Source organism: Coturnix japonica, chromosome 4, assembly GCF_001577835.2.
Source record: "Coturnix japonica isolate 7356 chromosome 4, Coturnix japonica 2.1, whole genome shotgun sequence".
NCBI lineage: Eukaryota > Metazoa > Chordata > Aves > Galliformes > Phasianidae > Coturnix > Coturnix japonica.
In genome coordinates, this window is record NC_029519.1 from 23380673 (window position 1) to 23452761 (window position 72089).

General features: G+C 35.0%; 1 long non-coding RNA gene across 3 annotated transcripts; it reads right to left on the reverse strand.

The window, feature by feature from the left end:
• Nucleotides 1-41914: 41914 nt before the first annotated feature.
• Nucleotides 41915-53804, reverse strand: LOC107313087. 3 transcript variants are annotated; one of them, XR_004307137.1, is made up of 3 exons: nucleotides 53003-53804; nucleotides 45526-50977; nucleotides 41915-44310 (listed from the first exon to the last, which is right to left on the reverse strand). It is a non-coding gene; the product is annotated as an uncharacterized LOC107313087 (long non-coding RNA). The 3 variants fall into 3 exon arrangements; XR_004307138.1 differs by lacking the exon at nucleotides 53003-53804 and having other exon boundaries at nucleotides 41920-44310; nucleotides 45526-48566; nucleotides 49329-51880; XR_001554793.2 differs by lacking the exon at nucleotides 53003-53804 and having other exon boundaries at nucleotides 41953-44310; nucleotides 45526-45551; nucleotides 48371-51880.
• Between the last annotated feature and the right edge of the window lie 18285 nt (nucleotides 53805-72089).

A 72089-nucleotide genomic window follows, 5' to 3' on the forward strand; every position in this document is an offset into this window, starting at 1 on the left:
GTTCATTTATTACATATCTCAGCAACTAGGTGAACCTGCAGCAATCATAATCTCATTTGCATCACAGCAGGCAGTAACACAGTTGGCTCCAAATAATGCCCACTTTTATCCTACTTCACTTACCTAAGACCAATTCTGAAGATTTATGTCAAAACCTGGCTAGATTATGAGTTTTTATTTAAAAATATATATAATAATAGAATGAGAGAGGTGTGGAATGATACCTATACACAATGTATAATTAAGCATGGGGTCAATAAAACTCATTTTATTTTTGTGTGAAACTATCACATCCCATATACAACCATTTTTTTCAATTCTACCAGAACAACTCAAATCTTGATGAAATCCATAGACATGGGCTTTGTCTTCCAAGTCTAACCCAGCTCAGTTCTATTAACTTGCTAGCATACAGTTATTCAGAATCCTCTGAATTATTTTCTAGTAAAAAAATATTCACACCTTTATTTTATTAATGCATATTTTAAAAACATTTAGAGGGACTAGATCTTCAATTTCAGTGAAACTACATTGTGCATTTGATCTTAGATACACCAATTAACAGTGTCTGAAAATGTAATCCTAGGCTGAACTAAGTCCTGTAACAGCTGTGGCAAATTTTTCATTCATGCAATCTAGGATAGACAAGTATAATAAGACCCAAGATCTAAGTACTGTAGTCCAAATGACAGTACAAAATCAAAACAACCAAAACACACTTATTTATAGTATTTACCCCTGTATACCTTCAAGAATATTCAGAAAGAAATGTATTATGTTCTAAAGGTATTTTTCTTCTTAGAGAAAAATTATTCTGGTAATAAAGATGATTGTAAAACTGAAGTATGTTGATATCAATGCATACACACACATTCCCATATCATCATGCATCTGTGGCCTGTTAATTTTTTTTTAGACTAGTATCCACTTCAGAACAAGTAATCCTGATTTGTATTGGAGCAAACACTAATCAGAACTGCATCTGTCCTCATCTTTCACACAGAAAGGTTCTGAATCAAAATCCTCACATCAAGTGAAGATCTCACACTTCATTTGCAGTTGTCTCAGTCAGTTTGAGCAGCCTTTCTTTATGTGGGACTTTATTTCAAAAAGCACAACATAAGCTAGAGAGAAGGGATACACAAAATGCAGAGATGGAACTACTCTAAGATGAAACTACATGATTCTCATTCAAAGACAAAGCAGAACAAGAAAAGCACTCTCTGAAGGTTCTCAGGAACTATATTTATGAAATAGACTTAGAAACAAGCTGCCCTGAATGGTCATTATTACAGCAATTAGCATTAACACTCTGAACATGTACCTGCTGCAATAAAAGCTGCAGTTTAAAAAGCAAAGCTAGGATTAACATGATCAAATCAGGTTTCACTGTCAGGTTTGTCACTGAATTTGATGCTTAGAATCAGTGGTAATTCAAAACTACTAATTACTGTTCACAACTGTCATATGTTTGTACATATATACAATACTTCCATTAAATATAAGTCTCTTGGCCAAAAAGCACTTTATCTTTCTTCCAGCACTTTATCAATGTGCATGAACATAAGCACCCGGAGATCAGCATCTTTGAGTTCTTTATTGGCTTCTCTGCTGAGATGTTGCAAAACATTGAACTAAGAGGGACAGCTCCAGTTGTTTTTCATATACTGCAACCAGAAAACTCTACAAATCTCTGGAACAATAATTGTTGTCTATCCTCATTGGCTAAATGGTTTAATTAATTTCTAGTTCATTTTAATATCTTGCTAACAGGATTGTAAAGATTAAAAAAGTCATGCATTTATGCAAATCAAATTTAACCAATATTATTTAAAAAATAATAGAAAATGAATAATCCCTTATGCATATTATAGGAATGAACTTGAGCTCAGTTCTATTTAAGGGATCAAAGCTGCCATGGTGTAAATTCAGGAACTATATTAGGATTTTCAGTGTCAGGTTCCAATGTGTAGGCAATATTTTTGCTGTGCTAGGCCACTGGGCTACAATAACTATCAACTAGAAAAAAAAAAAATCCAAGCTAACTAACTTGGGTGCTAAACTTGGAATCAGCCTTGGGTCAGACCTACAAACAAACCAAGAACAAGAGAAAAATACATATATATTTCTCTGTATCTGATTATATGTTTACTTCACAAAGAAGAAATCTCTGATTGCTCAGATCCTGACTATCTTTATTTCTTCTATAAAAATAGTATTTTGACTGGAATTACAAACAACGTGTGCATCCACCCCATTTATGTACAGGTACTCAAGGAAAGAGTGGGTTTATCTCCTTGCTCTGTTGCTAGGAAGAGGGCATTAGATTCAGACCACCCCTTAGTTTTCATTTACATTGTTTTATGTTTGTGACAAAGAGGAGTGGGGAAAGGGGGAGGAAGAGAGGGGGGAAGGAGACAGGGAGAGAGAGAGATCTGTTACACCCTGAGAACTGTTTTTTTTGTTACTATCCACTACACAATTACAAACACTAGACATTTTCTGAAAACTGACAGTTGCCATCAAATAGCCACAAAAAGCATCTGTTGATCTCTAAGAGATTTAAGACAACAATAAAGAGCTGAAGTAAGTAACTCCCTGTAATCTTGTTCAAGATGCATGCACACAAACTCACAGAGGCAGTAATTGAGTCTGGGAGAAACCTCTAGAGATCATCAGGCCCAATGCTTTGCTCAGCTGTCCTAACTGACTAGTATCTGAAGTAACTGTGAAACAATTGAAAAAGGGGGAAAAATCTCCTATGTGGAAAGTCTTAGGGATGGTATGAAATTAAAAAATATATACATATAAATAAGCATTTTCCTGAATCGCGGCTATTATCTTTGCTGCTCTCCATTTAGAAATTACAACCTTTCCAAATTTGGTAAAGGACAACTAATAGAAGTTGCACTCTGCATTTTTGCAGTGTTCATGAGAATCACCTTGTTACTAAGCAGTGTCCTCATCACTTTTTCTTAGGAATCTCCAGCTCTAAGTTCTTGCAGTTAAATTGTTGCAGTGGTCATTAAAACCCTAAATCAGAATTTCTGCAGACAAAATAACTTTTTAAAGATGCTCCCTAGAAGCTGAGAAGAATCACAGAATCACCAAGGTTGGAAAAGACCTAAAAGACCATCTAGTCCAACCATTCACCTATTACTAATAACTCTCACTAAACCATGTCCCTCAACACAACATCCAAACGTTACTTGAACACCCCCAGGGTCGGTGACTCCACCACCTCCCTGGTCAGTCCATTCCAGTGCCTGATCACCCTTTCTGAGAAGTAATATTTACTAACATCCAGCCTGATGGATACCACAGCTTGAAACCATTCCCTCTAGTCCTATCTTTTAGCTCAATGAAAGAATTATTTAGCTTAAAAATCTGTTTGTCTCCTTGAGTGTGGTTGTCTTTATAGGATTGGTTGGTTTTGTATGACACTCCTAATTATCATCCAGCAAACTTCAAGTCCTAGAGTTTTGGTAACAAAAATAAACAAAAAAAAAAAAAGAAAAAACCAAAAAGTAACAATATATTGAGGAACTGAAGTTACTCAAACATCAACTGATACTCTCCACAAATAATAGTACTCTTGAGACTCTATAGAAGCTTTATTAATTCCTTTTATTTTCAACCTTTATGAAATGATTTAGCTGTATCACAGCTCTTACTGTTTCACTTTTTTTTTTCCATTAATGTTTGTTTTAGCATTCATTTTCAGTGAATAATAAAAACAAAAAAAAACAAAAAAAAAACCAAAAAAACAAAAACAGAAAGTCAAAAGAACAGGCTAGAGCACTTTATTGGCAAGAGGTCCCAGTAATGAAGCATTAAAGCCATAGTTTCAAGTTTTTGTCCACAGACCTAACAGCATAACCTTGACCAGTACTAAACACTGTTTGCTGCCAAGTAACTAGAAATACTGCTGCAAGTGGAACACACCTGGTCTTCTTATCTCTGCCTAAGTCAACACTGCAGTGGATGTGAAAAATAATTCTCCAGATTCACTTCTATGTAGACCAAAATGTCCTTACACATTACTGAAAATAAGATGTGAAGGCATTTAATAAATCTTTGCATGCAGTCAGGGTTTGCTACCCTCAGAGCTTCAGAATTTAATTATATGTAGCTACATATATGTTTACTTATCTATAAGTATATGCAAACTTTTCAAGAAAATCATAGAAGTTCAAAAGCATTACAGACATACCTAAATAAGTGTAATACCAATGCAAAACTACTCAAAATACTGGAAAAAAAACCACACAAACATAGTAATGCAACTTTTACTTCAGAAACCTAGCAATGCTTTGTTGCTTTCCTATTTCTTTAGACAACACATTTCCAACTTGTGGTAAGGGATGCTGATAAAACCAGGACATTATGTGGCAAGCTGCTGGGTGCTGAAGCACTGTTGTGCTGCACTCATGCTGTGCTACTAGCAGTCTTGAGTGAATTCAGGCTCTCCAATAGTAACATACACTGAGAAATGACAGACATAATTCTGTTCCCAAGAGTCTCCAATATTCTCTACACAATCTCAAATTCTGGGTGATGCAGGTGAACTGACATCTTTGTTTCAGGTCAGTGCATTAGCAGCACAGTCAGAAAATCCTTCTCTCCCATCTGTTTGATTTATTACCCATAAATCCTTTTTATATAATTTTATATTCTTTTTTCATTTATAGTAAATTTAACTCCCCATTTCTTATTTGAGCTTTTGTTGTTGTTTTTCCTCCCCAAAAAGGGACTGGGAGGGTGAAAGGGCCAGGGACGACTTCTTCCCCATCACATGTGAAACCACAACACAGCTATATACAGATCACAGTAAGCATGATGTGGGACTGCCAGCTAGTTCTGAAGTGCTGTGGGCTCATGCTGAAGTCCTTACGACATCAGCTTATTGAGGTGCCTTTGTTACACTGAGTCCAACCAAACACCACCACATAGGCCTGAAGCAAAGTGCAACCCATGCATTCAATTTTTTTAGTATAAATGTGAATATTAGGCCCTCATTCAGAATAAACTGAATGTTAAATCAGATAGGAATAGATGAATAGATTTTTTTTTTAAAATAAAACCAAAGCAGTCTTGCAAAACTCTTATCTTGATCCAATCTTATTTTCCATTTATGCTAACAATATGGAACAGGTAGCTTGGAGCTCTTTATCTTTTCACTGATTGTACCATTTTGTATTCTGCAAGTACTTCATTGTGCTCAGTTATAAATGAGCTGTAACAGAATTTTAATAAAACTCAGGAAACACTGTCTGATTCATGTTTGCTATTAAACACAAGTAAAATGAAATTTATTATTTCAGTTGGGATAATACATTTAATACTGATAATGATAGATTGCCTAAGATATTAACTTCTAATCAGATGTAACTGAAATATGTTACAGCTAAAAACATATAAGTATTTTGTTAGGCTGTGCTCTGTTACAAGAAAAAATAAAATCAAATAACTACATTTTTTGTAATATAGCAAGTTTTCATTCAACCAAGAAAACACAAGTTAAAGAAACTGGTTATTTCCTATCAATGAGTATTTCAGTGTAACTTGTTGAGTAGCTTCTGCATGATACTGAAGAAAAGAGATTTCATATTCACAAGCTGTTTTTGTAGAAGAAATTGCCTTGTTTCCTCCGTATCTTACACAGACTATTGAATTAGACTTCCATGAACAGAAGATATCTTGCCATATTGGGCAGGTGTTCATTTACACAGCATAGCTAATTATATATGTCTATATTTTTCATACTTGTTTGGATTTAAAAATTGCATAATAACTACTTAATTTATTGTCTTGCTCTGATAGTTCAGGTTTTAAGATTAAATTATTATTTCAATTTAATAGTCAAGTTTTTAAAATTCTTTTCCCCGAATATTGGCTGAAGCACTGAAACTTTACTCCTGATTTATAAACACACTCTCCTTACATACGTTACACACTGGATTTGCAGATCAGTTATTTGATAAGAAGCCATTTCCCCTTTGTCTAGCTGTTCTAGGCAGTGAGAATAAGAGGAACACTATAAACTATTTTACCTTCCTTCAAATCAACAGAAAATAGATAGCAGTCCTCTGTATAAAACCCAGTTCCTCAATTCTGTATCTAAGTGATATTTTTTACAATGAAGTACAAATATGTCAAGTAAAACTTGAAAATATAGTGGCTTTTTCAGCACCGAACTGTAACCATCTCTTTGTTTCCCTACAGTGCCATGCATAATTCAAAAGAGGCATTCAAAGCATGAAAAAAATAAATTCACTTGGATGAAACTGCCAGGACACATTCGGAAATCTGCTTTAAAGCAAATAGATTTTATTAATGACTGTTCATAGTGTTCTGATAACTACAATAAGACAGTATTTTAAGTTTGCCCTTGATAATCCCAAGAATTTGTGAAATCTGTGCTCAAATGTTTTCTCTTAGCAAATGTCTCAGTTGACTGTTATTAAGTGTTTATATAATGTAAAGTTCTACTAAAACAAATATCACATTTAAAAATCTCTCTTTCTGGAGAAGTATCTCAAGCAACTACTCAGTGAGGAAGCTTTAACACTAGTTAAAGAAAGACTTTCTGATGCTATTATTGCTAGGAGTAAATGATGCATGCTGGTAGCATCATGCATGCTATTAAACTGTTAAGGCTGTTTGTTTTGTTGTCGTTTACAGCAACATTTGTTGTAAATGTTTGATACTTTCTTTCCTGGAATTTTTGGAGAAACAAAATCTAATATCTATCAAAATGAAATAGACAGTCTGTCATGTAAAGACTGAACCAGGACTATGATTACCTTGAAAACAACCCTTGAAACAAGCTTCTCTAAGAAAGTGTTAAGATTTTAACTGCCTCTCTAAGCACTTAGAAATGACTCTCTCAAATGAGTATCCAGACCTGTGGAATAAAATCAGGCACAATTCTAAGGTTGACAGTGATGGTTACATCAATTTCACATCATTATATACTAGGAAGCAGTAACATTTCATATTGTACGAGTTCATTTAAAGAAATTTAAAATATCATCTCTACAACTGACATGCAAAAGCTCAGAAATTTGTGCAATAGGCTTAGATACTGATGGAAGTGCTGAGCTCTGACTTCCCTAGAAAGTGACAGAAACTCCAGGCACTGAAAAATTAAAGAGCTAGTCAAGATATCATCACCTTGGCCCACACTATTCCTGTGTTTTTCCAGTGTGTTGCTTAGATCCAAAGAGTACTACCAACATATTTGTTTTGCTAGAGCCATATTTTATAAAAACCAAATGTGTTAAAGAATATTGATTCATAAATTAGGTTGATGGTATTATTTAAACTTTCAGAGGAGAAGCAATCCTTCCCAGACAGTAAGCAGTCCAATCTCTAATTAACAAAAACCACAAAACACATCATCTCATTTAAATGTCACTGCGGCTCTCAATGTACCATTTGGTGGAACTCAAATATAAGTATTTCAAGGGGTCACCTTGTACAGCCATGGGAAAGACTCACAGATTTATTTGGTTATAAAAGGATCTAGAGAAATAAAGCAACCATTTAGTTTCATATAGATTTAAACCCTGGAAAACAGTTTTAAGGGGAAAAAAAAAACAAAACCAGACAACTTGCTCTTACAAGACATTACCTCCTGTAAAAATTAGGGTAATGGAGGAAGTTAGTAACTGCATTGTTGGCTGTTCCTATTTCTGCAACAAGGCTAGGATTGACTGTAAAAATCAAAGTTACTTGTCTCAGGGATTTAATTACTCTCTTTAGAGATAAGGTGTCTAAGAATTCAGGAAACTACAACCTTCTTTGTCTTTCTTTTTTTATTTTTCCTCAGTGCAGAACTAACTGTTCAACTAACAGTCATTCTGCTAGCAAGCACTCAGAGAGGAAGATGAACACAAGTACGCTCAGTGCCATTAAGCAGCAGGCTCTGGCACTACAACAAGGAGAGAACATTCTCACCAACCAAGGATTAATGGGAAGTATTGCAAGGCCAATAAAAAAAGAGGCTGCCACACTGTTGAAAGACAACATTGAATTGAGAAGTACTCTGTGAAAGCAAGGCTGGTGATTAACCCAACTCCTCATGAGATAATATGTCTCTCCCCAGTAGAAACCTCTTTTTTCTGGGGTCAACAAAATAGCACAGGCTGTTACTTAATTAGGTTATTTTTACTGCTGTTGAACTTTACCACACATACAAGCCCTGTCTGGCTGAAAGGACAGTGGTAATAAAATACCCTAACAAAAAAAAAAGTAGAGAAGATTAGAGGTGTGGTTCAGCGTATGTTACTCTGAGACTGCTCTTTCTGAAGGTGTAAGTCATGTTAACATGACTACTCTCAAAACTGAACTTTTATTATCTCCCCAATTTTTACTTAAAATCTTGAGAAGTCACTGTACAGTTATTCAAGGAGTAAGATTACTTTTTTAAATGATTTGATTGTTTTTAGAATGCTTAGTTAAAATCATTCACATAAATTGCCAACTTGATATTGGCTTTTAAAAAAGGCTTCATTTAATGTGTTTTAATAGAAAATAACCAGTGCAGTATATACAGTACATTTCCATTAGAGTGCTGCTGCATAAAAATATTTTATAGTATATCATAAACAGTTTTGTGTTTACAATGCATTTCCATTAAAGAGATCTGTTATAGAAGCTGTTCTCAAAAATCAAACAGTAAACAGTTTTCAGTATGGAATGCATTTCCATTAACAGTTTCTGCATAATAAAAGCATATTTAGAAAAAAAAAAAAGCATAAAAGGTGCATTAGCATGGAAAATTCCAGCAAAAGTTATAAACTAATTTTGACAACATTTATTTACTGCATTCCTGGCAGAAACATGTGCTACAGTAGTAGTAGGTGAACTGCTGGTTTAGACAAGTGAAATACTATTCATAACTGCTGCAAAAGCATTATTCTCTTTCAGAAGACTTTCCAATGGTACAGATGCTGAATTAGAGCACATTGTGCACCACAGCAAAAGAGGATCAAATCAGGAAAGGGCAAGGCAGTACATCAGTACAAATACTAAAACTTCTTTCCCAAAGGTGTGACCACTTCAAATAAAAAGAAATAAGAGGGGGAAGGGAGGCAGTAAAATAGAGAGGAAATGGAGTCTCCAAGGAGATAAGCTTTATTCAAAATCCTAGCACATACTTTAACATCCACAGTCCAATGCAAGGTCTGTACAGCTATGCTGAATATTCAGCATTGAAAGATTTTGATGAACTTTTCTGATTCTGCATGAGACCTTTAAGATGACAACTGTTGCATTCTCTGCTTGTTCTTCACTAGTACTGGCAATGGTTGCATTGGAAGCCTCTGCACTTTAGGGACTTGACTGCAAAGATTATAGATTGATTCCACTCAGCCTGTGGGAATTGCCTTCTAATGGACTTAAAGTTCATTTAGGTGCATACAAAACATCCAAATACATTTGTTTTTACATATATCTAATCTCATTAAAACTGCACTTATTTTTCAACTTGTAAACAAATTCTAGGCTTTAGGATATTTTTATTCTAGGTTTTATTCTAGATTATCGTTCACAAGACTTCCCAGAGCAGTTTTTCTAAAACACTCATGACTTCAAACCAAATACATTGCTAGATTTAGCTATTTTATGTGTTTTTATAAGGGTTCTCTCAACCTAGTAGAAAAAACATAAGGCAAGAAAAGATGTATTGTAACACTACAAGATACAGGAATTGATTCAGAGCCTATTTACACTTTTATAAATTAAAAAAAATATCATTTAAGTCACTTCTCCAAAATGAGTATGACAAACCATAAGGAATTAATGCAAAGAATTAATACTTATATCAAGAATGTGATAAATATTTTCCAATTTGCATTTTGTTACTGCATTATAATATTTACACTCTAAAGAGCATATATTGCATGTTAAATTAATTCCTTTAAATCAATTTAATGTTTAGTGCAACTCCATTAATGGAATATTATGGTTAAGGAATTTAAATACATAAATGCCAAGAAATTCTAAAGCTGTTTCCCACAACAGCCATAACTCAGTCACAGATAAATCTTAATGTAACAGGAGTATTTAAAATATGAAAATTAATTCATTAAAGTAGACTTTTTGGAAGATAACAATATCTCTTCACAGATTGTTTCAATTACTTAACTATTTTATTCTCAGTAGCCAGTCAGAGCCAAGCAATCTCAAATGAGTCCTGCTTCACAGCAGTCTCATATGATTTCTACAGCAGTGCATCTTCATCTACTCAGCAGAACACTTCTGACTGCTCATTTGCAAATGAAAGCAAGGTTTTTCTAAGTAGCACCAAGGCTTCAATGAGGACTATGCAATCAGTTTCAGGTAAAACTCTCACTAAAGTCTGCCCCCTTCTTTATTTCTCCATAGTCATTTCTTTACACTTCCAAGGAAAGGTCCTGAGCAGCTGGGCATCAGGTTACATCAACAGTTCTGCCACCTCCAACACCACTGTTAGAGCTGATCAGGTTGAAGCAAACAACAATCATAACTGTTTTCAGGAATAGATTCAGGACAGACAGTTAATAACACTGAAGTCTACAGCTTGCTCAACCACTTCCTTTTTCCATCAGCATGCACATTGGCCTCCCTAATCACCAACTACTTTTACTTAGCATTTATTTAGCTAGGACAGGCATTGGTTTTTTTGCTGTAGTTCCCTCTCTTTCTATTTGAGAAGTAGGATGAAGAAACCTATTCTCTTGCTCAGGGATCAAGCAAAGCTAGCCATAAATAGCAAAGAGGGCATTAAAGTGACATCCACAAACCCTAAAGATCCATTCCTACTATGCTGCAAAATACTTTTACCTTACAACTCCATTTACAGACAATGTTGAAAGTCAGACCACACAGTGTTACACAGAGAAAGATAATTTCATCAACATATTACAAAACAGCATTGGGCCTGTTCCTGTCAGCATTCATTTAAATTAAAAAATCCCTAGTTCTGTTAGCTTTAGCACCTACTCTTCTCAGTTTAATACATGGTCACTACCTCAAACAATTAAGAACATAAACAACAATGGAGCACATCCAAAGAAATAAGGGCCAAACATGAGACTTACATATGATCTAAAGAATGCTAAGTGGGCACTCCTCATATTTTGCAGTAAATTAGCATGTAGAACCTTTTAATTGATAAACTGCACTCTCATGAATAATATTATAAAAGGATTTGTAAGGAAAGAAAGACTTTACAAGACCTATAAATATGACTTATGTGGAAGTTCACACTAAATACTTCCCATGAGCACTCAAGAACAACAGCCAGAGTTTAATATATTTAGAGTAGGTTACAAGAGCTTTAGTATTTCTGAATTGATAAGGAAAACAATTCCTAGTTATTGAAGACTTCTTCCAGCTTTAACTAAGCATCTGACAGCAATGTAAAGAGGAAGCAAAACAGTAGGAACTTGTTATAATGAAATGTTTGATAGGTTCACTGGAGCTATGTGAGAGGGAAAAAAGTCCAAAAGAAAGTGAAACTTATTAAGATCTGGCTAAAAATATAAATATAGAACAAAGTAAATCTAGCAGAACTCTGTGGCGATATATAAATAAATAAATCTACCAATTTAGAAGCAAATTGTATGTCGAGAAGTAAAGATAAAGAAGGGCCAGTTAAACAACTATTGTTTAATTAGGCTTATACTTGTAAACAGCCATGAATAAATTACTATACTAAATACCATACATTTGCTAAACAGGAAGAGCAACCGACACACCTAAAAACTTTACGATGTATTACAGTTTGTTATTCACATTGACTCCACAGCATTGTGAGTATAGCAAGAAATGATAGAAAACGAAATGAAAAGATAGTAGATATTTTTTCTACAGGAAATTATCTACTTCCACTAAAATTCCAGACAAACTTCACTGCTCTATACCATGTAATTAAGACATACATTTACAAATACTACATTTATTTATATAACCTACATCATCAGAAGTATTCCTCTTTCTTAAATTGTTTTTAAAAAGTATAGTAAACTCACCAAATTCAATTTATAACAGGCTTTGTATGTTTGAAATAACTTGGGACTGCACCTAGAATATGCACCAAACAAATCAAAAGGTAATGTTTTACAAAGTTAAACATTCATCTGCATAGCTGGAATAACACAAGTATAGTTACATATAGTTGGAATAATTGAAGTACAGTTGTAAATAGATAGCCAGAGGATATCTAAGGGAAAGACTCACCAACTCTGAGGCCTTCAGTCAAAATGCATACTGTTGAGGATCAACACCAAAACTCCACAAAGGAGCAATCTCCAGAATGAGAAGCTACATTAGTGGTGGTCAAGCCCTTAAATGGGATCTAGGAGAGGTGGAGTCAAGCTCCACCACTTCTGGGAGCACATCTGAAATACCTTCACCTGTGCTCCCGCAGCTGACTCATTGCTTGCCTCAGATGGTTAATCAGAGGTTTGGGTTGTGATCAACAGTTTCCCTTACATCATCCTGTTAACAGAATATTCCCTTCTATTAAAAAGAAGCCATTAATGTATATTTATTTGTACTATTCATACATACATGCTATACATACAACAAGTTTTAACATTCCTATAAGCAATCGGATTTGGGATTGCCCTCTAGGTTAGTCACACCAAAAGCCAATTGATCGTAGACAAGTTAGTGCACTCCTGAAAATACCCTTGTTCATTAGCAATATTACTGCTACTACTGCCTCATGAGGTTATTTACAGTACTTTTAAAATGCACTTCTTTACGTTTGGAAAGGTCTTGGATGAGAGGGAATTTGTTTTGAAATAGTCAGGAATTAATTAGAGTTACTCTGTGAATAGGAATTTTATAAAACAATACCCTGGACTGAAGTTTAATGCCCCAGCAGTAAAGCAAATGCCTGAGCTATTATGAGAGGTTTTGTTGACATAATTTCTAGGCAGAATCTCAGCCAGTAAAAGGGTTCTTTTTATCATTATCATTTTAGAAACATATGGAGAGTACTTATATTAATTTTGTATATAATAATGTGTTTGAATGCACATATTTAAATAATTAAACAGAATTATGCTCCTTTTAGACATGCTAGTCATAAATCAATTATTGAAATAATCAGATGAAACAAACAAAATGTTGATTTACTCTTTCTTCATCCTACAAATATATGTAGATAAACTTTTTCATCTTGTCTTTTATGCCATTTTACACATTATCATATCACTTTACATGTTTAGGGCTTTATCTTGTTCTATCTACAGATTCAGTAGTATACTACAAATCTTACTCTAAAGAGTGATAGACATGGTAGCTGCTTTTCTTTCTACTTTAGAAAGTAAAACTAATCATGAATATTATAATACAAAAAGTAATATTCAGAGTTCAGACAATAACTCATTTCCTTATTTCTATTGACATTAAAAAAACAAACAAACAAAAAAACACCATAAATTCTCTGATGTGCAAGAACCACTTTAGAAATAACAACCCTCATTAGTTTTTAAAAGTAAACAACGTAATGTATTGGTGGTCTCTTTCTGGGGAGAAGTCAACAGAACTAAAACTGCCTGGACTGGGAACAACTGATGCATCTCAGCATGGAGAATCCCCATCCTAACAAAACACATATGCATTTATTTATTTATTTATTTATTTAAAAATAAATAAATAAATCAGTGGCTATCCAGCACTTTACTACATTGCAACCCCCTAACACTTGACAGACTGTATCTGTGAGAATAACTTAGTACAATAAATAAATAAATAAATAAATAAATCGTTGTCATCATCATTGTCATCATCATCATCATCTAGTTTTCCTAGAAAAAGAAAGCAGCTCATCATCTTGATAAAATCCCTTCTTCAGTCATTTGCTTCTGCAGGGAGCAAGGAAAAGCAGAGCTGGCACAGAAGGAGGAGTACAGTCAACCTGAACCACTGCACACTCCAACAGCCAATGCCTTCAAGAGGTTGCTCCATTCTGCACTGCACTGTAGGAGGGACAGTTTCCTGCATGGCTCTATGTCTGTTGCCTAATCACTAGACCACTTAGTTTTCTTATGCATGTTAAATAATGAATATGATTGAACTGGTTTTGTAGAAACTAGGGGTTTATATCATTAATGAAAGCTTCTATAATTAATTTTTTTTAATTTGAAAAAAGAGAACACAGACAATAGATGGTCAGATTAGGACTCCACAATCACAGTAGTGCTTTTGAACATAGAAAAGATTACAAGCAAATGTATTAATTAGTACATGCTCACAAAGCAAAAGATCCTATGACATTTTTTCATTTCCTATGACATTTTTTCATTATCTTCCTGAAATAACAAAGTTAGTTGCTAAAAGCCTGTTTAGCATTTGTAATCCACAAAGCATTGTTATGTTTATGTTTTCAGAATGTAATTCCACACTATGCTGATGAGGGCTGACCACTGAGAAACCTTCAAAAATAGTCAGATGTACAACCAGACTCCTAGTACTGCTTACCCAAGTTTGCAGCTCTGACAGCCTTCTGCCAAAGATTCCCACACATGGAGAAACTCCTGTTATAGCTCCTGTTACAAATAATGCCTTTGTTCCATGAGAGATGGAGAGGGATATTCTAAATAAAGATGTCCGTGAAAACAGCAACAGGAGGAAAAGTCCCCAGACTCACAGGTAATTCCTGCTGCTTGTCAGAGCATTTGTTATCTAGTATCCTTGTTTTTGACAAAGTTGATGGATAGATATTATAGAAAAACAAACATCTTAAAGCTTATGAACATGCCATTCTACAAACCAAAGTGCAAATTCAGTTCCCAAAATGGTAGGAAGGAGAAAGCCTCCCCCCCCATCAACATGCACACAATCACCAATACTAAAGTGGTGCCACAGCTGTCAATCTGTAATTTTTTTTTTCTTCTTTGTATTTTTCCTATTAACAGTAATGTAGTTTGTAGCAAATGATCTTACTGTCACTCCAGAGAATATGTGTTTTATTGATAAAAAGAAGAAGAAGTCATTAGCAGTAATGTCAGTGAAGGTGCCTATATTGGTAGCAGTAGGATGGAAAACACAAATAGAATGTTAAATGTAACAATCAGAAGGTATGCAAAACTTGTTAAGTGCAAAGTTGAAATAAATTTTAAAAGAAAGAGTAAAATTCAGACAATCCAATTATTTACAAGGGGTCCAATCCTGCTAGCTACAGTCAGCTCCTTGTTACATGATATAGTAGGGGACTGAAATACTCAGAGTATTGAAAAATCCAAGATTATAGACATGCTGTGACTGTATTACAGGGATCTAAACAGCTCTGTGGAGTCAGCTTGAATCAAACAAGGCTCATAAGACACCGTTCAGCTCTGTCCCCAGCTGACCTGCAGAGCCACACACATGCCACTGCTCCATGCTGCTCCTTCCTGCAGGCTCTTACTGCAGTGGCCCTGAGCAAGTGCTCTGAACTGCTGTGGCTCGATGCCCAAGCTGATGAGCTCTCCCAGGAACCAGGTGCGGGGATGCTCAAAGCTACAAAACCAGCTCAGTGAACCCCATGTCACCATCTGTGAGGTCAGCATCAGCTGTCCCTGTCCCAGGAGCACCTGCAGCCAGCTGGGGTTAACTGCAGAGAGTGCACTGCCTTTATGCTGGAGTGCATACTTTACGCAATGTGCATCAGTGACAGAGGGGAGACAGAGGACAGATTGGCTCCAAAATGAAATATTGCTATGCAGGCAGATCATGGGCAAGTTATTGGTAGAATTTCTTTTGCATTCACTGATTTTTAAGGATAAGTGTAACTTGAGGCATGTAAGTAATCTCCTATGTTTAAATTTTTTAATGTTTAAATTAACATCTCTAGGCAGACACAAAACCTACAGGGCTTAGGATTCACTTTTCTTTAAAAAACAAATGAACAAACAAAACAAACAAAAAAAATTAGAATCTGTTATGCCTATTTTAAAAATGAAGCTTGTCAAATCGGGAAATAAAGAGAGACAAGAAAATACATTCTGAAAACTTATAGATATCCCCTTTGACCACTGAACATAGTTTAAAAGGCAAATTTTCATTGGAACTTAATATCATTGTCCAAATTAAAGTAAGAGCAAAACCTGACCTGAGACTATATCTCAGCTCTCAGAGACTAGCTCTGCTGGTGGGCACTGATTGGAGCTAATTAACATGTACTGAATCCTCTGCAGCTTCCTCCTGGTCAGGAGAGACTGAGTATGCTGGAAGCTGTGCCTGAGCTCAGACAAGACTTCACACTTTATGGCTGTGTCTGCTAGAGAAGTAGTCATCAACAGAAATTAGAGCTGGTCAGGAATTTTCCACTGAAATATATTTTGCAGTACGAAAGAAAAAAATACAAAACAACACAACAGTTGCTGTTAGATCTATTACCCCTCTTCCTGACCCAAAGGAAAAGCCAGCCTTTTCATCTTCACAATCTCTTTGGTCTGGCAGGACATGATATTAACTGATGTTCACACCAGTGTATTAGGGGAAAAACTGAAGAACGCATTTTAAAGCCTGCCATTTCATAAACTAATCCATGTTTGTCATATATTCTTCTAAAGCTATAAAGCATGCTTTACAGTGCATTTAATACTATTTATTAGAAAATAATTCACTTTTGTGTATATTATACCTACATTAATAACAACATCAGCGTTGCAGTGATCTTATAAATATCTTATACTACATGAGGTCAGAGAACTCCAGCCTCATAGCTGTTTTACCAAAACATCCCCATCTTCTAGTATAGGCATATTCCAAATCAATTCCAAACATCACAACAAACAGGAAAACTACAAACAAAAAATCAAACCACTGAAGTGCCATCATTCTTCTCTGTGCTGTTGCACTCACTCCCAACCTGGATGCACAGTAGCCACCTCACAGCCCTGTGTCAAAGCAAGCAGTCTAAGCAGTCTTCATCTGATGTAGACTGATGTAACATCATCTCTCTTGGCAGAAGGAATGAAGCCTACATGCAAACTAGTTACATGAAGTGCTGCTGAGCTGCCACCTCTGGGATTCATTTCCTATCTAGGTGAGCAGCTAAAAAACTAGCTGATTGATCTCATGCCATCCAATATTTTATTTTTAATTCATATTCACCTCCAGAAAGGAATTGTTTTGTTACTTGGTTTACTGTTTTTGGTTTTGGTTTGGTTTTTGTTGGGTTTTTTTTTGTTGTTTGTTTGTTTGTTTTCTCTTAGAAAAACTTGACATCTTGGTGCTGGAATGATGTTTGCTTCCTTCACTGTTAATTCATCAACTATCAAATCATCCAAGTTGTTCTCCCATGTCCTGAAGAAAACACCTTTTCACTCTTATTGCACTCTGTACCCTATGACCTTGTTGATCCAAATTTCTCTTTAAAGAAACTGTCTGCATGAGGCCACACATGTTTCATCTAAGAAGATGCAGTGTAGAAAAAACAGAGAAGGAGAAAGAGTCCATTAGATTTATGAACTGTAGCACAGTGGGCTAAATCTATCCCACAGAAAGCACATTTCCATATTTAATTAATTCAGTAAACATTTCACTAACCTATCATTATTTTTTTCCATGTGCCTTTATATGAGAAATTTCAAGATCTGAACTTTAGTCAGGTCTGGGGAAAAATATGTTGGAATGACAGCTTCCCACTGGATGGAAATCCTAATTTTATCTCTGCTCTCATCAAGATCATTTAGTACATAATGCATAAATCTTGGATCTTTCAAAGCAAAGAGTTCTTGCTTGGGGAAAACATTGGGAATGTTTAATCAATACAACACCAACATTCAACCACACTGAATAAGGTTCCTTGTTACTACTATTTAATGCCCATATTTAGCAAGTTTCAGGATTTAGTTTGGTTCTAATTTGAATACATGTGAGTTCCACTGCATGAACATATACATGTTCCTTACTGCATTAACTCAACATTTTCAGAAACAAAGATTACATTACTTTTTATAACTATGCAAAACTGCAGAAAACAGAAACCAGTAATCCAGACAAATTATGTAGCACAGATTTAATGAGAAGCTACCTGTGGTTAAGCATAAACTAACAACTACAATTATTTTTTAATTACATACCATGTCTAGCACTGTAGATGTAAAAGATCTTTGAATGTTGTTAATTTCCCTAGAGCATTAGAGACGCAGGAAAACCTTTGCTAAATAACTGAGATTCAACAAACAAACACAAACATGGTAGCAGTTTTCAGTCCTATTTCAGAAAATATTTTCAGGGCTCTAAGATTCTGGAAATGATTTTGGCTGCCTGCCAGATGTTTAATAGCTTTCTGTCTTCTGAATGGTCAGTGCATGTATGCAGCAGCTAACACTGAACAATCAGATTTACTACTGAACTAATGCTAAAGGAAAGCTGGCTTCAGGCACTTGCAACAGAGAGAGGAATGCTATCTCCACTTAAATTTTGTACCTGTAGTTGTCTAGACTAAGCAACTGGACTGTCTACTGAACTTAGCAGCCCATGTTTAATCAAGCCAGTTATTATTAAGGACAACTCACAAGTGATTCTGTTTAGATTTAATAAACAAGGAAGGAAGGAAGAGGGGAGAGGGCTTGCCATTATATGGGGAGAGTCAAGCTGAGGAATATTTTGAGGAGAAAAACAGAGAAATTTGAAGTCCTTCACTGGGAAACTGAGGGAGGCAGTTTTGGTCTGGTACCAATGCCATGTCCAGAGAAGGTGCCTGTTTGTATTGGATCAAGCCATGTGGCAGATGCTGGGACCACAGCATCCACTCAACCCATTTTGTAACAGCCATGAGACAAAAATTTAACAGAAAAATGATGCCTATTAATGTCAGTACATGCTGGCCTTTAAAGGGCACTGAATATAAACCAAAGCTGTTCACAAAATATGCAGGTACCAGTTCAGTCTCATGAACCTTCACTACACACTGGCACACCGGGGCTAAAGCTAGACACAACAGATATAAGACAGAAAGCAAATTACAGATGAGACAACTGCTGCTGCCAACATTTCCTATTTGCTAGAAGATATTAATACATTTCCTGGGCATTAATAATTGCTTACAAAAGGCATACATGCAAATTTCAGGGATACCCAAATACACCTCGATGCTTAATTCCTTAAGGATGAATTTAGGCACTAAATATAAGATGTATAGGACTGGATTTTATGATTCAAATCACACTGTCCTTTTCTCCTACATGTGATGAGACAAACTTGAAAGACTAACATTTGTCTACAGTATAAACATATATAATGTGCATTAAGTATAATTCTGTGGACATTTCTAACATGAAATTTGTTATAAGAAAGTATTTTTAGATATATACTCAAAAGCTTACTCATGAATGGTATCTGAAATGAATGTGTACTGAACATCTGCACTACGAAAACAGTAAGAGATAATGTGAGGGATTTTCTGATTAAAGGAGACCCTGACCACGTTTGTTAGGATTATACTCTAGCCAGCACCCGCTCATTCCCTGAGAGAGAGCACATCTCTTCCCACTCTGCCACTCTGCCTGTACAGCTATTATGAACAAATACCTGGAAATCAGTACTTTAATGTGCTATGCAATGTTATACCATGAGCATTTCAGCTTATAGCAGTCAGTAAATACCAAATACAGCTCTGTGTTTACAGGTCTAAATCTGATTGTCTCCATAGGCTATACTAACTGCACTCCTCTATAAGCCAATAGTTGTAAGAGGATTGTTTATTTTTTCCCCTCCTTTCCTTTCCATCTCCAGCTTTTAATTTATTTTCAACTTATTGTTATTTTTTTTCCTTGTTTCCCCTCTTCCCCCCTCCCTTCCTCCACGCTCTGTTTTGTTGACACAAGAATGCGCAGTTTATGTTTCTTCATACCTGATATTAACTCTGGTAGTTTTCCTAATGAAAAAAGTCCATAAGCCTTCAGTGACCATATGCTATTACATATGTTCAATGCAAACTGCAGATGTAACACTTGTAGAATGTCATACTTTAGCTGATCTGGATGTTTATCCACAAATTGAACAAACGGAGAACCTCTCAACCTGTTATGCCTGCAAGCAACAGAACAAATGCTCTGTCATGTATGCCCTTATGAAAGTTTACCAGCATCCCAAAGACAATATCTGAGGTAGATTATTCTTTTTAGATCCAGGTATTTTGACTTTTAAAACAAAAGCTAGAAATTCCAGATATGTTAAAATTATTCTACCATAGATAATAATTTTGATTAAATGTGCAGAATTTACTCCCAGAAACTTTGAATATCTTGGTATGAAAAATAAAGTTAAAACAGAGCAGTCCTCCAACAGTTTTGATCCACAATGTCTCCCACATGCATGACAACATTTCTGGTCATAAGAAGCAGTCCAGATCAGGCTATGGCCTTCTTGAAAATGCATTTATCAAGAATCATGAGATCCCAGTTCATGTCTTTATAGTAAAATAGGTACTGAGACTACAAATCTAGTCATCTATAATAAAAGTGCTCTTTTCACTCTTCTGAGTCTCCAAAAACTTGATTTCAAAATGATTTTGAAATTGCTTATGAGAAAAAAAATAAATTATGTTTGTCCATCTCCTTTGACACTATTAGGCTTTCCCTTAAGTCTGAGTACTAGAAATGTGTCTAGGTAATACAGCAAAGGTACAAAATGATGGTGGAGCCTGAAACAACAATACCACAGGTCCAAAACAAGGCAAATTTCAGAATTGAGATGAACATTTTAGTTTGATACCACATTGTGATATTGTTCATTGCTTCTCTAGGAGCCCCAGTTTTTCCATAGGTGTGCTTTTTTCCCACAGTGTCTGTTAATCGAACATAAAATATTTTCAAAGCTGGTCTTGCACTATAACCAAGGACTGACATTAAATAACTTTCAGAAGGAATACCTGAGCAATCCTTCTGTAGTTAGAAAATAGCTATGGACAGGCAATACATGATGTCCTCATAGTTCAAAGTATTGAACTACATCATTGTCTTTTTTACCCTCAAAACTGTATCTTAGAAGCATAGCAAATCTCTTCTCTGGAGAAACTTTCCATTATTTCAGTCTATATTTTCCACAGTTTTCTTCCCCCCTCCCCAGTCTACTTTAAAGGTACACCTTTGAGAATTCATATTGTGGTTTTGATATATTTGGCTTAGTCTTCCAAGTTATATTGAATTTAATCATGGGGTCACTTGAGCCAAGTAGCTCTGCTGTTTCTAATCTACTAACTGCACATTTGTGCTGAAAATGGAGAGGACAAGTCCTATTAGGATTTTGACACCATAGGTCAAGAAGTCTTTATTTCTTCTATAATTTTATTTTTCTTTGAGCCATGTTTTCAGCTTTCCCAGTTCATACTGGGAAATTGAAATCACCCATCACTACAGCCTGATTGTTTTCTTATTTTCCTCATGTTGTGCTGAGAGCAGTTGCTCTCTTTCCTTTCCCGCCTCCTTGCTCCAGAAGTAATCTGTGTCCTTTTACCTTATCAAGTCTACTGCTTTGATGTATGTACATCTAACACAAATTGTTGCTTTAGATGAAAATACAGCTTTGAAGGTAGTAAAGCAATTCAGCAGATTTCTCAAATATTCCTCACCTAACTCTACATTTAATGAAGTTTTAACCTCCTTTCCAAACTCTTCAAGGACATAGAGAAGAAACAGTTAGAAGGAGAGAAGTGAGGGAAAATGAGTGGCCTCTCCTTTGGTTTGAAAGCTGTACAGCAATGCTGAGTCGCATCTCAGGGACACTGAATGAACACACCCTCTTTGTGCATCCATCGCTGATAGTTCCCTCAAACCCCTGCTTGTGCAGCCCAACAGAGAGCTGCACCATGAAAAACAAGCAAGGAAGGAGAGGTAATCCCAAACTGTGATGAGAGACTTGTAGACAGTACCTTGTTTATACAATATGTTGCAGAAAGGTGGTGGCTGTCATGTCCACCTTTGTTTTATGCACTCATAAAGGTCTGTGAGTCTATGCTCACCTATTTACTTACACATACCTACTGAATGTGTATACAAACAGTATATGTGAGCATAAATGATAGTGCTTACTGTTACAATTTAAAATGTAGGAACACTGCAAAATGTTCAAATTGCATTTTACTTCATTCAACAATAGAAAAGAAAACCAAGAGCGGAGGGTGAAGCTGTATTTGATCAGACCTTGTTTTGTCCTTAACTTGTTTTGCTGTGCCTGGAGATATTGTAAGTTCACTTACAGCCCCAGTTTTGCTGTTACTCTGATTAAATGCTATATGGACTCTAGTTTTTGTGGCTAAATGCCCATATGGTTCTATATTCGCTTCCCAAGAAGTATGGCACTTCACAAAAGAGAAAGGAAAATATCTTTATTATAGAACATATTATTAAGTGAATAACAGGATATTACTATTATAAATAAAGCTGTAGTATCATCTTCTTTTCTTACAAGTGCACTAATCAGCCTAAGGAAAAATTTGTCTTCTTACAAAAGCAATGGCTTCTGACAGAGATGGCTAAATAATAAACATCTTTGTACATCAGTGCATTTGAAAAAGAACAAGCACACACAAATCAAAAGGCACTGGCTGTTCTGGAAACAAAGTTCTTTTATAGGTAGTTTCTTCCTTTGTATAGCTAGTACTGGTATTGCATACTTCTGTTCTACAGCTTACGTTCAAAAACATTATCACTCCTTTTAGCAAGAGAGCAACAATCATTTAATGACTACATCCTTAGGCAGATTTTGCCTGCACATTTCCCATACTGTTATGTGCTAGTAATGATACCAGCAGTGGTAATTCTTATTTTGGAGGGGTATAAGAATACCTAAAATGACAAAAAAAATTCTAAGTCCTTGAGAGAAAAGAAGAAATAGGAAGCTGGCTATAGTTATCTGAAGAAGTGGTAAGAAAAACAATATTGAAACACCTGTATTTTCTCATTTTCATACCATGTCTCCATTTGGCAGAGTCTAAATATTGAGAATATCCATTAAATAGCATTACAGTTCCTTCCTTCCCTATGCATAGGAAAACTATCATCCCCACTTCTCCTATATAGAAGCAGTGTTTACTACATCCTAGCCTTGAGCTTAAAAATTTTAAAATAAATAAATAAATCAAGTAGTTTGGCTTCATAACACAAGGCATATATCACTAAAACAGAAAATGTATCAATATATATCATACGAAGGTTCAAGTCAAAACAGCATTTTAGTTTTAATAAATAAACACATCTGCCAAAGCAGATCAGTAGAAAGTTAGAGATGCTAATATACTCACACACCCAAAAGAAATAAATATACTGCCTGAAATAATATTTATTTTTGTTGTCTTCCTCAGGAAACGTTAATATGATTCTCTTTAGCATTAGAGCTGGTGGATTATATATATATATACATATATTTTATATATAAAATATAAGTATTTTAAGACACAAAATAAATATCTATGACTTCTTAAAAAGTTATCTTGATTTTAGAAAAAAAAAGTTAAAAAGGGAAAAAGGAGAATAAAATAAGCTTGGCAGGACTGTGTAAGATTAGACACTAAAACTCTCTTCCCACTGTCATATTTAGTTTTCTGAACAGATTTAACTAATTTGTTTAGACACTACTTTTCAGTAAAGATGATGAAAAAAATTGAAATACTTGCACTCATTGTGAATTTTTAAACTTCCAAATGCAAACAAAACAAAAAAACAACTAGTTTCTCTATTGTACTCTTTCAGCTTGATCTAGCTGCTGTTTTGGGTCACAGTTAAAGCTGAAACTGCCTGCATTCTTCTCAATTAGTATTTAAGTAATTTAAGTGATATCACATAATAAGTATTGCCACAAAAAAAGAAAAGAAAAAAAAAAAGAGAGATCAGTAAGCTTCAAATCTGAATCTTCTAGACAAAACCAAATAAAATAAACAGCAATATGAGATAGAATTTTTTCACATGAATTTGACACCTGGAAGAGACAACAAAGCCAAATACATCATTTATCACAGATTATATTTTTTTTCCAACTTTCTTTTCACTCTGCTCCAAGCATAAAACAAGTTAGAAAGACTATTAGTATTGATTTGAACATGTACCTTACTTCACATTACAAGCTTCTGAAAATTCAGTTAGGGACTAATCTCTCAGCAAACTAAAACTGTCCTACACCACATCACTACTACAAGAGTTACCTTCCTGTTTTCTTTTATCAGTATACCTTATAACAAATAAAGCAATACAAACCAACTTGCTGACTGTACCATCAGTCATCAAAGAACCTACAATTTCAGATAGCTTTTTCTTGTGTCTTTTTCCTTCTTTTTACATATATATACACATATTTCTTCACACTAACTTCCGCGTAACTGCTGTATCACATGCAGAACAGCCACTACTCAGAAGGGGCCTAAAACAACTGGGTGGGCTGGGCTTTTTACAGCAAAAGTATTTTAAATCATCCTCTGTTTCCTGAAGGGACATCTACGAGGTCTGCAATTAATAACTTTTCTCTCTGGTTAATGTGTAGTAGAAACACAAACCCACCACTCCTTCTGAAAAATTGAGGAGATGGTGGTTAAGCAAAAGACTATACTTAATGCCTTAGGGTTTTAATGTTTAAATAGGCAAGTATAGCAATCAATTCTCAAAAACAGCAGGCTGTAAATTCAGTTGTAATGCTTTCCCTCAACAATAATGTAATTTTCATTTTCTGGGAGGAACTAGTCTTCCAGTGTGGTTACTAAACAGTAAATCTTAGATACATGTTTTCTGCCATCGGATAGACTGATCTCCTGCTGGTTTTCAATACAATAATTCTGTTAATAGCAATTTTTATTTTTATTTCCAAATAGAAAACTTGTGTAGCTTGTGAAGTGGTTTAGATAAAAAGTCTAGAGATACCTGACAGGTAAACAGTCACAACAACGCTTTTTGTCATTAACAATATTACATTTCTGAAATTTCAGGGTTATTTGAAAAGTAATAGCTTTTCCTTCGTCCTCATTCATCCTATCATTCTTAATGTCTGATGAGCAGTTGACAAGCCTAAATCATAAGTAACATAATGTTTGCCTTTATGCAATCCGTGTTAGAAAAATATATTTCAAGCATCTAACTAGAAGTTGTCATTTTCCAGTTTTACTTTCTAATTGTAACTGAGTGTAAACTGAATACAGATTGCTTACATGGAATGCTTAGCAACAGTGCTGCAATTATCTCTGTCAAACTTTTGGCAAATTTAGATATTTTATCTCAGAATTATGGGTATTAAATGCAAGTACAGCCTGCAGAGTATACTGACATATACTTTTGCTTTATTTATCGGAAGTCCAAAAGGTAATTCAGAGATTTCAAATGTATAGCATATTTTGGCATTATAAAGGCTCTATGCTATCCTCTACTGTTATTAGTAAAAATCAACCCACTTTAAGTAGGAAAATGTGTTTAAACAGGTGTAATCCATTCTGGATGCCAAAATGTAGGCCATACATTCCATGCTGTTGCTAAACATGGCTAGCACCTGAACACTAATAAGGCGCTAATTAAGAACTGCCATTTTTAAGTCTATCATACTTTTGCATCTGAACTCACCATATGCTCTATATCAGATTTCCTACTGTGGAAAAATTGAGATGGCTCAAGCTGTTGATATGCAACAAACCATTGCCATTCAATATCTTCTCTTCTTAAAAGAGCCTTTCCTTCTGTAATTGTATGCGTAGGCATTTGATAAGATTACCATATGTTTCTGTATCTATCTTGGGTATCTTACATCTACACAAGAAAAAGTCTCTGGAAAATTATGGTGCAGTGTTGAGAACCATCCATGATTAATGCTATGACCTGTGGATCTGTCAGCCTGTTGGAGAACAAGTATTTATGCTCTTCCTAGTAGAACCTACTAATGACACAGAATCAGTGATGTACAATTTAAAAAATAAAAAAAAAAAGAAAGAAAAAAAAAAAAGAAAAAAAAAAAGAAAAAAGANAAAAAAAAAAAAAAAAAAAAAAAAAAAAAAAAAAAAAAAAAAAAAAAAAAAGATTGGTCTCAGACTAAGCCTGAATTAAAAAGCAGAAGTCACTCTCCTCTATCAGCACTGTCCCCTGTCTAGATGCTGTGGTTTGATACAACAGCAGTGGTAAGAAAGACAAATTTGATTTTAATCTTATAGAGAAGAGATGCACAAAGCTGTAAAATATTCAGTGAAAGCATCAGCCAAAAATCACCTGTTTTTGACATCCATTCTCTTAACATCCTTCTAAAGAAATGGATATAAAGGTTATGTCTTATCTGAGATGTACTACAGAGCGAAAATTTTAAGTTTTTTTTATAGACTGTGCTGATCTGTGGAATGAAGGCAACTTGTATAAAAATGATATGTAATATAAACCAAACTAAGTTTCATCTCAGGAAGAAAATGTGAAATTTCATTCACTGATTGTTCCTTAAAACAAGTGAAACTTCAGTTTGTATCCATGTATTTTTGTATTCATATGAATATTTTTATTATTAGCGTTCTAATTACTTCTTTTTATTTATAAATAAAAGCTCAGCTACATGGTGCAACGGTAGCTTCTTGATAATCATATGTAATATTATTACTGATATTCCAGGAGTTGAACAGCATTTGTATGTTGTTTCCCAGAGGTGACCAAGCAGTTGCTATTCCTGTTGAAGTACCTAGTTTTTAATAATAAGATATTTGCAATGATGTTGTCTGTTGTAACATGTTTAAATGATTTTAAAATTATATTTCAGTATCAGTTTCTTACCATGTCCAGACAACAAAGACAGAAAGTAAGCCAGCCTGGCCATATGCTTGTCACTTTTTAGTGCTGCATTTAATCTCAGCATATATAAGCCAAGAGCAGTTTTTCATGTTTCAGAACACTGGCAGTTTTCAAAGTATGCTCCTCAGAACACGTGTATGATATAGAGAGCTGAAAATGGATGGACAATTTTAACTTATAAACAAAACAGAAAATACAGAGTTCAGGTAAGTAGACAATTCTATGACAGATAATAGCTTGCTTAAACTAAGGCATTATACCATATCAAAACCTGTAGTTGTTGAAAACTGAATCTATTTCAGATGTATGCAACACAATAAAATGGATGTTCTGAATAAAATCAACAAGAATGCATATTGTATGGGTAACAGAGAGCTGATTTTATCAGAATTTGTTAATTCATTCTGAACATTCAGTGCTCAGTGAACATCAGGATTTTCCATTTCTCATGCACTGATGTGACCTGACAACACTACATTGGGTCACAAAAATACAGTCTTGCTTCCACAACTCTTAGTAATAAGAATTGTCCTTGGGCATAAATTTAAGTGGATCCATTAAGAGAAACAAACAAACAAACAAACAAAAAAAGATTAACACGGGTAAGGAGCACAGTCAGTCCCCTAGAGAACATTTAAGGATTTAAGGTCTTCATAGGGCTGTATGAATTTCAGCTTGCTATTAATTGTCAACAGCTTCATGTACAGTAGACAAGATTTCTGTCTGCCAAATTTTGGGGAAAAAAAACAAAAACAAAAACAAACAGATCAGATCTGCTTGTTTGTGATGCAGATGAAAAAAAATAAATAAATAAAAAAATCTCCTAGGAATTTGACATCTGCAATTTGATAAAGGTAGCACTAGCCAAAGATATTCACAGATTCCACTCCTGCAGATGTGAAGCTGCTACAGCACCACAGGACAGAAAAGATGCAATACCAACTTAACTGTTAATGCAACACTGTCATCCTTAACTGATTGCTCCTCTAGCTGTGGGTGGGAGCATCAGTTAGCTATCAAGCCTGTAGGCGGAAGAGCATGTAATTGCACAGCCCCCAAAGCAGTCTGGCTGAAAGATAGTGACTTAGAAAGTCATAATATCCCTCCCGGTCTTTCCATTGTACCAGACAGAAATAAACTGACAAATATCTGCACCTGGAGTGATGTATGAGCCAAGAAACATCAATGTCATTATGCCATCAGGTATACTGGTGAATTATGCTTCTGCTCATTCTTCATCTTCATCCATCTCTTACCACTTGTCTGCACAAGATTCTTTTTGGGTCCCCAGAGCTCTCTCATCCCTGTGTGCAGAAAGCAATGATAATTCCTGAGCATAAAAGGTTAGACTGTCCTACTCCTCTCTACACCTTTAACCTGGGATACAGAAAGAGTCTTGCATATAACAAGGTACAGCCAGCTGTTAATGAAGAACACTAGGCATTTCTGTGCAACCATTCCAAACCACCTCCTATTTTTCCATGTTCTTAACAAAAAATAGTTCTCACACAAGATAAAATCTTGAAAAATTCAGTATCATTACAGACAAGAGTCCTTGCTAATGGATACCTAAAAAGATATCCAAGCAAACAGCATTTAAAATGATGTTTAAAAGTCCAAACCCATGGCATAGGAGAAAAGTGGAATCACAAAATCATAGAATCAGAGAATCATTGAGGATAGAGAAGAAAAGACCATCATCTAGTTCAATTGTTGACCCATCGTCACCATGCCCACTATACCAGGTATCTCAGTGCCATATGTATCCTTTTCTTGAACACCTCCAGGGATAACACCTCTGTCACTTCCTTGAGCAACCTGTTCCAATGCCTCACCATTGTTTCAGAGAATAATTTTTTCTTAAAATCCAACCTGAATCTCTCCTGGTACAACTTGAGGCCATTTCCTCTTGCCCTGTCACTGTTACCCAGCAGAAGAGGCCAACCCTCACCTCGCCCCAACCCTTTCAGATAATTTCAGGACACACTCCAGGTCCTCAAAGTCTTTTCTGTAGTAAGAGGAACAAAGGTGAACAGAATACTCATGTACAGAGCACGTACAGAGGGCAATCATCTCCCTGCTCCTGCTGGCTACACTACTTCTGATACAAGCCAGGATGCTACTGGCCTTTTTGGCCACCTGGGTGCACTGCTAGCTCATATTCAGCTGGCTGTCAACTAATACCCCCAGGTTCTTCTCCTCTGTGCAGCTCTCCAGCCACTCTGCCCAAAGCCTGTAGAGTGCAGGACAAGGCACTTAGTCTTGTAGACACCCATACAATTGTTCTCAGTGCATAAATCCAGCTTGTCTAGATTCCTCTGTAGGGCCTTCTTACCCTCAAGAAAATGAGCACTTCCTCCCAGCTTGGTGTCATTTGCAAACCTACTCAGGGTACACTCAATTCCCTCACTGATCTCATCAATAAAGATACTAAACAGGACACGCCATAGTATCACTCCCTCAGGAACACTACTCATGACCAGTCACCAGCTGGATTTAACTCCATTCACCACCAGTCTCTGGGCTTGTCCCTCCAGCCATTTTTTTACCCAGAGAAGAGTATACTTGAAGTTACACTTGACTGTAACTGGAAATGACATGGTTGTGTAAGTCCAATTTTCAGGTTAGGCAAAGGATTCTGTGTTTGCAATGCTAAAATATATGATAGAATTGTTTGTAAATGAATAAATGTAAACGATATCAATAACAGTCTTGATCATGATCTGCATTCTTGATTCACAAAGGAAATGAAGAGAAGCTACCCCTTCCACACACAGTATTAAGTGTGCCTAAACCCCTTATAGATCTTAGGTATTATGTTGCAAGCAGCTAGCATAGTACAAAACAATAATCACAAAAAATCCAGGGTAGCTGCACTGATAAGTGTTTTTTTCGTCTATGAAAGCAGATAAAACAGACCTGAAATGCTGATCTTCAGTCAGCATACCCATCTCAGGACTGTGCTGTGAGCTGTTGCTGGCCAACAATCCCAAAGCCAGAGCCATGAAAGGAACACAACCACACAAAAATGTCGCTGTCCCTAGGAGCCCCACGCTGACACCCACTGATCCATGCCCATGTTGCTTGCACCCAGAAAAGCAGCCTCCTTTCAGTGTACATAAATATCTCTCAGCAGCTGACAAATTTGTGCTAGCAGACCAAAATAACACTTCAGGAAAAGCCTACAAGCACTTGCTAGTTGCTCTTTCCAAAATTACCCAGAGTATACACCTTTCACATATCCTTGGGCCCATCGATAACTGAAGTTTTCCAAAACACTGTAGGATGGAGCAGAGATTAAATTTAACTCTGTTAGAAAAAATGCCTGGAGTTGGCAAGGAAAGATCAGTGATTTTATGTGCAAGACATGGGGCAAAGTCTGAGAAGAACAGAGTCTGGCTCAACAAGAGAGAGTGCAGACTTTGCATCCCAATTTTACACCTTTGTAAAATAGACCCATTGGGTATGTTTTTCACTCTTCCTGTTAAGATGATAGATTCCTCAAATCAGTTTCTTGTGTACTACAGCTTAAAGAACTCAGTCTACAGTTTACTTGGAAAAAAAAAACTAGATATTTATTATTGTGCATTAAGTTGAAACTATAATTTTCTTCTGTGTGTGAAGGATCACAAGAGCACCTCCTGATTTCAGCTTACTCATTTACTTCCTAGGAAGCAGAATCACTTTGGCCCATCTGACAATGAACTGTTTGGATAAATTTGATCTTATTTGGAGGAAACAATACTGATATTTATTTTTATTTTTAAAGGAAAAATAAGACTTCATGCTCTTCCAGTGCCAAGGAAATAAGACATTCAGAAAAATAGTATTTTGGATAACAGAATAACTCTCAAAGATAACTGAATATTTTAGGGGAAGGAGAAAAATGGAAAAACTGTGAATGCTATGTGACATTTGAGATGAAATTTAGGTAGCATGTTGAGGGACTGGAAAACTAACAGAGTAATATCAGATAAGATAAGCTATGATATCTCATAGACTGATGCACAAATTGTTTTCTGTCCTTACTGGGTTAAAATTTATCCACTGTCTAAATTAAACCTAGGCATACTCTAATACTTGGTCAAACTTGTATATTCATACTCAACTATCTATGCACTTCAAGCTTCAGAATGATATCTGAGAGTGTACAGAGAAGGAAAGGGAAGGCAGAGGAGGACTGAGGGGTGCCCAAACACAGCCAAGCATGATGTTTCACTCTTTTTGACTGAAAAACTTTTTTATCTTTTGTTACCACTAAACATTTCTGCTCTAGTAAGGAGAGGGATCGTTCTCTACAGTTAACCAGTTATTTGTAGAGCACCATATTCTTCCTAATGCACAGCAGTTTCTCATAGGATACCTCGCTAGCAACTTGCTTATTCTTGTTCATATAATTTTATTTTTATAGTTTATTGAAATAAATATAAACAGAGGACTACAACCTTTCATATCAATTTAGAGACTGAATTCCAAAGAAAGAAAAAAAATGAGTAACAACTTGTTTCTGAGCTCAGAAAGAAACTTGCTTTCTGTCTTTTCTGAAGTTCTTAGCAACTAAGTAGAGTATGTCAACTAGTTTGCAGGTATGATTCTCTAGGACATTTAATGTAGTTCAGAAAAACTTAGATTTACATAAGCATCTCCAGTGCAGGCCTCTTTTTGGTCCTCCATAAGCACAGTTGATGTAATTTTAATTTTAGTCATGTCTCTGTGAAATAGAAAAATGTCTATGAGAGAATAGAAGAGGCTTTACTCTTTGTATCAGGGATTTTGTTAGATGTGGTGTTTTTTCGACATGGATCTCACTACACAAATCTTGCAGTTATTAGTAAATACTTCCCCACATAGGTTCATTCATTCCACATTCTCCAGTTAGAGACATTTATAAAATAAGTTGCTATTCAGACAATGTAATAAGGTAGCATTAAAGACAGCTGTTCCCTGCAGATAAATAGAGCCTGAAGGCTAAGGAATTGCTCGCTTGAATAAAGTACAAACTTTGTATTTTAAATGTGAACATGTTATTTGTTTATTCAAGTAGCATTTAATCCAACAATGACAACAATAAAACATTTTAATGTTATTTTTCCTTCACTTCAGAGACATAGTCTGCAAAAAGAAAGATGATTTATTGCCTTAGCAGTCACCTCCATTTTCTTTTCTTTGTTATGTCTGGTTAGCATCCATGGATCACTGCTATCTAAGAATTTCAACTGAGTAATCATTCATTCATTATCAACTTATGGGAAAACAGTTTCTTTACCTGTTGCTTTTTTTCAAACAGTCAACAAAATTGCCATGGGATTTTGGAGAATAATGACTTAGCACCAAGTATGTTCCTCGTTAAAATACAATCAGCCATTCATATCATTGTCTTAGATTCAATTTTGAAAAAGAACTGAAACTTTGCATGCCACAGAATGAACAAGAAAATGGTAACAGCTCAGTCATTAAAAAATCATTTGGTATTCATTGCAATAACATTAATCATAATGTACTCATTTGGCATTCATGTGGCTGTCACATGTAAAAGTTCAATTATAATGCACACTAGCTAATGAACATATAAAGTGTTACTGAATCAACATTACTGTGCAACATTTTCTCTCTTGAATTATTCATATACTTCAGGTTTAAAAATCTATCACCAGCAAGCTGTTAAAAAGCAGCAACGTATTATAAAAGACACATTTTGGAAGACTTGCACTTGAAATCTGTTCAACTGTCTGTCTAAACAAGTGCCCATGTAGCCTCTATCACTATAATATCTGAGTAGTTGGAGAGTTGCCCATGGCTTTCACACATACCTAAAACCATACTGTTAAAATGTGGTCCCATTATTTTCAACATGGACAGTACAGCACTACATATGAGTCCAGATGGAGTAAGGTAATTAACTTCCCATCATTTCATTGGGAACTTCTAATCACTTTTGAGTGTTTAGAAGCTGAGTTCTGGTCTTGAGTGTAGGGAGTGCCTCCTTGTGATCATAGCGGCATAAAAGGACTGTTAAGAAAGCAAATCAACCACAACTGGTAAGGACCTTGTCCTGCTGTGAGATAACCTCCACCTTTAAAATAAATAATCTAGAAAAGTCTTGGACACTAGGAGATACATGAGAGCAGAAGGCTAAGAGAGAGGAGAAATTCATCTACAAACATAACCTCTGAAAACTATCATCTTCTTACCTGACTCAGTCTTGGGTTGTGCAGCACCATCTCCCATCACCACAGGAGAGTAATCAACTCAAAAAATTATTAATTCAAACCCCACAGTAAGTGGTGAGTAATTTTTAAAATATTGAACAAACATTGCAGGTGGAGTCAAGGAATGGTTTGTTTAACAAAGGCTGATAGGAGCTTGATCTACAACTGCCTGCTCAGGAGCAGAGCTGATGTCTATGTGGTGCCAGGAGTCAGTAGTGTTTCAATGAGCTAGAACTCAAGTAGCCAACTCAAGACGTAGGTGAGACTGAGAGTTCAATGCATGATTTAAATTATTTCAAGGTACCTTTCCAGCTTGGAAGAAACCCAGGCTTCTCAGAAATCGCTGCTGTTTTGGCAATTTGGTAAATACAAACTGAAAAGAAAAAAAATAAGAAAGCAAAACTGAAGTAAATATGTGCTTTCCAGCTATCATTTAAAATATCACTGCTTTCTAGTCACCTGCCTCTTTTCACAAACTTTGTATGCATTGATTTTACATGATCTCTAACTTATAATTTTCCACATTGTTTTCATTTTTCAAGGTACATTCAATTACCCTCATTATTTTAACATGCATCCTACACATCTACTTCCTACAGCGTGCTTGTCTCATTTTTAAGGTCTATATTTTGAAAGGAAGAAAATGGATTCATACTCATCATTGTTGCATGGGGGGATGACAAGGAAAGTAGACTTAGCTTAGAGAATTATTCCTGCTATATGTAATTTTCCCACTCTGCTATTCACAGCAAACTTTTAATGTTAATGTACAAAAATCCCTGTTTCCAAATCTCTGTAGAAATCCTGAGAAGTCAGCATATTCTTTTTATCAAGCATGTAAGAATATTCTTGTATTCACTTTATTTATATCAGAGTTGTGCACAGGTAGCACACTCTCAGCTGTGTTTGCTTTGAAACTTATTTGGGCTTACTAACTAGCTAAATAGCATAAAGGGAAAGGGAATTCTCTCTGGCAGATATAACAGTCTTGTTTTTTTGGAGGTAACGCAAGTATTTATATGCAATTTCAGAAAATAGCACTAATAGAATGTTAGAGGGCTAAGACTTCTTGCTCTTAAAACGAGAGTCCCACATCAAATGAAAGTCAAGAAAACACCTGTGATATCTTATGTAATTCTCTTGTACACAAAACACATCAACTCCAATTTTAAAATAAGGCTAGAATATAATATAAAATATTGCCAGTATAAGAGGCGGCTTTGAGAATATTTATCTGTGGCCTCTAAAAAAAAGTCATTGAATCTTCCCTGCAAAATTTTCAGCGCACAAGATCTGAGAAATCTCTGAATTCCTGCTGTCAGGAGGGGGGGGTAAGGCTAGAGAGAAGTAGAGCTGCCAGAGCAGAAATACCACTACATTTTCTTGAGGATCTCTCAGCAAAAACAAAAGCCATTTGCATGCAGCAATGGAAGTACTGATTGCTAATTAGGTATAACAGGTAGATATTACCCATAATATGAAAATATATGGTGGGCTTTAAATAAAGGAGTCCTCATCATATCAACTACATTTTTTCCTTTTTTTTCAATGTATTGCTTTCTTGGAGAACATTTACCCTTTCACATCAGTGATTCTTTTGCCAGGTTCTATCTGTTAATAGTCCATAATTCAACACTGAGAACACTGAGAAAATTACTCAGCTTTGCAAATTCTCTACTCAGCAGAAATGCATTTGGTTTTTTGCTTTTTGGTTTTTTTCCAAAAATTAGAAAAGTGTTGTAATGTACTGAACTAGAATACAAATATAGCTGTTAGCATCTTAAAATGTTTTCATTTACTTACATCACAGAAAAAGTGGTCACATAACCAAATGCTACTCCCAAGTCAGCAACTCACACCTGTGATCTACGTTCCTATTTTATTACTTACAGATTATTATTTGTTCTAAATGCAATTCTCTTTTATTGTGATGTTATCAGTTACTGCATTTTGTTCCTTCAGTGCTTTTAGTTTAGGATAAATTACTCATTTGGTAAGCATTAAAATGAGGAAGATAAAGCTGGGTCGTAATATTTAATTCTAGAGGTTCATACTAGAAAAGCATATGCAGAATGCAATATAAGCCTCAGCATAGCAGGGTTTTAGGCTATTCTTCGCATAGAATTTCCTAGTAATCAAGGAGTTTGAGCATCTTATGTATTTTTAAATGAAATATGCATATTACCAATTGAAAATAATGGATGTTATGATTGGGAGAAGTGTATCACTTATATGTACTTCAACCCTTCAGCCAAACTCCTACATTACAGAAGATTCATTTTAGGCTAAATAGAAAAGTAGTTAAGTAAGGTAGAATTCTCCATCTTGTGCCTTCTGATAGCAATAAAATTTACATTTCTCAAACCTAAAATATGTTCAAACAGAATGGAAATGTGAAGTCCAGTTGGGATCACAGCAACTCCATTTAAGGATGTTCAGCTTTAGTTTCAGGGCTTTAAAAGTCTTATGAGCTATCTCACCATTTCTTTATATTGTTTTATTGAGTCCAGCTTTACAAAGAGTCAAAAGCATAGCATCTGGCCCAGATCTCATCTGGGCTCTCATGTGAGTCCCTGATGGATCCAAGCAGTGTGAATTGCCAAAACTCTTTGTAGAATAGCCCAGTCTAACCCAGCTTGTGTCTCCTGAAATCACATTGCGCGTGTAAAACCAACCATTTTTAATAACAAATATCAGTCTTATGTCTTCCTGTTGCTGATATCACTACAAGATCTCCCAGTAGAAGGACAGTCAGATGTTGAGACTGCATGCACATACACAGGGAGTCCATCCCTTGGCAAATGAAAACAAGTCTGAGGCTTTCACTAAGTGGCAGCACGAGCTCAGCTTTTCTCCTTTTTGTACTGTTACACTCTCCCAAAACTGGTGATTGATCTTCAGTCACCATTCATTTAGTTTAGATTTTAGGAGAGAATTTCATCTGCCAAGTATTGATTTGTGCAATATAGACATGTACATTCAAACTAGTTGGCTGGATTCCCTTTAGAGTCATTGGAAATAAGTAAGTTTAATTCATCTAACACTAAATTAGGACATCTAAATCTCTGCTGCCAAATCATCAGACAGCTCATAGGACAGTGAGGCAAAGAACCTATTTAATTTTCTAATAAGGTGTACTTTGTACCTGTTCTCTGCATAAATTGCCATCTTTTTTCCCTGTAACATTATTCTTTGTTCACTAATACATTAGACCATTATGTCTTTATTCTCTGTCCATTATTGGAATCTGTCAATAACAGTGAGATTCTTTGGGATGACATTAATAAAGAACAAAGACTGCCAAAGTCCACTCTCATTTTCAGTAATGATCCATGCCTTTTTAGATATCCTATTCTTCATTTATTCTTTATGTAACAATGAGCAACAGGTTTCATAATTTCTCAGGCAATATAGCTTTCATCTATATTTTATTCATTTAAACTCCTCTCATCTACAGGGAATACGCTACACTCATACAATACGTTTTAAGGGTCTATTGTTTCTGCATAGAGAATCAAGACAAATGACTAGAAAAGGCAGCTATACTTGGAGAACTTCTGTATTATACTTGGAGAACTTGCCTCCATAGAGTGGGCTTGTACCTAGAGACATCTGGATTCTTCTGTCTTCTCTCTAAATGTTTTTGATCTTCTATAATGCAGGGATAATTGTGCTTCCTTCCTTATTTAGGAAAGGACAGTGACCACATTTTACTAATTATTAAATAATTTGAAATGCACTGTATTAGTCAACTGAAAAAAAAAAAAAAGAAAAAAAAAGCATAAAAATCCATCTCTCTGGTTCCACTGAGAGTGTGAAATTGTACTTTGAAAAGCAATAATAATGCAAAATGCAGAACATTTAAAATATCTGTTTACCTTACACAGAAGAAAGAACAAATGCCAGACAAATTCTACCCCATTGTCTTCGTCCAAGGATCATCACTCTAAATCACCAAGATTAACTGATGTAGAATAATTCTTTAATGATGAAAGTGGCCAAGACTGACAGGAAGAGCCTTCAAACAGGTGCAGCTGAGCACTAGCTCACTACAAAAACAGGTGAAAGTATAACAGAACTCTGTGTCAGGTTGCAGCCTTATGGGATATAAAGCCTAAAGCCATTCTTTTAACCCATTTATTCACAGCTGTCCACTATGAAATGAATTAATCAAGACTGGATGGGGGCAGTATCATGCCACGAAATAATCACTCAGTTCAACTAAAATAAGCTTTTGGACTTTTTCTCTATATGTTATACGGCACAGTTTTCATAGATTTCTGCTTTCACTCTGTGTCTGCTGGGGAAATGTGATTACCTATAGAATTCTTCAAAATATCACAGATGTCATTGGATAAAATTCAAGCAAATATTAATATTTAATGTGCAATCCACAAAATATCAATTTTAATTACTACATTTGACATATTAAAAATCAATACTTAAGTAGTGAAAGATTCTGCTGTTTAGGCTGTACTCCACATGGATGATCATTTCTAAATTAAGAGATGCAAATTTAATCAATAGATTTAAAACTTTACATCACTTGAGGCACTTGAATTGCTTCTAATCAGCCTAGTAAAGTGAAAGCATCATTTAATTGTTGTTTTTTCCTTCTCTTTGAAAGACAACCTTACCTTCAGGCTGGATTTTGCTCAGAATTAGCCATATTATCTGCAGCTTTTGCTATTCTTTGTTATTCTTACCAATTAAAAGTGTATTTAAAAAGTCAAAAACAAATAGTTTTAAATCCCAGAGATCATTTCATCATTCATCAAAGCTTATGTAAAATCAACATCTTAACTGTTTGAGTTTTGATAAATAAACTTGGTATCATATTATTTTTGCTTTATAATACTGGCAAAGAACATAAGTAATTTGTTGTCAATATGAAATCTGCTTTTACGTAGTTTAATGAGTGCACTTGTCTGAATTGTAAAAAAAAAATATTAAAAAAATCTTATTTTCTGAGAATGTCTGTATGTATTTATCGTAGTAATACAAACTGCAAATTACTGAAAGTCAGAATTCCTTTCTTATTTTTAATTTTCCAAAAGAGATGCTAAAAATACTGCCCCTCACATACATCCAAATATCTTCAACATACCTTGAAATCCAGCTTATGTTCAATTTTAGTAGATTGGAATATCACAGCTTATGTCAGGTGTTTCTCATAAATGCTCACATATAAAAAGAAAAAAACACCATATGCAAGTTTATCCATGAGACAACATCAGACCAAATGTGGACTTCATGGCAAACACTTTTCTAGCAATGTGCATCATGGCATCTGTGAAACACTGGGTCACATCCAGTGGTGCAGAATTTTACAAGTGCAGCAGGCAGGCTTTTGTTCATCACTGGCAAAAATACATGGCAAATGACTGTGAAAAATAGAACTTCAAAGATGAGAATTTGCTCTATCAAGTAGTGTTAATGTGTTATTTGTATCAGTTGTAATTTCCATGAAAATAAATAGGAGGCATTACCTTCAGAGTAACCTACATATTACATATGAAGTTACATCAATACATCACTTTACATCAATATATACTGAAGACTTTCAAGGTAAATCTTTTTAAAGCACTAGTTGGACCTATATTTCTGTTAAAAGCGACAAATATAATGGAGGTAAGTGTGATGGTTTTATTGTTGTATTCTTTTTTCAAAACCTCTTTCTGGACAGTACAGTAGGAAAAGCACCATACATTCAAATGGAGCAGGATTACTGCTTTATAAAACTGAATATACTATTATCTAGCTATTTGTCATGAAAAGGTATTATGATTACATAAAGAAATTGTTTTGTAATGACCTTAAATGGTAATTCATGCACCAGAATTATTTAAATAACTACAAATTAAAGTTACTAGTATTATGTCTTCATTAAAAGTATGCTTCTGAGTCATAAGCAACAGGATATTTATGCTTCTGCGCTGATCTAAATTAAGTCAGTAATATCTTCTTTCCACAAATTTCAAGGACAAAAATAACGTGGCACATGCTATAAAAAAAAGCCTGGCATCACAACCAAGTCTGTATATTCTGTGATATATGAGTCACCCTCAGAGGAGTTTCTGGGACAAAATTTATTTGGGCACCGGAAGGAAGCAGAAATGATATTTCCTCTTTAAATGGGCACAGAATGTGCACTACAGTTGCACGGTTTCAGCATTGTGAGTACTACAACTTTCTAGAATTGAGCCAACAATGGGCACAGATCTCTAACGCTGAAGACTGCAAAAAGCAAATGGCATTAGCTATGAGGACATAATTAATAGAATATGCAGTATTATTCATGGTTTTTTGGTGTTTTTTTTTGTTTTGTTTTGTTTTTTGTTTATTGTTTTTCTATATATACAAGGCTGATAAGGATTCCAATTGTATTTTAGTGAACCACCCCTTTCTGTATAATATTCTGACCAGCTGAGCACCTAGAAATCTCAAGGCTATTGAAATCTTGGCAGAACCACTCATAGGTGTAGAATAGAATCTGGCAAACATATTTCCTCAAGCACAGGCCATTTGGATGCCAGATGCTAGAAGAAAAAAGAATGTATGCAAACGCATTTCAGTTTTATGTTGCAAGAAACTGCATTTCCAAATCCCCACACAGTGAAGGTTGCTGCCATTACAAAAGACATAGCAAACAGCATTTGAAGAAAAGGCTGGGGACATTACAGGCATTACACTGTGTAATACTCTTACCATCCACATTCAAAAGGGAAGAGATTTCAAACAAAACTGAAAAAGCAAGTACAGAAAGGTCTGAATTTTTAATTTGATTCAACTACTTTCTGTCACAATATTGTTCTTTGACAATGACAGTCAACTGTTCTTGGAAACTCTCAGCTACAGCCCAGCTGTTCCAGTAGAATATGGCTTGTGGCACTGCTTTTTCCATACTGTTCAGAATTTTGCAGAGATTACTTTTAACGTTATGTCTTTCCATTGTTTTTGAGGTCTGAAATAGTCATCTAGCTTGTATTCCTTCTTTTCTTATCCATCTGACCAGAATGATTCCCCATGAAGCATTCATTTGTTCTTGTTGTGTCAGTGCTTCACAGGCATTCTGTTAGAATTGGAAAATTTTTAAACTGTCATTTAATTCAAAAGTATCATCATTCTTTCCAGAAAGTGAATGTATAGCTCTGTAATAATTCATACTGCTTTTTGTTCTTGTAGTTTCTGATTCCTGTGCAATAGTTAAAATTAGGCAGGATCTTCTGTTTAACATCTTCACTGATGATCTGGATGAGGGTATTGAGTGCACCCTCAGCAAATTCGCAGACTAAGTTGGGAGGGAGTGTTGATCTTCCTGAGGGGAGAAGGGCATTACAGAGGGACCTGGATAGACTTGTTCGATGGGCCAAGGTTGGCATGAGTTTCAATAGGGCCAAGTGTTGGGTCCTGAATTTTGGTCACAACAACCCTAGGCAACCATACAGGCTTGGGGAGGCATGGCTGGAAAGCTGTCTGAAGGAAAGGGACCTTGAAGTGCTGATGGACAGTCAGCTGATGGACAGCCAGCAGTGTGCCCAGTGGCCAAGAGGGCCAATGGCATCCTGGCTTGTATCAAGAATCATCCTGCCCTTGTATTAGGCATTGGTGAGGCCTCACCTCAAGTACTGTGTTCAGTTCTGGGCAGCCCAGCACAAGAGAGACATGGAGGTACTGGAGCAGGTCCAGAGAAGGGCAACGAGGCTTGTGAAAGGCTTGGAGAATCAGCCCTATGAAGAGAGGCTAAGAAAGCTGGGGCTGTTTAGTCTGGGGAAAAGGAGGCTGAGGACCTTATCGCCCTCTTCCAGTACCTGAAAGGTTCTTACAGTGAGAGTGGGGCAGGTCTCTTCTCACTAGTGTCAAGTGACAGGACGAGGGGAAATGGCCTCAAGTTGCACCAGGGCAAGTTTAGGTTGGATATTAGGAAGAACTTCTTTACAGAAAGGGTAGTTAGGTACTGGAATAAGCTCCCCAGGGAGGTGGTTGAATTGCCATCCCTGGTTGTGTTTAAGAGCTGTTTGGATGTGATAATTAGGGATATGATTTAGTGTAGGGTTTTTAGAGTTAGGGTACTGGTTAGGCTGTGGTTGGACTTGATGAGCTTCGAGGTCTTTTCCAGCCTGGGTAATTCTATGATTCTATGAATATCCTATTTGTTAATAGTAAGATCACTCAATACTATCTCTACAGTCTTAACAATTGCATTCAGGAATCTATATATTACCCCTAACTGGCAGCCTATGTGTTTTTCAGTGATTTTGTAGAGACTAAAATGCCAATTATTTATTTATTTTACTAGATAATGTATGAGCAATCAGTTATCCTCTGACCTCGGATCCCTTAGGCCCTTCCCATCTGTCAGATTTCTCTGTAACTACACATGTTCCTTCACTACATCAGTCCAATGCACTAGACATGTACATATCCTTTACAAATACAGTGCTGAAACAAAAACAAGAAAGGTGCTGCATCTAAAAGACTCACCCCAGTTTTCCATCCTTGACAATCCTGTAGAGCTTCACACAGTTACATACATATATATATATGTGTGTGTGAGAACAAAATATGTTCTTTCTTTGATATAAATGAAAGCTTGAATTCTGCTCATTAAAGCAAACAGATCCTTACAATGAGGCAGGACCTCACAGCATCTCCTGTGTCTGAGTGGTAGACACACCATAAACATGATTTGTCAGGGTTGTTTTTTTCCATTTCTTAACTGACTGAATAGGTAATTTTAATGAAATACTGAGTAATTGGACCACATTAAAAGGTTAAATGGGGAGTTTCCTGGAAACATTTTCTTTGTGTATTTACACAGGATCATCTGAAGCATAAATATAGTCCCTGGATGGTTAAGTCGCATTGCAATGAATTTAATTCAGTCAGTCATGTTCACAGATGACATACATATTTTGCACATATAGGGCCATTGGGGTCAACAAAGAGAAGTCGGTTTACACCTGTTTAGGATATAGCAAAATGTACAGAAGATTTTTTAATTTTTTTTTAATTTTTTTATTTTTTTCTGTTACAGTCAAGCTGAATTCTAGAGTTTCGTAGGTAAACATTGTTTTTATTATGGTAGAGGGTCTTTCCACAACAAGGGTGCATAACATAGCAGAACATTACTTGTAGACTTCTTTCATTTCTAATATGGGTAAAAGACATGAAAAAAGTTGACTAGTTATTGACTTCTTCTCTCCCAAATTCAAAGCAAACTCTTAGATGCTTTCCTGATATTTTAGAAAATAGAAGTGAATGGGGAAATATATCTTTTTAAAATAAAACAATCTGGAAACTATATATATGCAGTTGTAAACATATTTGCATGAGAAGTTCTAGGAAGAGCAATGACTCAGGTTCAGTGAGAATGATCACAGTGAGTGTTTGATTTTTCAGGGTAACTTTTGTATCTTACCTGATTTTCATTTCCATTCTAAGACTCAAGATTTTTTAAAAGCAATTAAATAAAATGGTTACAAATAGATTTTGAAAGCATTGTGTTTTTAAATTGGGAAAACAAACAAACAAAACCCTACAAAAATAATAGCCTTATGTGACTTGAGGAAGACTTGTAAATCAAATCGGATACAGGAGAACTGCAATAGGTGGAAAGTACCAGAAAAGGAGTCTTGACATAGCAAAGTTTTAAGAAATAATAGATCTCGCAGAGACAGTATGCCACTTAACAGACACACCTTTTAAGTTTACTTATAGAAAAGTTATGTACCAGTACAAGACACATGCACAAGCATCTGTTTTTCAACATGTCATTCAAATTGCAGATTGGTACATACCTACTCTTCTTTTTTTTCATTCATTGCTTCAGGATTCAACTACATTTCCCTTGATATACTTGGATAATAAAACGGTTAGTGGTAATTATCTTAATGATTTCAGCATGAAGATTAGTAACCCTTGTAATTTTTATTCTTTCCAGTATAAATTAGTTTACAAGTGCTCAAAATACCTGTTAAGCTGCCAAGGCTGTGTACAGATTTTCAGTATTCAAATTAACCTTTGACTTTTGAACAAGAATGCTTATATATAAAAACTGCAGCTTCTTTACTTTTTTAGTAGGAGGCAATTGTAATTGAAAATTGTTGGGAACAGACTCCAGAATGGCAAAAGGAATGAAAAATAAACAAACAAGCAAACAAAAAACAACCATACACTACAAATCAGCAGAAAGTCAGTTTCATTTCTTCCTAAAGTAATTTTATCCTTTACTATTATTATAATTACTGTAGAATTACATTATGTATGTTTAACATATACTAAACGTAATACAACGATGCTTAATGTAAAGCGTATTTATTAATGAGTCAGTGAAAGTCCTTGATTTGACACCATTCAAAGGCACCCACTTAACTTGAAATTCCTGTTGCAGTCCCTCTATTCCACGAGTCAGATAAATTCTGCTGAAGTGGGAGGATTAGTAACCCTATAACAACAAACACATTCAGTAGTGACACTAAGTCACTTACATAGTCCTAGCCTGTTTATAAAAAAATCCACTAAGAAATGACTTTTGCCTGTATGATAATCAAAATACAATAGATGCACATTTACACAGAAAAATATTGTAAAGCAATCAAACACTATTCAAAAAGGCTGGTAGAAATATCTTGTTTCGTTAGTTCAAGTGTCTGTTTTTGATGTCTACATTCCAACTACACAGAAAATAAATAGTACAGGTCTATATCTAGAAACTTTTTCAAATAAGAAAAGAGTTCTAATCCATTTTTTTTCTGGCACAAATCAAGACACAGGGTATAGTTCAATGAATAAGAATATGAAGTCTATAAATGGAGAGAAAAGTTTGAGTTAACATTCAGATTTCCAGCCACAATCAGATGTAAAACTTATAGCAGCCTATCTGTCTTACAAGTCTGCTTTGCCCATCCTTGTGTCCAATTGACATACTTGATTTGTCAGTAACTAAGTAACAGCTTGAAAGACATTCTTCTTTTCTTGTCAACAGGAATCATTCTTGTAATATCTCCAAGATGAGATTATCAATGCATAAATACAATGCATATGTCCATTTTTATTGTTTTTAGTCAAATCAACATTCATTTAATGTCTATGAGTAATCACATACAGTTATCTGCAAAATACATTTTCAGCAAAATTGTTTTCATTCTTTTCACTTTATCTAGTTTTTATTATTTTGTATTTGTCAATAATATATGATTTATTCACTATTCATGACATAAAAACAAAATGGAGGAAACTCTCCTCTTATTTTTTTCTGCATTCTCAGTCACTCTGTGCAGTTTTGACAACCATCTGCTGAGATTAGACTCCACATCTTCCTCCTGTTCATCCGTGTCACATTAAAATATTGACAGAAACAGTTTCTTCTGGGAAAATAAAAACTTAATAGGTAAGTGGAAGCTCTATTCAGTTTAACATTAAAATTCTAATGTACTCTTACAACCTGTGTTGTATTTATTTATCTGACCATTTGAAACTGAAAAATTAAAGGGTAAAGCTCCAGCCCAAACACTGGATTTTACAGTGGGATTCAGGCTATACCTAATATATAGAAATTAATGTAAAGCTTTTGGAAATAGCAAGTAGCCTACGTGATGAAAATCTCTAGGTGAAAAACATGGCAGGGGAAGTCCAGTCTCTTCAGCAGTAATCAAAGGGATCAAATGACAGCATTGCCCACACCCAGATTTACAGTAAAGGGCAGACAAGGCAAACAGGCTGTAAATAACTTCAGTATTTCTAAAACAAAGGATGTGGGCAGATAGGTAAGCCAGTGATTTGTCCTTGGGACTTGTCTGGGGTTTAATGTCATGAAAGGACATGAAAACCATTTGACATGAAATGAGAAGTGAGAACAATCCGTGCTCTGTTGACTATTTTCTTCACTATGAGACCAGATGCCTTTCCCAGTGGTATTTTTCCAGTACATTATCACATATTTGCCCTACATTCTTTGTCTTCAGCTTTGTAATCTTGCATTTAGCCTTTTTAAAATCTGAGCTGCTTTTTTGTTTTTTTGTGGGATTTTTTTTGTTTGTTTGTTTGGGGTTTTTTTTTTTTGGTTTTTTGGTTTTTTTGTTGGTGTTTTTTGGGGGTTTTTTTTTTGTTTTTTGGTTTTTTTGGGGGTTTTTTTTTGGTTTTTTTTTTCCACAAAAGAAGCACCATAGAAACCAAATTAATCCAATGTCTCTCTATGTAAGAGCTACCATCATAATTATTTACTGTTCAATCAGCTGTGCTGCCATTTGTACATTTTCTCAGTAATAAGTCCATATATATTCTTCCAGATTTTTGCTGATGTGTCTAACAGCACTAAAAGAGGTCAGTAAGGAATCCCATTAGAAACATCCACAGAGGATAATGATATAATATTATCTAATGTGCTTTTTGTTACCTACTACTTAAGAAATGTGACTGAGAACCTTAGTCTTTTAAGGCTGCTTCTATTAACCCTGTCTCCAACTTCTAAGAGGTGCTGAATTTAAGAGAAAATATTCAAATATTACTCTATTTAATAAATAGAGTAATTATGATGGCTAATAGAATACTTAAGAGATTTTGCAAATTACTTTTATACTTACAGACAGAAGTTTATCAGAGGAACTCACTGAAAAAAAAAGAAAAGAAAAAGAAAAAGATTAAATTGATTACCCCAGATTAGATGGGGATGATGGTAACAATGTTAACTTGAATCATAGCTTCATACTGGTTTCAGAGAACCACAAAGAATTAAATTAGCTACTCTTATAGTCTTGTTCCTGAGAAAAGGAGAGAGAAAAATAAAAATGATATCAAAAAGCAAAGGCAAACTGGTTGTTGCTACTATATGAGATTTGATCAGAAAGCTCTATCAATTGTCTGTTTATTTCCTACATGAACTTTGTCCTACTTATTGAAGAATGAACCACTGAATAATAAGCCTAAATAATGGAGGTGGACAGATTTTTAATATCTACTGAATGCTTCATTTTTACTGGACTTTCCACAGTAGAAGAGTAAACAAATATGAGTGCTTTTAGCTGACTAATTAAAATCTTGATTTCTGGATTTTTTAACAGTATTTTTTAACATATTATTTTTGAATAGAATGTCAGTTATGATAAAAACCTTTCAGAAATGCTGCACTAGTAAGTTCACAATATAAGGCCAAATATTGTTATTTGATCACTTCTTCAAAAATCAATATACATATTCTATTACCAGTCTAAGAAAAAGAACATTGGTATAGAGTTTAGGAAAAAAAAAACCTTTCAAGTTTTCTCATGCAATATATGTAACAAGTCTTTAGGTAAATATTTAATATTTCTTAAGATTTCTTCTGAAGACTGATTCAGTCTCTGAAATATCAGTGGTTAAGAGCACAGATAAAAGTATATAATAAAATGCTTAATCACTGTTTTGAGTAAAAAGCTCAAGGCAACTTTTATTGCGGAAATGTTCTTGCCTTTCCATTAAGGTTTCCCTCTTCTGAGCAGAAGGGGATAGGGAGGAGGAATTATTATTACTGATTTAATTAAGCTACTAAGATTTCTGGTCCAGTCCAATGGGAAATGACAAATTTGAGACTGCAAATTGGATGTAATCATCTCATATCATTACTATTTTCATCATGAAAATAAATCAATTTTGTATATTTTCTATTTTCATTACCATATTTGTCAGAAGAGGGAACTATCAAAATTCTAATAATACCTGATGTGCTTTGGTAATTATGGTACTATGCTCATACTTTGACATTTACAATCCTGCATATGATTTGCTGGCCATTCCACTCCTCCTTGTCAGGTTAATAAGGGTTATAAACATGGAATCAGCTAGTTGATCTACAAAATGTAATTGCACTATTTCATCCCTTTTCCAGTTTTCAACTATAGTTTGAAGGGGGGGATATAAATAGAAAATTAAGCTGAGATGTACTGACATAAGTACACTTTTAGGTATCAGACTTTCTTCTTGTGCACTGAAGTGAGTTATATATAATAAACGTTGAATTGTATCTCTGAATATCAAGTTAACATTCATAGCCAAAGATTGGGGTTTTTTTGTTGTTGCTTTTGTTTTTTTTTCTGGAAGCAGACAGAATGAATGTGCTAATGAAATCTAATCACAGTTACACGCACTACAATCAAATATATTTTTGTGTTTACACATACTAATATTGTTTCAGTTGATTAGTGAGAATATCTTGAATTGCAAAATTCTATCAAAAGCAAAACATAAAATCAGAGTTCAAAATGGAAAGTTATATGCTACTGTAACACTATGTTCCAGTGCTCTCTCCCTCGGCAAAATAACAAAATAATAAGAACATCAATTTTTAAAGTATCCCAAATGTCTCTGAGCATAAACCAAAGCAAAGAATTTCAGCAACTTATGTACACTTGGAAGAAACAACCTGTGTCCAGTGTCAAGAGAGCTCTACCTTCTTTAACCTTAGCTGGACATGCCTGTAGTGCTGTATTACTTACACAGTTGACGTATCTGCTATGTTTCTTTTTGATGATTGCAATTACACTGATTCAGACATTTTTACTTCTGTATTCTATGTATATAATTCATAGGCAAATCTGAAAGCCAAAATGGCTTAAAGGCATCTGTGGTGCCTGTGGAGCCTTTGTGACTGCCCTCCTTCTTCCAGGGTTGTGGATTAAGAAAGAATATGAAGCTGATGCAGAAAACTGTCAACTGGCATCCAGTTCTATACCAGCTGAAAGCCTTGGTTCAAGTTTTCAGTTAAGGGATCAAGCTCCAGCTACATAAGAGAATGCATTTTGATCTATAAATCACAGAAACAGTGATATTTTTCAGGGAACACTGAAAGTGAAGATCACAAAAGCCAGAACAAAGCATGCAAGAGCCAGGCGGAATGCATTTTCTTTCTAAAGAGAGACAGCTCTGAAGGAATCTTCTGTCTTTCAGAGGACACCAGATAGAGCAGGTCTGATTGCCTTTCAGAAGCATCGTATGGCCCCATTTTAAGTGATGATGCATTTTTGATCTCTAGCTCAGTAATCATCCCAGAAGACCTCACCAACTGCATGCAAGCTACAAATGAATATCCCCAGTCGTAATAAAGTTTTGGCCTCAGAAAGGCAAAAACATCAAAGTTTTCATAAATTCTATGAGTTATTAAAATGTTACAGAGGTATGTGAAGCCAAGTGCTCCTTATCTACCACTGTCTTTTCGATTAACACCAATGAGCAAAATTTTTTTCCTTGAGCTTTAGAACAAAATGGGCAGTCTTCAAGATCAGAAAATAAGAAGAGACTAGGTAAAAAGTCTGCAGGAAGACTCAGACAGCTGGATGCTATTTGCAAAACTACTTGGCACTTAAACTAAAGTATTCCTACAGAATTCGAGATTCTGCAAGCAACTTTTATAAGTGGTCCCTAAGAATTTCACTAAGAATTAGTGCAGATACTTACCATCGTATTGGTTTAATTAGTTTAATCCACATAAAGGCAGTACCCTTTGCAGTTTCTCAATGATATTCATATATTCTTTCTTCCTGTTTAAGGATTAAATCCCTTCCGTACCCCAAAATTAATGTAGATGCTCATTAGTCTAGAACTTTCCAACACACATTCTCAAATTATAAAATCTACAGCTTCAAGCAAATGCCTATAAAGAAAGAGCAAATTATGGTGAAGAAAGAAATGGCTATACAAACAGTATTAGATAAAATGGTTGTTTTAGTGGCTACAAGTAATCATGTTCAGTTTCTATGAAAAGGGCTCCAACTGGATAGAAAATCTGATAGTTGAAAGAAAAACATGTCAAATTATTTTTAGTAGATATATTTATCATTTAGAGATTTTAAACCAAATTTTAAAAGTCTTTAGAGAAAAAAAAAAAAATAGTTTCACTGAAATTTAAAGCAATATTGCCAGTGACCTTAATAAAGTCAGTGGGTGTCTAACATGATTCTGTACTGTTGGGCTTATTATTTTTCTAGACAAAAGGCAAGATCATATCTGTAAGTCACATAGCAGATTTGTATCTGTTAGGGAACAATAGTACTAAGTAAAAGTATTAGAGCTAGATTGCCGGAAAGATTTGGATTCTTCTGAGGGCATATGAACTATGCAAGTAAAATATGCATCTATCACCTTGTAGAAAAGCTTTTCTGTGACTCCATTAATAGAAATAATTCTCATAAGTAATGCCTTAGTTAATTCTAGCAAACAACTACATTTCCTTTTAAGCAATTGGGAAATTCAGAATTTGTAAGCTAGGTAGTGCTGCTTTCTGTAAGCATTCTAAACTACCAGAAATTCATTAGTAACATCCTTTTTCTCTGGGGCCCAAAAGCTCTGAAGGCAAGTACTAAATGCTTCCATTTTTAAGCATTCAAAACATAGTCACAATATGTTCCATACTTACTAATTCACTTGTTTGATGGTCACTGGAAAGCAGATGTTAGAGCTTCCTTGTAATGTAAACATCTGTGTTAGCTGTGAATAAGTAAAGCTATAATAATAATAATAACAATAATACCAAATGAACATATATGAATGAAGAATATTGAATATTAATAATAATAATAATAATAAACCACCACCAACAGCAAAAAACCTTCAAAGAACTTAGGAAAAAGTAACCTGCTTGACATAACATATTTTTGCAGAGGTGATATGAATGCTAATTCTTTCCAGGAGATCTGAGGAAGCCTCAGGCTATATTTCCAGACGGTATATTCCAAAAGAAAAAAAAATTGCAGTTACATAAATATGTGTAGATTATTAGTGGTTGCCAAATACATGCATTTGATATTTTTATGATCCAACTGTTCTCCATTAAGCCAGCAGACAGTGATATTTTTGTTCTGCAGAGAAAACCATAACAGACCAAATAAAATGCTTTATACAGCAAAGCTGTTCTGCCCTTAAGGTACAGAGATTTTCCATATTGTTTTCATTTGGAAGTTTATTTGGATTATGAACCGCCTGCTGACACTGATACCTCTACTCTCCCTCTCCCTTTCCAAGTCTTAAATCAAATAGTTGGGTCAGCACTTGTACTTTTACTTTGATTATGTGAAGTCCCTGTGGAAAGTTACAGTGCAGTCTGAAACATTTCTATTTTATGGTATGCTGTGAGCTTACATATTTGAATGCTTAATTTACAGATGTGCTTAGGGAAGTGTTGATGCAAAGAAACCAGCTATTCATACATAACCCAGATCAAAGTAGTACTTCTCCAAAATATGTATCCTATTGTGCCAGCTAAATAATTTATACAAAATCATCCCCAAAACATCTGTAAGTAATTTAAATTAAAATTTAAAAGTCATGGCTAACTTCTGCATTGCTTAGCCTTCCTGTTTGATTTTTGTGAGCAAATGACTCCACACCCTACTGAGAGTACCTGAAATCATGCTCTCAGAGCCCTGTAAGAGGAGGCCAGCAAGCACAGCCTGATATATAGGCAAGATGGAGGGAAGTCCTGGCTGTGCTTTTAGCTGACCAGAAGCTCCATACAGCATCAAACTGAAGCCTGTGTGCCTTTCCTCTTAGCTGCTTTACTGGATTGCTTTGAGGAAGAACAAACAGCAGAGACATAATTTTTAAAGTAAATATTGCTGCCAGACACTTTTTAATGCTGAAAGATGTTCTGAGTAATGATTTTGATTAAGTTAATATTCATATAGTGTTAAAAGTTGTGCTCAGCACTTTAGGATTGCTCAGCACTTTAGGATTGCTCAGCATGCCAGATTAAGAAATTACCATAAAAAATGAACAGATTTTAGTGAGACTGATTTTAGTGAAGGACATTCTTTGGGAGTCGCAACTATAAGTTACTGCAGGACAGAGTACAGTCCACCAAGCACAAAGAAGGGCCAAGTAGGAAAACACAGCAAATTATGTAGAATTTATGAACAAGTTTGAAATGTCAAGATGTTTTTCAACAAGCTCTTTGATGGACAGATAAAATAGTTGAAATTTACTGTGGTTTTAAATGTTCTAATAACTGCAGTATGTCAGGTGGATTCTCACATTTGCTGTGAAGCAGACTTCAGTTACATGGCTTTTCTGAAAATAAGGAAGAGGAAAATAAAAGCAAAGAGTTAGAGCTGACATATCAGTTATGGACCAGAGTATACCTTAAGCTAATATTGATTTAAATACTTCTTTTTCTCGATATTCTATTTCACTGTCCTGTTACAAACAGAATGACTCCAAATTACTTCAACATATGTCTTTACCTCATACTTTTAACCCTACATATTTTAATTTTTAATTGAAGCTGAAAAGTAGAATTGCAAGATGCCACAAAAACAAACAAACAAACAACAACAACAACAACAAAAAACCACTATCTTGTATGCTCTTTTCCTCGTGAACTCCCCCTGACTTCAATGAAATTATTATTATTACTATTGATTACTAGAAATTACTATTGCCATCTTCTGGTGCAATTGAAAATTGGAAGTTGTTCTCATTAAAACATCTGTTGAGATTGCTGATGCTATCTAACAATGAAAATGGCACTGTCTCTTTAGCATCATGCATCAAGTGCATAATAGGGAAACTTTTCCTGTGTAGGCTGCTCTGAATGTAATGCCTTCTATTTATTTCATTCCATGGAAATTACAACAGATGCAAAGAACAAAATACATTATTTGATAGAGCAATTTCTCAGCTAAAAAAGACTATTTTTCAACATAGTCATCAATATTAGCTATGCATTTTCACCAGCTATGAACTAGAGTCTGCATGCCACAATTCATAGAATTATATAATCATAGAATCACAAGGTTGGCAAGGACCTACAAGATCATCTACTCCAAATGTCCTCCCTTTACTATACCTACAGAAAAATCACTAAACCATATCTCCTTGCTCCCTATCCAGACTCATCTTGAACACTGCCAGGGATGGCAGCTCCTCCACCTCCCTGGGCAGGCCATTACAGTGCCTGACTATTCTCTGAGAGAAAAAGTTCCTTCTTATGTCCAGTCTAAGCCTCATATTATACAACTTGTGGCCATTTCCTTGGATCCTGTTTGTTGCCTGGGAGAAGAGGCCAAGCCCCTCCTCATCACAACCTCCCCTCAGGAAGTTATAGAGTGCAATGAGGTCTCCCCTGAGCTTCGTATTCTCCGGGCTAAACAATCCCAGCTCCCTGAGACATTCCTCATAAGACTTGTGCTCCAGACCCCTCACAATTTTCATTGCCCATCTCTGGATATGTTCCAGGGCTTCAATGTCTTTCTTGCAGTGAGGAGCCCAATTGTATGAATAAAAACTGTACCAGCGGAGGTGACCTTTTCGTAGTGTTTCACCATCTACCACCTTCCTGTGCTCACATCTACTATCTGATCTCCAGAAAAATTCATCAAGCATTGATGAATATCAGTAAGTGCCTTTATTTCCATGTAGAGGAATTCAGTGACATACCTTCTATGTCAGACACCATTTTGTCAGACCACCCATCTGCTGCCATCTGTCACACAGAAACAGCATGTAATGGAATAGTGGTGGGAAGGTTCAGCCTACACTGCCATACCACAAATATCTGCCTCTGATGTCATGGGCCAACATAATAAAATAGGAGGCGTTACTTTCAGAGCAGCCCTCTTATAAGTGTATTTCTATTTATAAACCTGGTATATACAGAATGCAGAATAGGTGTTAGAAAACAGAAAGAGGGAAACAGTGATAGCAGATTGCATATGCTAAACTTAAGCACTATTTTAAAATATCATTTGGAATAATTTCATAGTGTGGTGTACTGTCTCTGGCTATGGATCAAAGAATAATCAAAGTTTCTGTATAGAGCACTATTAAGAAAAGTTACCATCAATCGTGTCTTGATTTTCAAAATCTTGAAATCTCTACCAAAACAAAGTAACTTGCACCTGAAATGAATAACTGTCAAATGCTTGATGCAAAAAAAAAAAACAAAAAACAAAAAAAAAAAAAAAAAAAAAAAAAACAAAAAAAACCCACCAAAAACAAACAAACAAACAAAAAAGTTCACGGTTCTTCTTCATGATAAAAAGGTAACAGGGAGACCTTTCAGGCACATTCAAAATACACTTGCATAACTTTTACCTTAATTGTGAAAAGAAATAGGCCAGCATACTTTAGAACCTTCCAGTTGTCAAAATAGTTCACTGAGTTAATAAAACTCATGAAATCGTGAGTTAAATCTTTTCATATAGAAAGGCTTCTTGAATTGTAGCACATATTCCAGGGTAAAGGATATTGACATATTTTTAACACTTCATGAATTCTGCAACACTTTATTGCTGTAAAATAAAATGAACAACTTTCAGCCTTGAAATAGGTCAATGAATATCTAGTCAGTGAGGATCTAGTCAACAGGGAATTTTGCATTATTTGGTGGCTGTATATTACTATGTACATGAACAACTTTCATACACCAGTAGCTTTGTGAAATGTTATGGCCTATGCTACAAACCCAAGATGTTTTCAGGTTTTCAAATCTGTGCATCTGTAAATTAATTATAAAGAAGGGAATGTAATGTGCTTGCTTACCTGCTTAGGTTCAGTGGACTGATTTCAAAGTTTCAAAGAGACTTAACTTTAGGACAAAAATTAAGCACAGAACTTATCCAAGAACTCACCAGGAGCTTTTCCATTAAGTGCATTATATGTGCTCCTTTGTTAATAGGTGGTGCTACTTCAATTCTTAAATTCCGGAAAATGATTCAACAAGAAAAGAGGTAGGTTTCTGCTGGTGCTGCTGAGATTCAATGCTTAATACCCTCGAAGAAGTGTGGGGAAGTAAAGGGGAAATGAGTTGAACATCACATAGGCTGATTAATGAGACTTTTTTATTTTTTCCAAGCCTATTACCAAACTAGAAGTCAATACACACACACACACACACACAGACACAAAAAAAAAAAAAAAAAAAAAAAAAAGAGTCATTATTATTCTTATCAAGCTATAGCACATAGTTTCTTAATGTTAGAGATGTTCTAATGACTCATAAAAAAGATGCAGGCTTTACAGATTTTAGGCAAAGATTAATGCAAAACTTTCTCACTAGGAGGACATCATGAGATACGCAAGGAAGTTTCCAGCTCTGATTTGTTTGAAAGAGACCTGCTCAGCCTAGATTGTTCAGTTCTCCTCAGAGACATTATTGTGAGCTGTGACTAGGAACACTTAATCCTATTGGCAAATCTAAAGAAGTGATCAAAGGGATAAATTGAGCTTGTCTAAAAGCCTTCCAAGTCCTCATCACCCCAAAGAAGAGCTATACTCCCTTCCTACCTCAGCTTGTGCACTCTGAAATGCAGAAAAGCCAATTTGTATGGCAGAAACCACATACCTCAGGGATCTTTAGCCGTTGTTTGAGGAGGAGAGGAAGCAGTAAATTTCTAGAGAAGAAAGCTGAAGTAGGTCTATGCAGAATTATTGGCTCTATGGCAAGAGCCTTGCAACCTAGATTCAATTAACTATGACAGACAGATAGATCTTTTTCCCCTCCATAAATTATGCATTATCATGCAGCCACTTAACCAACACTCTTGTGTTTTAACCAAGCTCCATTAGAACTGAAGAACAGAGCAAATTTTTGCTCACTTTCCTTACTTGAACAGTTTATAACACTGCTTCCAAATTTTACCTGTTGTCTGACCACACACACATTTCACTGTTTTCTACTAAATCTGGTCAAACTAACAGTTAAGTCTGACTCTGTCATGCTTATAATTCTTGCTTATAATTCATGATTTTAATAAAGAAGATATAAAGAAGTTATTTTTATGAGTCTTCAAAATTTTTTCGCATTTATTTCTGGTATTTTCTGAAGTGAAAAAAAAAAAAAATAAATATTGGAATTTTAAAGTTTCTCATGTATTAGATTCTTTCTTAATTCATGTACATTTGCTGCGGTAGATGCTGTACAACTTTCTTTTACCACAAATAAAGGAGATCTCAAATGTCTTCTTCCTGATTTCAGCATATCTGCCCTCTGCACTGACATTCCTGGTCACACAGCAGTCTGGGGAGCAATCATCCACCATGCAACAGGGGGAATCCTGGGTAGCTAAGTCAAATAAATAAATAAATAAATAAAAATATTTTTTTTTTATTATTTTAAAATAGAATAATAATAATAAAAAAGGATCCAAGACGACCTTTACTATTGCCTATCACTTGTCAAAGATACATCAAGCAAAATTTTTACATTCTCACGGATGCCAAATATTTTGGCTGCTAGCCACCAGTTTCCTTATTTTTTCATAGCAACCAGGCTTTTCTGAAGCTAATCTATTAAACACATAATTACTTTCAAATAACAATAAGCCACGACTTGAACCATTTGAAGGAGTATAATGGAAGACAACAATGAAAGGAATCTCCAAAAGTCTCCAGTGCAGCAAGGGTTCCCACAAGTGGAGCAATACTCCACAAAGCTGGATGCTTTACAAATTCAGAATGTGAAGGTGGTTCCAATCCATGGTTCAGATCTTAAACATATTCAATTTTTTGTACTGTAGCTGCTTCCCTTCCTATGAAAGACTGAAAAAAGAAATCAGCTATCTTAAAATATTGTCTCACCATGTATTTTTCAATAGAAATGTATGATTCCCAGTTGACATAGTTCATGATTTCAGTACAGACACTATGTTTTAGGAGAGTATCATAGAGTACGATATTTTTTTCCTGCTTCTCAGATTGCCCACATATAGAAAAGAATATAAATTGACACCTGTGGCTGGAAACTGTCCCTTTTAAGAGGTTGTTATCTAGGAGCAACAATAGGAAATGCTTAAAATAACAAAAGAGCATTTCTGATGAGAATTTTTTGTTACTTTATTGTGCAACAAGGTATGGCAGAAGTAATGTGAAGGTTTGTTTCTTTTTTCCTACACATAGTACACTTACCACCCCTTTATCTCACCTCACTTTCCACTGTCTTTTCTATTTAATATTTCAGAGCACTTTTCTTATATTTTATTTGCATTTTCTATTTTTTCCACCTTTATGAACTCTTCTTTGCTAATAATCTTCTTATTGGTGTAAAAGCCTAGGCTACAGTTATTTATAAAACAACACCAAATAAAAACTATAAGCACAGTAGCAAAAAATTTTCTTTATTACTAAAATGAAGCACACTATAGTGAAGTATGCTATAACTGGATTTGCTGTAATTCTACCTATCTGTCAAGGTCTGATCTAAAAATATTTTGCTTCTGGCCCTCCTAAACAACCTTTTTTATTAGAAAAGTTGGACAGAAAAGCAATTTCTGTGTGTAGGTCCCTAAACTCTGTGAAGTAGCTGAACATCTTCTCCATGTCCCTTAGAAAATTCAAATGTCCCATCCGTTTGTGGAATCAGTGACTTAAAGGAAGATGGAGTGGCCTTAGCCACTAGAATCCAGTTAGAATTTAGCATTCCATTTCACTGAGCTTTTGTATTATGGCAGAGCAAACTAAGGTGAGTTGAAGAAGAGCAAAGAAGTTAACTTCTAGCTGTTTTCCTTTTAAGACAGAGCCTATGTAGCTTTCTGATAGCTTTATGAAGAAAGGACTTTAGGGTGTTTAGGGCATGAGACAGAAAAGAGATAACAGACTATGGGAATTTAATAAATGGAAATTTGCTAGCACACAAGCACCACTTCCTCACCATCATGTCTTCTAGTGGCTACAAGTATTTGTATCCTGACTTTTCTACTCAGAATAGTTGATTTGAGAACACAATAAGTGGAGGATTAAAACAATCATAGCATTGTATGTACTCAAAATCATGGACAAGGGAAAACACACACACACACACACACACAAAAAAAAAAAAAAAAAAAAAAGCCAGAGGTATTTGGGATCTGAAGAACAAGAAATAATTTACATATGTGCTATTTTGCTGATGATGTTCCTCCACTCATTATTTCTGTGACTCTGTTGTAGCAGATACTGAAGGTACTAAATATTTTTAGACAGCAGCTACTTTTAAACTAGCCATTTAAAGCCTTTGCAACAGTGCTCAAAATACCTGGAAAGTAAGATTGATGAAGACATGAAAAAGTTCTACTAAATGGGCTTGTAGAGTTCACAAATGGATTACAGAATATTTTATCATTCATATCATTGTATATAATATTTTTACATGATAGTAATAAATGAAACAAAATCCTTTGGAATTATTTACATTACAGAACAGTTACTCGCCAAGTATTACATAAGTGTAGTCTATGTGGTCTTTACCTTATAAAACAGAATCACCAAGAAATCCAAATGAAGATTAGTTTAGAGAGAAGTGGATTGTGGATTGTTGCCATTCATTCAAAGATTGTTCTTTCACTGTAATTTTTTTTCAATTTTTTTTTTTTGCTTTATTTTTTAATAATATTGTAACTTTTACCAAAAGTAATATTGCAATCAAATTCTTAGCAAAGAAATGGTAAATATTTTCTGTAGTGTTATATATCTAATAGGAAGATACATTTTTTGTCAATGCACATAAAGACTTTCTTGGTTTGATTCTTAGGGAGCAGAGGGGTTTTTGTTTATCAACAAATGTAAAGGAATCTGGAAAGGAGAATTACTTTCCTTTGTGTTTTGATAGTAATACTTAAATCTGTAATGTTATCCAGCCTGTGGTGTTGGAAAATTATATTGTTATGTAAAATAAACTCATAAACAGACTTGAAACCCTTTTACAAGTTGGCTTTCCGCAGCAGAAAAGAATATGATGTTTGGTACAGGAAAGCAAAAAGAAAATTCCCTAGCCTTGTCACTGATAATGATCTACTATTAATATAAATAAATAAATAAATATACATATATTTTTATATATACATATTAGGCAGTATTTATTCAGTAAGTTGAAATCTGTAAATAAAAAACATAGACAGCTTCCCTTTAGAAGCAAATATTGACAGCTAATAAGTAGTTAACATCATACGAAGGAAATGTGAAGCAGCAGTAATCAGATGAAATTGCAGTAAGAAAAAAAATAAACCATGAGAGAAGACAGCGAACAAAAAAAGTTAGTGTTCACTGTAATAACTTACAAACACATCACAAAACTGAGAGCAAAAGAGCTTGTTTCAATATAAAGCAAGCACCAATTTCTTGAGACTGATGATACCAAGTGTATCTTTTGTAGTAGTAGGATTTGTGTGTTCTTCCTAGTAAATCTGTCATTATTTTTGGTCCACATTCTTGTCTTGTGAGCCCATTAACACAACAATATGCTTTTTAAGAATTTTTCTTGAAAAAGAAAAAAAATATTTCTTACAATATGAAATGATTCCCCAGTCAAGGAATTTGTATGTTTAAGGTTGTGCTGCCATTTCTTTCCACTGCAGCTTCAGGAATAGGGATAATCTCTTTGCTGGTTGGAGAGAACAAGAAAAGATCATAGCAGAATTTCAAGAACAAGCTCTGAACATTTTGTTCCCGTCACAGTTCCTTCATCTGCTAATTTTTCTTGTCTGTCTACACTCACTAAACTTATCACTCTCCTCAGCTGGTTGCCCAAACAGCCAGTTAACACTACAAGTTCACTGATGCTCTCCACAGAAATTGTTTTGCATTTTCCACAAATAATGTAAGCTCTGTTTCACCCTCCCATCCCTTTCTCCAGCTGACCTTACTCCTTATAGTTTCCATTCTGAAAGCACAGTGAGTGTATGTTTACCTTGCCATCATGTGCACTGCATTAACCAAATGGAGGAATGTATTTTTTCGGTCAATAATGTTTTTTTCATCTTGACTGTTCAGAAGAGCTGTTTGATTTGGGATTGTCTTATTTTCCTTTTCTTATCAAGAAATCCAAAAGATGAGCTAGGGCAAAAATTTTTCTGTAATGTGGGACCTCTGCTGACATAAATTCTATGCCAAGGCTAGATCCTCAATATACTAAAACTAGCAGTTAGAAAGGGAAGACAATCATGCAAAGTAAGTGGAGCAATAAGTGACAATATAAGTGAAATATAAAAATATTGGAGCAAATTTCCCCTTTGTCAAGGGATTAATACTCTACAAATTATCTGCTTTTTGCTAGATATGTCATTAGATAAAGCCCTGTCTCCATTTTACTTTGTCCTCATCTGCCTCAAATGAGAAGATGTTACAGGTAGAACCACACAAACTTTTTTCTTTCTTTTTTTTTTTTTCAAACACAAACTGATGTTTTCCTTGTACTACCTCTCTAGAAAAAATAAATCAGGAGAGTGAATTGAGTGAACTGGTTTCTTTCCCATAAAATGCATAATATTATCTGAAGTATGTGAAAATCTCCATTGACTGTGATTACTGTCAAAGAATAAAACCACAACAGTCAGATCCCAGGTTCTGTAGCCTACCATTATCTTCTACTTCTACTGTATTTTAAATCTACCACCCCTGAAGCACAATTGGAAGTCTAGTTTAATTAATCATTTCAAAATCGGTTTGCTCCAACTTGTTTAACACACAACAAAGAGTAAATCTGAGGCCACCCTCTCCAGGTTACTACAGCATGATACCATACCTTTATACTGTACCATCAGCCTATCTAACTTTATCTTGTAGGCATGAAGCTAAATGAAATGTTTATATTTGTGGATAGTACACTTTGAACAATGAAAATATTAGATGATCATTCACCAAACTGATGTTACATTAAAACTTTATAGTAACAAGCAAACTCACGCTGACAAGAGCAGTCTAATAACATTGTGCCATTCATCATAATTAGGAGCCTGTGATAAATACAATGTTCTTCTCTTTGTATACATATCCCCTTTAAATTTACTTGTTTTTCCTTTTAAGATTTAGTTTCCTTTAGAGACCATTAGTCATTGTGTTCAGAAAAACATAGTTGGGAACATAAACAGCAAAACATGTTAACTCTTCAGTTTGCAGCAGATCACACTAACAGAACATATCAAAGAAAACACAACAATTAAAGTTACACAGTCTCCAGAGGAAAGGAAGACTTCTAACTTTCTGTATTATGAAGGGCTGATATTCTCTTCTTAGTAAAGAAACCAAGTAATTCGAAAAAATAAAAATTTGTAGACTATAAGAGAGACTGCACCTTATAACAAGGTACTGGACATTCAGATCTGCATTCTCTCACTGATTCACCTCACATATGTTCCTTGGAACAACCAGGATCAGTTATCTATGGGTTTGGGGGAGGCTAATAAGCCCAACCTGGAATGTGTATCAGCAACATCTTTTAGAATGGCTTTAGGTAGTACTATCAGTCATACATGTTTGTGAAGGCAATTAGGTTGATGATAACAGGCTGGATGTGGCTCTGGGCTGCCTGGTCTAGTGGCTGGCAATCCTGCCTACAGCAGGGGTGTTGAAACTAGATTATATTTAAGGTACTTTTCAACGCAGACCATTCTATGATTCTAATAATGTGAAGACAGATTCTCAATTCGTTATGATGAAAGGAAGAAAATAAAAGAAGAAAGAAAGAAGAAAAGAGAAAAAAAAAAAAAAAGAAGAAGAAGAAGAAATAAATAGAAAACATAGCAACAATAGAAAAATATTATCTATACCCAATCTACAAAAGCTGAAGAATCTGGCTTGCGAGGGAGACACAAATCCCTAGTCTATTGAGATCCAGTCTTTGTAGACTCAATTTTCATGCTGGATTAACTGCTGCTGATGACTTCAAAAGGACCAAGTTTTCACCTCAAGTGTTCAAAGCAAAACTGAAAAGAAAAAAGCCCACACAAGTCTCACCAACCTGTTTTTGATGTGGAAAATGCTGCAGAGGATGACTGGGACTCACTCAGCATCTCTGAGCATCCTTGATCCTCTAATCTTCATTGTTCAAAAAAAGGACTTTGAAATGCATTTTGTGGTAAATAATTATTTTACAGTACGTATGATTATGCAATGTGATATAACATTTCATATAATTAAACGTGATCATCAGGTCCTTGACAAGGAAAATAAATTTTAAAAATCTGTAAGGTAAAGTTCTATTTACTGTATCATAGAGATTTGAAAAAATATGTCTGATATATATTCCATGCATTATTCAAGCGTACGCAGTTTTGGGGATAAGTTAGCTACATGTGTTAAGCCAATTCATTATAGCTTTATTCTCAAATATCTGTCTTCAGCTTTCACATCCTTCAAGCTTTCTGTATTTCAATTTCCTTGTCATGTTTAAAGTAATATATCAAGTTGAGTTGTATATTTAAGTCCAAAAAAGGAACAGGTGCATCTTTATGTTTTGACTAGGAAACATTAGTCAGCTTTTGCTACAGAGACTAAAATCTTTTCAAAATATAATGCTCGTTGCAGGGGAGAAAATTAGAACAGCAACAACAACAAAAGTCACATTTCCTACATTTCAGCAAAGTGGAGGTGGTAATGATTCTTCAAATGGTAAGATGATAATTACCATGTAATGTATAATAACTTTGCTTGGAGGTGCTTTTTGTTTTCTTTTTTGCCACCTTTTCTGAAAGGCAGCAGTAAATTAGGTATTATACAAAATTTGAATGAGCAGAGTGCAATGCTGCCTGAACTCAATGCTAAGCCAGGGGATGGAAAGTTCATTTTATGTCAGAATCACAGTGCTGAAGATTCCAGACAGAAATCAAATGGACACCTGAGGATAAAAGGTGATGATAATGTTGAAGATTAAATGAAGAAATGCTTCAGAACATAATTCCACATATTCTAATGAAATGACAAAGTTGTTTCCACTTTGGAAAGTGCTTCTGACAAGGCTCCACATTTGAGGTTAATGTCTGTGTCTAAAGGGCAGGAGTTACAGAATAAGAGGAATTGTCTTCAGAAAATTACAAGCAAAATGAGGAAAAACAAGTGAGTGGTCTTAAGTGATCCACAGAACAGTAAACAATAATGAATCAAACCCAAATATTTCTCATTTAAACCTCTATGTTCAAGAAATAATAAAACTTAATTGGAGCATCACCACAAACTTAGAGCAAGCTCAATAACCAATAGCTACAAGCAGGATATGTACCGTTATTTAACCAACCGAAACATTTCACAGCTATGTAATTGTGTAGCATTTTGTGCTGTACTAAACTAAATTCAAGAGTTACTTCCACTTCTGGTTTACCCTATTCTGTTACCCTAGAGTGAAGCTGAACCGTCAGGAATGCAACTAACAAAGTTTCCTCCTTCCAGGAGTACTTCTGATCAAACACCACGTGATTTGGTACAGTCAAACATGAAGATCTCTCTATTAGGTCCTCCAGCCTCCTACATGGATATTCAGGTTCCTCTTCACCAAAATGATGGTGTGTCTGGAAAATACATCTCCATTCAGAACTTAAAATAAGTTGTTTTGTGGTGACATCTGTTTTAATATCATTTCTGAATGCTTTCCCAAACCTCTGTGCACAAGTTGTTTGGCACCTGTAATTACCATAAACACTGGTAGCTACAGGTAGAGAAATATGCATCCAATACTAGTCAACAGTGTGGAAATATGCTGTGAAAAGCTGCTTTTTAATTGACTTCTGATCAGCTTTGTTAGAGAGGAATCATTTGAAAGCTATGAGATGTAGGAAAGGGAAAGGTAGAAAGCGAGGAGCAGAGTTTGGATGCCAGCACATTTTCAAAATATGAACTAAAGTATTAGCAAAATTGTTGCTATGCTAAGTCATTCTTCCACATACTTACTATTAGCACTCTTTTCATGCCAGTACAAAATTTTCTGGGTGTATACCCTACAGATGAAGTAATTTTTCTCCCTTGGGATTTACAAACATACTTTTTATCCACAGGCCCTGACAGAACTAAGTAAGTAGACTCACTGCTGACATGTAAAGCACTTTATCCACTCACAGAAGTAAACGCAAGAACCGGCAGTGAAGTCCACCACTTTTGTGCTCCTTGGTGGCTGGGACACCATCAGGATCTTATAGGCATAGCAATGAGGTGGCACTGAGAGGGACAGTCTGGATGCTGCTCATGACAGGCATGGTCACACCTCACAGCCAGGCATGCAGGACCTGGGTGATGAAGACAGCAAGCAATAACAGAAATACTTAGTTTTCCAAATGAGAGTGAAAATCAGCCCCTCCCTGATTCTTTTAGTGCTTTTTTGCCTTCACAGAGGCGCATGCAGATCAGTGCACTGGTGGCTCCTAGAAGGTCTGGTATAACTTCTGCCCAGGGATGTCCCTGAACTGCTCTTTGCTAGCCCACAGCAGGTGAGAGAAAAGAGATGGCAAAGGAACAAAAGGTCTGCAGAAGGGAAAAGAATGCTTTTTACATGCTCTCTTCCTTTTGGACTAAATTACCTGAGCCTAGGCACTGGCAAAGAGAAAAATTTGAAACTTGAAATTTGAAAATTTGAAAACTGCATCCTAAACAAATCTAGTGGTGGTTCCAAATACAATGTAGTGTCTTTTAGTGAATCTTTCATGTGGATATAGGAACACTCAGAATAATGGCATCACATCTCCAGTATATAAGAAACAGAATCCTAAATTCTTGCAGCATCTTCTCATTGTGATACCTCAGTGTATGGTATGCATGAGAAAGAGCTCATTATGCCCCACATGATCCCAAATGCCCAGCAGAGATAACAGTCTAAATCATTTGTTCTCTTTAAAATAATTTATTCATAGGTAGGAATATGAAAATGTGCCCTTTATGAAGTTTATCTGTATCTTTAGCAAACACAACTTAAATTAATTCTTCATCTCCAGAACTGGGAAAGTTTGACTAAGGCATTAGGGATTTTTTATTAACCTCCATTAATTCAGTAGTCCTAGCACTTTGGTAACCAATAAAAATGGATGGCTAAGGAGTTTTCTCTTATTAAAAGGTGTGAGTGAGTGCAATTAAACATGCCCAACATATCTGAAGATACATTACATATTTTAATATAACTCCGGGTTTAACAAGGAAGCACGTGAAGTTTATTAGTCTGTTGACTAGTGATCATATATTGTACATCATTTCTGTGGTAGGAGGAACACACAATGGTTGTTCTCAATTTCCCTTGCAGTTGTGAGTTTATTTTTGGCATTTCTACAGAATCCTTATATATCCCACTGCAATTTAATTTTAATTAGAGCAGTAAATAGGATGATGAAAGACTCTCTTTTTGTAATACTTCATAACATTCAATGAATTGACTGGAAGATCTGCAGCCATTATTACTATGTTATTATGAATCTTAGTACCAGATAGAAAAAAACATTTTATGTATTACAAATATCTGTAAAACCTTTGTACTTCTGCTTATTTTCATTTAAGTCATTTCTGATATGCCTTTAATTTAACTATATTTAAATCCTAACTGCTTAAAATCTTAGTATTTGTTTCGTTTTAGAATGAAAATTCTACACAAATGTTTATTAGTTTCAAAGTTCACATGCTTTCAGAACCACTAGCATATGAGAAACAAATTACGGATGGCCTAGAGTCTGACTATACACACCTTCACAAGTGAGAAGTAAAGCATTAAAGAACTGAGAAGAAAATGCTAAATCAAACCATTTAGTGTAACATAATGTCAAAAAGGAAAAAAAGAAAAAACAAACAAACAAAAAAAACCCACAAAAATGCAACAGATAATACATAGGAAATGATAGAGTATGCTACTAATAATACGTCATTGAAGAAAGCATGCACACTGAGTTATACCATTTAAAAGCTAAGTCAAGATAAGCCTGCTTTATGTGTCACTTAGAATGAATAGACTATATTAATATACAGTCTATATTTTAAAATTACCTCTAAAATAAAATTAATAATGCTTTTCCTCCCTGTGAAAATCAAACTCCTTTATCTGCACAGTAAAACCAGAGAACTGAGCCAGTTAAAAAAATAAAGCTCCTTAGCTTAGATAAAAATTCAATGAGAAAAGTCATCTTTCATGGTGAAATACTGAAAATGAACTATTTTTGTTGCCACTGTTTCTTGTGAGAATGCTAATTATAAAAGTATAATTAAATTTTGGGAAGAGATTTGTTAAATTTCAAAGCCTATGAGTCCTGCAAATAGAAAGGATACTAAATGCTAGTTATTACATCTGAATCTGCCAGAAGTTTATGGTAACATCTTACTTCATGCATGTGTCTTAGTGCATATGTTTTAACAGACCATTTAGATTGCATTTATTTATATTGTTAAATGTGTGTTATAGCAATCACTAGACAGATGTTAGCCTAATCACTGGTAGTGTTGACTGTAATATTCAGGCGTTCAGGATTTTCTGATAATCTGCTGGTACTCTCAGTGTGAGCTGCTTTAGGTTCACTGCTCCCACCAAAGGATATGGATGGGCCAGGAGCCTTAGCATTTATTGGTGGGCAGTGCATTCCTACTTGTGGACATTTTTTATTGCTTGCAAGTCAAAGCCTTTGAGGACTCAGAGAGTCACATAAGAAGGAAATAGCCTTCTTGCTTTACAACAGGCAAAAAGACTGTGGTATATTTACTGCTTATTTTCCAAATTGAGCATACAAACACTTATTTAAAAAAAAAAACAAACAAACAAAAAAAAAACCCATATTTTAATACCATTCAGTTTTTTTCTGAGCCATCTCACCCCCTCTTTTCTTTGGTGGCTTTTTCCTGCTCTTTTCTTTTTGATATTGTAAAAAAGAAAAACCAAAACACTTCAAACCTCCTAAGAAAAAAGCTATTCATAAGAAAATCATACATTACTTCAATAGGATTTCCCTAAGGAAGTTGTTTGTTTTTTTTTCCTTAGACATGTAAAATAGAAGGCAAGCTATAAAATAACTTCATCCACCAACTAGAATACAGAACTAGATCTATGAGATAATCTCTGATTTACTGAGAAGCAGTGAGATATTACAGTGATCAGAGAACTGAGACTAATGTGCAAGTAAAATATACTACAGCTAATGGTAGGTATGACATCTATCACAGCTAGTATTCATGGCCCACTGGAAAGGTGATAACAGCCTAATTATATTTTTATATTCCTATCCATACATTTCACCAGAAGGCTGTGGAATTTCTAGAATTTAACTTTGATTGCAAGTAACTCCTTTTACCCTGCATGTTTTCATTACCTCCTGGCCATTAATAATTTCTGAAGTCAAAGTACTGCTGTTGTATAAACTGACATCATGTTTATAGCTACCTCTAATTCTGTGATGACTGGAAGGTCAAAAATCTTGTTTAAAGTCATTACATTTTGGACTCTCAGTTTAATCTTGGTGCTACACCAATCAATTTTTAATCACATATTTTCATCCTTTAAAGAAACACAAATTTTCAGAAACTCATTAGATTTTTTCTTAAGTGGTAAAGAACTCAAACACATTGATCACTGAATAAATTACAACTCAAATGTATCCCAACAAGGCTACTATTCTCTGTTTTTTACTGACAGTATGAAGAACAGCTTGAAACTAAAGATTGTGAAAAGAAATATTCTTTTTTGTTTTTGAAGAAATGAGTGACAGGCCTGATCCTTTGCATTTGACAGTTTATATCCCCTTTGCCTGAGCTGAAAATCTGGTTAGGATTGAACAGATTTATCTGGATTCCATAGACTTGTTTTTACCTTGGTGATATCAGTCTGTGTTAATAAGTTGTGTTTCTCTTTCCAAGCAGACAGCAAGCCTGGCTGACATCTTTGCTCTCACAACTGGCTGCAAGGAAATCTCTAGATTTTATAGCACAAATCTATTTCAACCAGTGGATGGGTCAAAAACATGCCAAGAAGCAGAACATTTTGCCTCAAAGCGGTGTTTCCCTACCATGAGCAGTGCAGGGCCACATTGGAGTACTCTGCCCATTTTGGCAGGTCCAGCCCAGATATAACAACAACTCTGCACAAAGCCTCACATCCCTGTAGTACAAACTGCCAGTCTGAGCTCACTCTGCTGCCCTTGCAACCAGTGGGCAGTACTGTGACTCACCAGTGCACTGCCACAGGTGTTAGTAAATATTCCCAGATAGGCTCTTCCTGGCAGCAGGGAGTATCACAGGGCCAGAGTAGACACCTTGTTCCAAGATCTTTGCCAACTATTAAACTCTCAAACTTCTACAGTGAAATATTGCTGGCATTTGTGCATGTGTGCATATGTAGTTGCACACACAGTTAATTATCCATATCAAGTTTAAGAAACACATGGGTAGCAGGATTTGATGTTTTCCTTAGTTTTGCTCCATTTAAATGAAATAGCAGGGTAAGATGTTAGAAAAGAAATACACGTTTTTTTTCCTTTTTACAAAAAAGACAGCCATAGGGTCACTAAGTCACTTTGGATGCCATCTTTCCTAAGGGAACATGAAAGATGTTGTATGCTCAAAGTATTTTTAGTCTCTTTTGTTGCCAAATTAAGGAGAAAAAAAAAAAAGAAGAAAAAAAAAGTAGAATATATCAAAAAGAAAATGAAACACAGTCCCTACAGAAGAGTGAATATTTGTAGACATACAAATATAGATATAAAAATCAGGTAAAGTAAATCCCCAAACACCATTTTGCATTGTATCAGAACATATAGGCAACCGTATTTACTAATTCCCCCCTTTCGTGGATAACTGCACCTCACTATTGATGCATAGCATTGTTTATATTAAAATATTAGAAATTAAAAAGATCCAGTGCTTGACTCATTATCCTTGAACTTCAACTGTGGTGCGTTCTTAACTATTGCATATTTACAATTTAAACTAGCATTTTTAAAAAACATCTTGAAGACCTCTGAATATAAAATTAAGGAGAACTAAGCTATCAGGGCTCTTCGGTAACTCTGAAAACTGTTAAGCATTTCCAACTTTTTTTTTTTTTTTTTTTTCCTGTCAATACAATATAGAGCTGTTAAAAGTGGGGAAAAAAAATACTGTTGTCATAAACATCACAACACATTTTGAGAAAACAGTGAAATACAAAGTAGCAAAATGTTAATACTTAGTTTAGGACTTTACTTTGTCATTTTTATTACTCGTGTTCTTGTTTAAAGTTCCATTTAATCTTAAATAACTCTGAACTACCAGATTCCCAAGTTGAAGTCTCATTTTAGGAGATTTCCAGAATTGCAGTATTCCCTAGAATTACACTGATGAGCTGGTTCAGACTATGACTGAAGCTTGACCATGGCCCAGGGAAATTCCAGGGAAAACCATAAATCAGTTTTTCAGGATGTTCAGCCACCTGTATGGGAACTGAACATCTGATTGACCACCACTGCCACTGGGTAGGATCTGTTTCTGATGATTGCGCTTCTTGGAGTTTTTCTCGTAAGTCTACACGGGTGAGCATCTTCCATTTGTTTCTGATTATCCCTTCCTAACCACACCATTCTGTATATTTGTTGACAATACTGCCACCCAATTTAAAGAGGCATATCCAAGCACAGGAATGATTCCCTATTGCTCACAAGATTTGATGCAGGTAAATCATCTTTGATTATTATTGGTATAGTTTAAGTACAAAAGCCTAATGAGAAAATTTTGGTAAACTTCCTATACAGCTTATTCTTTATTAGTGCCTTTATGGCTCATTGATGTTTATCACCTACTGTTTAGAAGCCAAGATATTGACATTTGCCTGTCTTATCTGAAGTTATTTCAGTTCCTAGGCCACCTCTGGAGGCAAATGTTGTCAAGTGATTTATTTCCTGCACATGTAGTATTCCATATCATTCATGATTGATGACAGAGGGCGCTATTAAATTCCTGGGATAGGGTTGCAGGTCTTCCTTTTTTCATCATTATACCATTTTTCTATATGTTAATACAAATTGGTGAAACTTTAGTTGTGTCTGGAAAAGCACTATATTTGTTTCATCTTAGTATATATATTACTTAAGAGTATTTAGTAGCTAGCATCTTAAATAATTTTTTCTGCTGATTTAATACAAAAAATGTTTATCTGTCCTTTTTCAAAAAAGTTATTAAAATTAATATTAATAAATGGATGATGGGCATCACTAATACAGTATATCACTACCAGAGTAGGGTTTTAGGAAAACAGAATGTATTATGAAACCTCATAGCTAATATGGATGTTGCTTTGCAACAATTATTTTCTTCAAGTTGTAACACAGCCTTTTTTGCACATCAGTGTAATATAAGGAGTACATTACACCGTAGGAGTGTAGGAAGTAAAGGAATTAAAATTTTATGGTTTTCAAAGAGGCCTAAGAGTATTCATTTGGAAAGATAATACAAATTGTTAAACCTCTTAACTATCTTTGAAAGGCTCACATTTAACATACAATATTTCTGGAGAATTTGCAATGCAAATTTTTAAACTGACTTTGATTTTATTTTTTTTTTCTCCTACCAAATATTACTTCTTCCTTTAAAAAGAAAATGTTTTTAAGTTGCCTAACTGGTTTTGGGGAGAGAAGAAAGGAAGAAGAGGAACAAGAAAGAGAAGAAACTTACAAATCACTTCATTTTGAATCATCTAGTCTCAGGTAAATTTTAATTCCAGAAGAATATCTTCAAATACCTTCAGAGTTTCTACCTCCTCAAGTAAAACTGAGTTTCCTTGATAATGAACTCTGATAAAACACTCTTGTTCTTAACACACTTTGTTCATTTGTTCAACTTGCCCTTGTGCCCTTTAGATTTACTAGGCAAAGATCAAAAGTGTCACATTATTTAAAGTGATTTTTTTTTTTTTTGTCTCCAAAGCTTATGTTTGTAATATCATTCATTATCTCTCACTTCAGACACTGAACAGGTAGCAGAATGACTACAAGCATCTGAGGCTGTTTACTGCTAATGTTTTAAGATTCCATTCAAAGCGCTTAAACACCTGTTAAAATCCCATTAAAGTCAAGTGTTTACTTCATTTTAACCAGGATCTGATTGAAGTAGTGTTTTCAGAATCTCAAAATAAATAAATAAATAAATAATAATAATAATAAAAAAGAAAAAGATACATTTTGTAGGAACAGGGCAAGTCCTGCCTGCTGTCTGCCTATTGGCTACTGGGGAGAGACAGACATAGGCCATGAGATTCATGTTTCAACCCAGAGTTGATGAAATTGACATTGTTTGTTCTTCTACAACAACATCAAGCATTTTAACTGTGGAAATAGTTCATCCTATTAAAGCTTATATTTGAAAAGCATAGCAGGATTCATTAGGTAAGTCAACAACTGCAGCAGCACAGAAAGATCAGCAGGTACAGGGACTTAGTTATTGAAGCACTGAAGCGGAACCTTTCTGTTATAATGTTGAACTTTGCATTCAAATTAAGAAAAATACTCTAACTTCTTTATCATACACCTTATATTTGATGTATAAATTTCAGAGATACATAAAGGGCACCAAGCTAATACCACAGTTCTAAGCAGATTGTTAGTAAACTGTAACAGTAATGGCCATGTGCACTTAGGTAGTATAATTATCTCAGTTGTTTATACAATTTCCATTATCAAGTGTGCAACAATTGACTTCAGCAACTCTGAACTTTGGAAGGCTTCCATGAACTCCTAGCTGCCCAAATGCACACCTTTAACCCATTTGGTGGATAGCTTTTTAAATGATCCAGAAAGTGAAATGTTGCTTAATTTGGTTGGCCAGTTATATAACAGGGTATTTCATACCCTCATTGCCATCAACCACAGAAGCATTTCAAGCACACATAACTAATTAGGAGTTTACAAAAGACAATTAGGTATAATAAAAGACTTCACTTGCTCCAAGATCCAAATTAAGCATGAAAAGGGCACTAAAACAGTAAGAACAAACTAAATTAAAAATAATAATAATAATAGCAGATGATTTTTATTAGTTGTTGAGGTCTAGGTTGTTTGTTTGCTTATTTTATTCCTGAATGTGTACTTCATTAATATATATCTTCAGATGTACAACATGTATCATCCATTGTAATGGCTATTAGATTTTTTTTTTTTTCTCATTTCTGTCTAGGGTTTAGGACACCTCACAGTGCTTAAATAATACAGAATCCAGCTTCACATGCTAGGGAAGTTATAAGCAGACAATATCACACAGAACAAATTATATTTTCCTTTACTTCCACAATTATTAAACCTCTTCACCTTCCCTCTCTGGGCTGCAATACAACACTGTCTTATTTTGGTAAGCTCATCCTTCACCAGAGATTTAACAAAAACATAATAAACAACTGTTTAGAACAGTGTTAACTTAGTCAAAACATTCAAATCAAAATTACCCATGTAGGGGTCTGAATGATATGCCAGCTTATCCTAATTTTTTCCTTTTACTGTCTGCTTTTTTATTGCTTGTTTATTTGGCCATCTATCTTCACCTCCACTCTAGTAAAAATTATGATGCTTATGTTGTCCTAAAACATTAAAAGTTTCATAATAGCATGTTTTTCCTAACATGCATTGATTCTGGCTTTATACAGGGTTCTAGTGAGAATAACTAATCAATATCCCTTTTTGACTGTTCTTTTGACACATTCAAAAATAAAGGGTTATGCCTCTACTTACTTGAGTTAGATGAGTTTAAGCATCTGGAGGGGAAAACATGTATATATATATATATACCACTAATGAGGCAAGTACAAATTTTTCAGTGTAGTTTCTATGTGCACAGCCTTTTCTGATTCAAATACCAGGTGGTGCTCATCCATGTTCTCTTCTGCACTAGTATCAGAAGACTTTGAAGACTAACACAAGACAAAGGAGAGCCTGAGTGCATTCTTCAAATTCTGACCTTTTGCCTTCCATTTCTCACTCTTTTCTCTGCCACATAAAGTTACACATACTGTTTATAAACATCTTACATGAAGTGTGGCGATAGACCAAGAATATCTCCAAACGGCAACATTATATGAGCTACCAGGTGAGAGAAGTATCATGAAATAATGACAATAATATGACTGGTAACTAACAAAAAATTTAAAATAACTATATCATAGGTATGTAATGTTTGCCCTTTCCATTCACAGGTTGCTTTGTTTCTCTGTAGATGTTGAAGAAATGGCACATTACCATACCTAAACACAATAACGATCAAATGTTTTTCAACAAACACTTGCAAGACAAGTAACATAAGAGAAGAATATGAAAGCTGAGAAAGTATTTACTAGAAAATATAAATCTTCCTAACCACTTCCATTGACGTATTTGTTCTATCATTAAGTTGTTGAGTTAAATTGTTTCCATATACTGCACCACAGTAAGCATTAAGCTAAAGGCAACCATGAACAGAACTTAAAAGTATGTAAAATTTTCTGCAAGTACTGATTCTGGATTCTAGACAGTAACTTGAAACTTCTATCATT